Source organism: Amblyomma maculatum, chromosome 2 (assembly GCF_055883805.1).
Source record: "Amblyomma maculatum isolate TAMU_Amacu chromosome 2, ASM5588380v1, whole genome shotgun sequence".
NCBI classification, from domain to species: Eukaryota; Metazoa; Arthropoda; class Arachnida; order Ixodida; family Ixodidae; genus Amblyomma; species Amblyomma maculatum.
In genome coordinates, this window is record NC_139345.1 from 190,134,779 (window position 1) to 190,206,867 (window position 72,089).

At 48.0% G+C, this 72,089-nt stretch overlaps 2 long non-coding RNA genes across 3 annotated transcripts; one reads left to right on the forward strand and one right to left on the reverse strand.

The window, feature by feature from the left end:
- Positions 1-23,081: 23,081 nt before the first annotated feature.
- Positions 23,082-33,459, forward strand: LOC146200758 (uncharacterized). Of its 2 annotated transcripts, XR_014704846.1 has the most exons (5): positions 23,082-23,412; positions 24,637-24,691; positions 24,765-24,888; positions 25,276-25,327; positions 33,357-33,459. It is a non-coding gene; the product is annotated as an uncharacterized LOC146200758 (long non-coding RNA). The 2 variants fall into 2 exon arrangements; XR_014704845.1 differs by lacking the exon at positions 33,357-33,459 and having other exon boundaries at positions 25,276-25,456.
- Positions 24,537-33,540, reverse strand: LOC146200759 (uncharacterized). Its single transcript, XR_014704847.1, has 3 exons — positions 33,284-33,540; positions 25,356-25,440; positions 24,537-24,881 (listed from the first exon to the last, which is right to left on the reverse strand). It is a non-coding gene; the product is annotated as an uncharacterized LOC146200759 (long non-coding RNA).
- Between the last annotated feature and the right edge of the window lie 38,549 nt (positions 33,541-72,089).

Below are 72,089 nucleotides of genomic sequence, written 5' to 3' on the forward strand. Positions count from 1 at the left end.
CACCTCGTGAGACCAATCGGCAGATGCACTGCTCGTATTGAGATTAACGGTCTCAGGTGCCCGGTTACCTTTGTTGTACTATCGAAATGTTCCAGAGACATTATTCTCAGCATGGATTTTTTGAGTGATTGCAGAGCTGTAATCGACTGTACCGACCGCCGCCTCACGCTTCGTCAACCTCGATATACCTCGGCGCAAACAAAGCCCCAAGTTTGCACGGCACGCGTCTTGGCGGAGCACGTAACCGTACCGCCCCAGTCTAGCGTATTTCTCCCTGTTACGTCCGACCACGTTGCTTCTGGCGAAGTTCTGCTGGAAGTGCTCAGCAGCTTCTTAAACGGGGTATTGGTGTTGCTCGAGGTATCGCGCAGCTGGATACTGGCTGCGTACACGTCCTAGTCAGGAACTTTTGTGGCACTCCACAGCGCCTTACGAAAGGCACGGCTCTCGGTACCATGGAGAGCATTACCGCCCCTATTCAAGTTGTTGCCCTGCCCGAAGGTGCTTTCTCCTCCTTCTCTTCGCAGCAGAACGATGCACCTTTGGGTGTAAGCATTGCACCTAATCTCTCTGTGAGCAAGAGGGCCAAATTGATAGCGCTGCTTGCAGAATTTCAAGACTGCTTCTCTACGTCATCCGGAGTTCGCAGACGACCATTTCCAAACACAGAATAATTACCGATGACGCTGCTATCCCTGTTCGTCAGTCGCCTTACCGAGTTTCTTTCAAAGAACGTGAAGTTATTCAGAACCAAGTACAAGAAATGCTGGCCGACGATATATTCCAACCCTCGCAGAGCCCATGGGCAGCTCCAGTGGTACTAGTAAAGAAAAAGGATGGCACTCTTCGATTCTGTGTTGACTATAGCCGTCTCAACAACGTCACCAAGAAGGATGTTCATCCCCTTCCTCGCATTGATGACGCACTTGATCATCTACGACATGCCCGTTACTTTTCATCCATAGATCTGAAAATGGTTACTGGCAAATCGAAGTTGATGAACGCGACCGAGAGAAGACTGCTTTTATCACCCCGGATGGTCTATATGAGTTTAAAGTGATGCCGTTCGGCCTCTGTACCGCCCCAGCAACGTTTCAGCGCGTTATGGACACCGTCTTGGCCGGACTGAAGTGGCAAACTTGTCTGGTCTACCTTGACGATGTTGTAATCTTCTCAAGCACGTTCTCCGATCATGTTATTCGCCTGAGAGCAGTACTACAAGCTATAAGAAGCGCAGGCCTCACTCTGAAGCCAACAAAGTGCAAGTTTGCTTACGATGAATTGAAATTTCTTGGCCACGTCGTCAGTAGCGCGGGTGGTCGTCCAGATCCCGACAAAACAATCGCCGTCGCCTCCTTTCCTACACCATCAGACAAGAACGCCGTACGGAGGTTTCTGGGCCTCTGTGCTTACTATAGGCGCTTTGTTCTCAAATTTTCTCATTTCGCTGCACCACTTACTCATCTCACGAAGGAGAACGTCGCCTTCCAGTGCTCGGATGAACAGCAGCGTGCATTCGACCGCCTTAAACAAAGCTTACAGACCTCCCCTGTACTCGGGCACTTTGACCAAGACGCCGAGACTGAAGTTCATACAGACGCCAGCAACAAGGGCCTCGGAGCCGTTGCTCATTCAAAACCAGAACGGGACCGAGCGCGTAATCGCTTACGCAAGTCGAGCATCATCGAAGGCGGAGACTAACTACTCGACCACTGAAAAAGAATGCTTCGCGGTAGTTTGGGCGATTAATAAGTTCAGACCCTACTTGTACGGACGCCCATTTCAGGTGGTTACCGACCATCACTCTCTATACTGGCTCAGCACTCCGAGAGACCCTTCAGGGTGACTTGTACGGTGGGCCCTTCGGTTGCAAGAATTCGATGCTACTATAGTTTATAAGTCCGGTCGCAGGCACACAGATACTGACTGCCTCTCGAGAGCCCCTATAGAATCAGCATCTGACATTCAAGACGACGAGTATGAAGATGCTTTTATAGGTACCATAAGCACGGTCGATATGGCAGCGCGGCAGCGACACGACACTGAACTCCGTGAAGTAATTGCCCATCTGGAAGGTCAAGAAGCCACCATTCCGCGCGTCTTCTTGCGAATTCTACCCGCATTACGTCTTCGCAACAATGTGCTATACAAAAAGAGCTTCGCAGCGAGTGCGAGGTCTTGGCTACTGGCTATTCCGGCTGACCTACGTAATGAAATTATGGACGCCTGTCATGACGACCCAACTTCGGGGCATTTGGGATGCAGCCGAACACTCGCACGAATTCGTTCCAAGTATTACTGGCCTCAACTTGCTAAGACTGTTCGTCACTATACCAGGGCCTGCCGCGAATGTCAAAGACGTAACCCGCAGGACATCTTCACCCCATTCCGCCGCCTATGACTCCATTCCAGCAGGTAGGCATGGGCCTGCTCGGACCTTTTCCTACGTCCAACTCGGGACACCGCTGGATTGCTGTTGCTACGGATTACCTCACACGGTATGCTGAATCGCGAGCTTTACCTTCTGCAACAACGGCTGATGTAGCGAAGTTTTTCTTCGAGACCATCGTCCTCCGTCACGGTGCTCCCGAAGTCTTGATCACAGATCGCGGTGCCGCGTTCGTGTCCCAGCTAATGGCAGAGATCTTGCGTTTAAGCAACACGCACCACCGCAAAACTACCGCATACCACCCCCAAACGAATGGGCTCACTGAGCGCCTTAATAAGACTATGGCTGACATGATATCTATGTAGTGGACGTCGAGCACCGTACATGGGACGACATTCTTGCCTACGTAACTTTCGCTTATAACACCGCAACTCAGGAAACAACCGGGTTTTCGCCGTTCCGCCTGGTGCATAGCCGAGAGGTGATTACCATGCTTGACGCCATGCTTCCCCTAGAGCCGGAGGCCTACTCTTACGACGATATCCAACTGGTAACCCAGCACGCAGAAGAAGCCCGACAGTTGGCACGACAACGCATCCAAGACCGCCAGCACGTCGATGCACGCAGGTACAACCTCCGGCATCGTGAAGTTATTTTGCACCTGGTGATAAAGTGTGGGTGTGGACTCCCGTTCGCCGTCGCGGTCTCAGCTAGAAGCTGCTAAAACATTACTTTGGCCCTTACAACGTCATTCGCCGTATAAGCGACGTGAATTACGAGGTGATTCCGATTGTTCCGAGCACATCTCGTCGGCCCCCTCATCCTGAAATGGTGCATGTGGTACGCCTCAAAACTTACTGTGAACGCGCGAACCACGTATTCTGACTCTGAGCTCTGCTCGAGTTAACGTTTCAGTTACGCTGGAGGGCGCATGGGGACGATGCGCCTTTCAGGGGGAGGAGTAGTGTAACCCGCGCTAACCGTGTCAGTTCTGGAGGGAGAAGAAGACGAAGTTCTGCGGAGTGCGCGTGGTTCTGGGACGCCGCTGCTTTTGCCTGGTCAAGCGCCTGCTCTCTGCCTCTTGTGCCTCAACCCCGTCCTTTGACCGTGTCCTTCCGGACTGCCTTCCGGATAGCGATAGAACCCGTGACAATATGACACCGCAAGTTGGAATTCCGCTGGGGGTGACTGGACGCTGCTTAGGCGTGGGAAGGAAGGATGCGTACGCTGCCACGGTGAAGGCTGGCGCCGCTGCGTCGCAAATAGCCTTCTGTCTAACACTGCTAGAAAGAAACGCACCGTTTTTGCCAAAAGAAACCAGGCTGCCCGATTTGCTCCATCGCCCTGTAGTTAAGCGTTTTACAGGACATGCCAAATTATTCACCTGTGCGGAAAAAAAATCCATCACTCTTATCTGTAAAGACCATTTTTAGCCTTTTGAAATAGATGAAGGGCTCCAAACACGGTTGAAAAGGGAGCCCAGCAGCCAGGTTACTTTTGGCAAGGAGGGCACGTTTCTTCTAAACTGTTAGGGCGAAAGAAAGTAATTTCTAGATTGAAATACCCTCGGTCTGGTTGCAATGTGTTTTGATAATATTCTTAAAAAGCATGGAGAATCGTCCCAGAACACTGCATAGGAACAAGCATTTTAACGCGTGATGTTAGGCCGACTTTGCAAAAATATTCGAAGGCTGGTCATGAGAGTTACACGCGCTTATACAGCTTGCGGACAAAAATAATTTTCGTGAAGAGCAGCATGACCAGGCAACAATAATTTTACAACAAATATTTCGGTGGTGAGCCCGCATTCATGTTTTTTGTTTCTGTAAAACAAAGACGTTCATTGACACTTATTTCCAGTCTCCAATTGTGGGGTTTCTGTGGTTCAAGCTTCTTCAATATTTTCTCTTTTAACTCTTTTCTAGGAAATGTTATGTCCGAACTAGTTAACAGCTGCCACAGCAAGTACACAACTTGTAGTAAAAAGTTGGCAGCGTGCAATGCTATTGAATTTACCGAAACATCTGAGAAAGCTAGATTTTTTCTCTGCCAGACGAAGGTAGAGAACGTAAGAAAATAATGCTTTTAGTTTTTCATCTGTGGGATCTACCTTTTCACTATGAGTTATGCTGCATCAAGAGCCTAAAGGGATTGTAGATTATTATGGCTGATGTATGGCTGATGTAAATTACAACACAAAATATGCTGCTGCTAGCCCGTCTTCGGTGCTTGCAAGACCACCTACGGCGAAATACACTCGGTGCTGGCGCCTCGTTAAGGAGTCAGCTAGCGTACATGACGTAACGCTGTAGCATTTGCCTTCGATAGCACAATCTCTTAGACCTCTGTTTTCCGGAATTTGATCATTTATTTCACCACGCAAATGAAATATTGCATAAATAAAAAATTTATGTGTCTATCTCCAGTTATGGACCAAAGTTAGCGCGATGCGGTTGTAAAACCTCATCGCAACAAATTAAGCCGGGCTGTCGGTCTATAGTATATATGGTTTTGAAGGTGCTACGTCTCAGTGGCCTACTGCAGATTGCAGAAGCGTATATGCATGTAATTTTATACATAGGCAACGACCGTAGTCAGCTGAAAAAGATATGCGTCTGTTTTATTGCGATTTTATCGAGAAGGGCGACGAAGTATTCTTCAAATTTTATCGTATGAGTGGCCGCGCGCATCACGTTGAGACGTATAGAAGGAATGGTAGGGCGCCTGCAACTGCTGCGCGTTCCACCTCTGTACTAAACTTCTTCACAGTTGAGAACAGCGCAGCAGTCGGGAAATTCTAAGCGCTTCGTAGACGGCATAAGCCACCCGTCCGACTCGACGGCAACATTGCACGAAGCATGCCCTGCTTGCATGCGCTTGTCTCCCAACCATTCATTTCTGGGCTTTCTAAATGTTTTGGCTGTAAAGAAGAAGTTCCGATTAAGCGGACAGATAGCAGAGAAAGAGGAAGTGCTTTTGCTGACATCCCCCTGTGAAGGTATGTGCCATCACATTAGAGGAGAACAACAACAACAACAACAGCTGACTCAAAGTTAAGCCACCACCGGTCCGGTTCTTATCGCTACCAGTGTCCGCTACCGGTGTCTGGATCCCCGCTTAACACTTGGTGAAGGTCGTGGGATTTATCTTCCATTTCCTCGCCCTGGAGCTCTGCAGCCGCCGAATTCCGACCTCAATGACTGAGTCCATCACGAACACCACCGGCCCCGCTCCCTCAGCCCCTTCTATTCCATGCGCCGGGGTGCGTCGACAGCGGGACCCGCCGATCTTCAGCGGTACCGACGATCAGGACGTCGAGGACTGGCTTTCTTCGTTTGAAAGAGTAAGCACCCACAATAAGTGGGATGACATCCTGAAACTTAATAACGTGATCTTCTACCTGACCCAAGTAGCAAAGTTGTGGTTCACAAGTCACGAGGCTGACATTCCAACTTGGGCCTCGTTCAAATCCCGATTTGTGGATGTCTTCGGCGACCTGCGGTCCACAAGCTTCACGCCGAACACCGTTTGCGCGAGCGGGTGCAGCAGACAGGCGAAACCATCGCTAGCTACATCGAAGACGTTTTAGATTTGTGCCACCGTGTAAATGCATCGATGAGTGAAGCCGAGAAGATTCGCCACATCATGATGGGAATCAATTAAGGTGTATTCAACATCCTCATGGCAAAAGAGCCCCTCACTGTAAGTGATGTTGTCACGATGTGTCAAAGTTACGACGAAATTCGCAGCCAACGCATCGTCCCTCGACAATCTCAACCTACGATCTCGGCTATGTCAGGTGCCACTGTAAGCACCACACTTATTCAAGAATCAAAGACTTCGTACAGAAAGAAGGCGCACGGCAATTATCGCTAATTCCACACGTTCCGCATTCCAGCTCACACCTGGCTCCGACCATACGCCAGGTTATTCAGGAACAAGTTGCCGACGCACTTCCGCCCCGTCGACAACCTACTCTTCATGCCGCACCACTGACAGCTCCACTCATCCATGCCGACGCTGTTCCGACGTCTGGACCCACTCCACTGTCTTATCCTGAGGTTGCCTCAAGACCACCCCCTCCTACGCCTTTACCATCGCATGGTCCGCCTCAGCGCGCATTTTTCACTCAGCGCCGTGCGCCGCCTATTCTACGCCCTATGCGCACATCTGACAACCGGCCTATTTGCTTTGCATGTGGTCTCCCTGGCCATGTTGCATGCCTGTGCCGCCATCGCACGACCTCGTACGCTTTTGATCAGATCCCGGTTGCCTAATCACAGCTGCCGTCCTCACCCCGTGCGCCACCTCAGCCCTTCTCCACTTCTCGCACGACTCCCGCTCAACCTCTCCTCGTCGTCGCTCGCCGTCAGCGATGCGTCGTCGCTCTACCTCGCCAATGCCGGAAAACCACTAGACGCAGTTCCGCCGGCAAGAACTGCGCTTTCGTCGACAAGTGAAAGTCCTGCTTTGCCATCGAACAATTCAATCGAACTTACCATTGCACAATGTTTGTACTCTTGCGCTTGTAGATACTTGTGCTGCTGTGTCGGTTATTAAAGTTAGACTGTGCCGCTTGTTACAAAAAGTTGTTCTGCCGTATTCTGGGATTTCTTTGCACACTGCTACTGCTCAGCCTATCGCACCGCTCGGCACCTGCACGGCCGAGTCACCATTCAGGACGTTCTTTATGTCATCAGTTTTATCGTTCTCCGTGACTGCTCCCCATGACATTATTTTAGGATGGGACTTCTTGTGTCGCGATCGCGCCGTATTGCATTGCGTTCGTGCCGAAGTAGAGCTTTCACCGCTGTGCACCACACCGACCGCCGCTAACATTCTTGGGGAACCAAATTCCACGTTGCGGATGCTACTGATATCCCGCCTTCATCTGCTGCGATTGTGCCTATAAACTGTGCCTCTCTACAAGACTGTACAGTGCTCTTAACCCCATCTTCCCTTTTCGTCTCGCGACGCCGTCATCCCCTCCCATGCGCCGTCCTTAGCGTACGAAGCGGCCGCACCGAACTCGCCATTAGTAATTATTTGTTCTATCCACTCACGTTGCAACGTGGCGAGTGTGTTGGGCATGTCGAGCCTGCTCGATCAGAAAATTTTGTGACCGTCCCGCCGCTTCTCTCCACCTGCGCCTACACAATCACCGACAGCGTCAGTGCCCTTAGCCCATCTCGTTACTCGTCTCCTTCGTCGCCTCTGGCTGCCTTCAACAAAGCTATCGACAGTGCTCTCGCTCCACATCAATGCGCCAAGTTCCTCGATTTGCTAAACCGATTCCGAGCGTCCTCTCACATCCAGCAGCTATCCTTGGGTCGTAAATCAACTGTTGCCCAGCACATTTATACCGGTACGCACGCTCCATTACGCCAACGTCCGTATCGTGTATCAGCCTCAGAGCGGCGCATTATTGATGAGCAAGTCGACCAGATGCTCAGTAAAGTCAGTCAGCCTTCCAGTAGCCCTTGGGCGCCCCCGGTCGTTTTAATCAAGAAGAAAGACGGGTCTATTCGATTGTGTGTGGACTACCGCCACCTTAATGCGATCACACGAAAAGGCGCCTATCCCCTACCACGCATAGACGACGCGCTGGATACTTTGCATGGATCAAAATTTTTGTCTTCAATCGATTTACGTTCTGGCTACTGGCAAGTTCCAATGGCTGAGGACGATAGCCTCAAGACAGCTTTTGTCACCCCCGAAGGGCTCTATTAGTTCTTCATGCCGTTTGGCCTGTGCATCGTGCCCGCCACCTTTGAACGCATGATGGACAATATTGCCCCGAAACCTTCAAAACAGTATTTGTTGCTTTTTAACAGCCGCCGGCATACAGGCTTATCACTCTGATTCTGGATCGCGTATCAGTTCCGTTATTTTTGTTTGTTGATACTCGATGTCGCGAGTCACACCTTTATCAGTTTTGTTGTAGCGCAAGATGCACTGAGATCTATCTCGAAGATTCCGGCCACTCGTGTGTCTTTTCACAATGTTCCAGGCCGTGCTGGTAGCTGTTTGCGACGTTATCTAGACTGTTCTGTGCAGCCTTTAAATTGAGCGTTGCCGAGTGTGACGAGCATTCTTTGTCCGACGACCGACGAGCGCGTTTGTTGCTATCGCCGCCGCCGAGTTGCTTAGTTCTTTTGCGGGCGCAAGTCAGCCCAATAAAGAGTTTCTTCAGTGCAGTCATCGACCCTTCATTTGTGTCATCGACCTTGTCACTCCTACGTGACAATATTCTCCGCGGTTTAAAGTGGCACACATGGCTATGCTACTTGGATGATATGGTCGTATTTTCATCAGGCTTCGCGACCCACCTATCTCGCCTTGAAACTGTCTTGCAATGTCGTAGCGATGCCGGTCTGCAGCTCAATCTGAAAAAGTGCCATTTCGCCGCTCGCCATCTCACTATTTTAGGGCATTCAGTGTCCAAGGATGGCATCCTTCCGGACCCGTCTAAACTCCGCGCTGTCGCTGAGTTCCCGAAGCCGACATCTATCCAGCAATTACGCAGCTTTATAGGCTCACGCTCCCATTTTAGGGGTTTCGTTCGGAACTTTGCGACCATCATTGCCCCTCTGACGCGACTTCTCAGCGCTCACAAAGATCTTTCTGCCTGGTCGCCGGCTTGCGATACTGCTTTCACGAAATTGCGCACGATACTTACCTCACCTCCCGTATTGCGCCATTTCGACCCTGCGGCTCCTACCGAAGTGTACACCGATGCCAGCGACGCCGGCCTCGGCGCTGTTCTTGCCCAACGAAAACCCGGTGCTGATGAATACGTTGTGGCGTACGCAAGTCGAACGTTGACCAAGGCTGAGACTAACTACTCGGTGACAGAAAAGGAATGCTTAGCTATTGTTTGGGCACTTCAGAAATTTCGGCCATACATGTATGGGCGCCATTTCGATGTTGTTACAGACCACCACGCTTTGTACTGCTTGTCTTCATTAAAAGACCCCTCCGGCCGTCTCGCCCGCTGGTCGCTTAGACTGCAAGGGTATGATATACGAATTATTCATCGTACAGGGCGCAAACACTCCTACACAGACGCATTATCTCGCTCGCCGCTGCCTCCTGACGCTCCGTTGTCCTCTGCCTCCAGCTCCGCCTTGTCTTCCGTGTCCATCGACGACATGCCATCAGAACAGCGCAAGGATGCGTGGCTAACGTCACTAGTCGATCTTCTAACGACCTCGTCACTTCCACCGGCTCCTCGCGCCCTTCGTCGTCAAGCGCAGCATATCAATCTTCGTTACCGCCTCCTCTATCGACGTAATTATATGCCAGATGGCCGTAAGTGGCTGCTAGTCCTACCTCGCCACCTCCGTAGTGATATCTGCGCATCTTATCATAACGGTCCGCAGTGTGGCCATGTGGGTGTATATAAGACTTATGCACGGTTGCGACAGCGCTTCTACTGGCGCGGTATGTATATTGTCACCAACACACGTAGCAAGTAGCACAGAACCGAGCTGGCCCTTTTAATCAAGCGAAAACTTGAGAGAGAAGAGGATGACGCTTAGCCACGTGCCAAGACATTCGGCCACTTGGTGGCGCCAGAAGATGGTCAGCGGTAGGGTGCCTCGATGTAGCGCGCCGCCGCACAGGGTGGAGACACCGCCTTCTGCGGCGCCATGTTGGGGCAAGCTCAGGTTACGGCGGGCTATGGAGCCGCGGCCCTATTTATTATTCAGCACGCGCTTGCGCTAGCAGGCTCGCTGTGTACCGTTTTTACACACATACTCGCAATCCTGAGCGCTTTTTCGCTCGAAAAAAAAAGTGAAAGCAACTACTGCTTAATAGCATGCGTAGTTTAAGAGGAAATGATCAAATTGCAGGTGGTAAGCATTTACTCTTTCGTCGTCTCGGAAGTTCAAATGCGGTTATTTTGACGACTGGCTGTTTTATAAAGCAATGCATTTTGTTCTGCTATACATGAATTAGTTTATGAGGTGCATAACATTCAGTTGCGTCTATAGCTATAGATCAACAACCATGTCTACGTTTCAGTCAGCCGTATATCGAAAATTATTTGTATCGCAATGGCCACACTGTGTTTGCCCTCGAACTGGCGCTGAAATGAGATAGGCGACGAAACAGTCATTTTGCGTATTTTGTAATGTGCACGCAAATGAATGAAATAATAAAAACATTATGGAAGCAATGCGATATTTACATGTACGATCGCAAAATTTTTCCATGGATGCCAAACAAGCGACAGCACTAATTCGGGTGTCAGGCGGTCAAATTTAGCTTCACCAAAATTTGGCTTAACCTCAGACGAGTACTTGCGGGGACAACAGGGTGTGAACATCGCCTCGCGATGCGTAATTATTATACAAGGAAGGAAAAGCTGCATTCGGGATAAACTGTTGTACTGCGCAGGAACCTTGCTTCCTCACGACCGTTTTCACAAGATGATGCCGCTACACCTTCCAGCTCACGTACGAGAGAAGTTTCTTTGAGACTTGTCTAGCTGCCAATCATATGCTTAAAACGACCTAATTTTCATGAGAACCCAACTTTTTATATTATTGCGAATCTCCAAAACGTCGCGTAAAACTGCTCCTGTGCATAATTAAAGAAGAACAGTTTCAGAGGACCTGTTATCTCTGTTTCGCGAAATGTTGTACTAGCGATAAGCCCACTTGCCAAATTCCAGCGCGGCCAACTCACGGGGTGTTTTCTTTTTTTTGCGACCAAAATAATTGTTACAAACTGCGTTTCACTTCATACTCTGTCGCGAGATGACATGCCTTCCGTCGCTCTCCATTGTATTATTTCCCGAGAAGGAGAGGGGGAATGTAATCTGTATGAATCTGAAGCCTCGGCGGTTGCCACCAGCTTTCAAGATCGAGTGTAAAGGGGAGTGATCGAAAGGCCGCAATGGTGCATTCCTTTGACAAATACCAGGCTCGACCTTCTCCGCATGTTCTTGGTGCGGCTATGAAGGCAGATCCTCAACAACAGATATTATTGTGTGACACTACGGGAATGATACTAAAGTCGAGTGTCACTCACTGAAAGTTACACTAAATTTCCCCGAGTGACTACAACATAGCAGACGCAATTGTCCATATATTTAGTTTATAAGCCCTCACGCACGCTGAAAATTCAAAATTTACACTTAAAAAACACCGCGCGCTACTCCCGATGCCAGGCAATGCGATGCTTCGACCCAAGCAGCGCGCCGTCAATGGACCGCCACTGGTCCTATATTGGGATATACTGGTCCCAATATTGATCAATATTGGCGTCTGATTGGGGCGCACAAAGAGCCAAGATATATTCCCACCAATTTTACTGGCTCTCCTATCAAAATCAGTATTGGCATACTACCTTGTTTACTGGCATTCAATGGCATTCAATAGCTATTCAATATCTTCCACCCAAGCTCACTCACTGGTTTCTGTATCACGGCTATCCCGCCAAGCTCACTGGCCATCCAGTATCTTGTTTCCAAGCTTATTCACTGGATATTTGGATATTTACAACTGGCATCCAGCCAAATTTATTGGCTACCCAATATTTCCAATCCATCTTGCCCAGTGGTTTTGCATTATTGGCATCCAGCCACAGCGATTGGCAATCCGGCACAATATAGTGCTGAATGTTTCTATAATCAGTACTATGGCTAGTTGCTATTTCGTGCCATGGCTAATAGGCAACTACAAAGCCATCCCATGCGTATGCAGTGCTGATATTTTTTATGTAGCTTTTTATTGAAATAAAGCACGCTGAGAATATCCATGCACAGAAAATAATACAGCTGAAAGGTTCAATGCTTGGTGATTTATTAGGTGTGCATGGGTTGCAGGGCATGGAAATATTTAGGCAGAACTCTTAGACTTCAGTGCTCCTCCTGTTTTTGTGTCCCTTGGCAAGGTGTTCTCAGGTCCCAGGTTGGAGGAAGGCGCTGAGTTCATCGCAGCTTCTTTTGTGGTCGGTTGTAGGGGCAGCAACACCCAGCAGCCTTTAAAGATATGGACTTGAGCAGCGTGCATAACAATGTATTTCCTTTCGCAGATGGCACCTGGAAATAAAAGCAACATTCATAAATCCCATTAAGAGAGAAAACTTTTGGAAAGTGAAAGTACAGCTAGACCGTGGAGTAAAAATGCAGAATAAAGCACCACCTGTTGGCCCTTTGGCAACTTTCTTGTCTGGTTTACTCAGGTTGAAATAAGCTGCATACTCGGTGAGGCCGGCCATATTAACTTGGTTACATTGGTTTCGACATCTGGCAGTGCACGGCTTCCCATATGCATGTGTTGTTGACGCTGAAAACATAAAACAAATGATTCCATTATCTATTCGTTAAACGGTAGTCAGTGCTTGCCCCCTTCTACTTGTAGTGCCTTTGTGATCGAACACCTGTAGAAGAAAGACGCCATCATAACTGCATGCTTCAAGTCAATAGCTTTCTTTTGAATAGTTTTCGTTAGGGTAGATTGCCGCAAGAACTAAAAAAAACTAGAAAGAAAAAAGACGCAAAAAATGGCAGTCGCACTCCGACCGCGGCTGCTAAAGTTAGTGTACACCACATCATTACTGCAAACAGAAGATTTTAAAATTTGTCAAAGCTGCAGCCAAAACAACGTACTACACAGATGCTTTGGGGTTTGTCTGATATACTCGAATTGAAAAAATAAAGAAATCCGTAGCTTAGCATCACGTTTGTTGTGGAAACAAGTTTGTACGTGTGGTAAAGTATAAGAACTATGGTAGCAACTGTAAATAAGAATCCCCTTTTCAGAATTTTTTTTTGAAAGTTCTTCGCGCGGACAGTAGAAGCTCTTGCACGTAGAAAATAAAGTGTCATGTTTGAGGCAAGCCCCTTTTTTCTGCGCGATATAACAATCAATAATCGCGGATAAGTACATTTTTGAACGAAAAGTTTTTTTTATTATTTCCGCAAAAATTCAAATTTAGCAGTAAGAATAAGTGCGTCGGCAGATATTCTTTCCGGACGCTTTTAGTTTTCTACAAGTGATAGTAAAACTGCACCCGCTGGCTATTTTATGACACTTCTACTACTCGGGATTAGCGCAGGAGAAAGATTAAACACGTGAATAAGCTAAAAGTCGTTTAGACCATTCCAAACGCTCATTCATAACGGCAAATTACAATATTAAATATTCGTTCGCAACTAAAAATCATGTTCCAGAAAGCTCAACTTAACCATGAAATTTGAATATAGTATGTAAAAGAAATTGATCACTTCAGACACACAACACGCGCGATGAAGTTGTACCCTGAAAATCACACAAAACACGCACATGTTTTAAAGGGCCACATTTTTCTTTTGCAATACAAATTGGCCACCTCTGGGCCGTAAATTTTGTCTTTGTGACCAGAGTTTATGGATACAAAATAGTGCGCTGAAAATACAGTTCAGAATTGACTAGCGTTGTGCGGTTCAAATAAATGGCTTTCCGTTCTTGCAAGCATATCGGGTATTGACATGATGATCAAGGGTAACAACATACAGCACCAAATCATGCAAAAAAAAGGTATCTTACCGTAAGGCTAGCGCAGATTCGCAGACCTCAGTTGCAACAATCCAAAATGAACGTTGCCAGGCAAAGTACATCCCAGTGATCTGATGCTTTATTACACCTGGTAAGAAAAAGTAGCGATCTTACAACGAGACAAAGCAAGAAATAATCTCAGAAAGCTCAGTTCAGTTATGAACAAACAACTTAATAAGCTGGTGATACTCACAGATATCCTCTTTCAGGCATGGTCATTAAAACGAATTGGAACTTTCACAAGGCTTGGGTTTTCGGTTCTACGGTCCAAAGCTGCGGGAGCTCGAGCAGCTCGAGCGGGTGGGGATTGTGTGGCCGGCCGGACGCCTCTGAATCAACCGCTTGTGTCGAGTTTCGAGGCATGGTTGGAAGGGGGCAGAAGGGTCATTGTGTTTTCTCTCTCTCTCTTTCTTTTGACTGAGATCTGTCCAAAGAGGAGGCATAAAGCTCGAAAGGCGGTGAGAGAATTGAAAGAGGTCCCGTAGGACCGCGCGCGCCCAGAGGGCTGCCAGCCAGGAAAGTTAGCTCCCCCCCCACCCCTCCCCACGTCCCATTTTACCTTCCCCCGGACGCCAAGAGTGCCGCCGCGAGCGTCATTAGGCAGGCATAACCCGCGTCCGATATCCCCCCCCCCCAAGAATATCCCACAGATCCTAGAAGAAGTAGTTGGCTGGAAGGAAGGGAAGAGTGCGGGGGAGTAGACGGGGGGCATTGTGAGCAACCATGCCTAGCCGGGAGGAAAGAAAGGGCAGTGAAGGTCGCTGCCCTTCCACGATGACTGCTTCACGGGGAGAAAAGGCTACAAGACGTGAAGTTGAAAGCGGTTTGGAAAATTGCTTTAAGGCCGGAATACATGGAGCGTTTTTGCCGCGTCAAACCGGCGTTTTACGCCCGACGGCGCGCACTCGACGCTCCGCGTCAAAAAAAACGCCCGCCGCCTCCGATCTGGACCTGCCAGATATTTGACGCGCGACGCGCGCGTCTGACGCTACCGGAAGTGACCAAATTCAACTCACTTCCGTCTTTTCGTTCGCTTTGGCGCGAACCCTCACATCTTTCCTCGCGCGCGATCTACCCGCATAGAGAAATGGCGACGAAAGCCTCGCGTGTAGAGTTTAATGATAAACTTATATGCGCGGTGCAAAAGCGCCCCATATTATGGGATAGCTCCCGCAAAGATTACAAGGATCATAAGAAGAAAGCGGCGGCATGGGCCGAAGTTGTCACGGAAATTGGATGCGACTCAGGTATGTTTGCACGCTACAAGTATTTCTAGCAAAGTGCAGGGCAGTCGTTTTCTGCGCCTTTTAACGGTCTGCATGCATGTTCTTAGGAATGTATCCCGCCGTGGTCAAAGAACCACTGTTCCCCTGCCGCACTACTAGTATGCGCGGCGGAGCCAGTCTTCGAGCCGATCTTTGCTTGAGTGTTCCCCACAGTGAAATGACGCGACATATGCTCTTTAATTACGCTTGTCTATCTCAAAGATATCTGAGTTCTTGTTACATGCATATGCAACGAGGTTGTCGATCTGCATGAATTTGTTCATGGGTAGGTGCATGGTTACGAGCGTTGGGCTAGTTGGCTCACAATATTTTGAAAAGCGTGTAGCTAGCCACAAGGGCGACCAGCCTTCCCGTGTCATCAACGTGGTGTGTTAGTGCATTTCAAGATAACGTCAATACTTATTTCAACCTCACCGCGGTCCCTCAATAGTTTGTTGCTGCTCCTCGAGGACGCGGATGAGATCGCGGCAGCCGCATTTCAATCGAGGTAAAACGCAATAGGAGCCTGTATACTGTGCGTTGTCAGTACACGTTTAATTCCTACGTGGTCAAAATTTCTCGAGCCTTCCAGCAACCATACCGTGACGAGCCAAGGCTAATTAATGGCGTGCTGTTTTTGATGCCGAAAATATTCACCGTAACGTATTTAATTGGTGTGAATGTATAGTAGTGAACGGAGATTAATCTGTGAAACTCTATTTGCAGGCGTTAATATAATTGCGCGTTGGAAAAGCCTGCGCGATACTTTTATTAAGAAGCATCGCGCATGGAAGGATGGCGCACCAAGTGGCTCAGGAGCCGCCGATGCTGTGCAAGTGCGGTGGCCTTACTTCCACCTGATGATGTTCCTGAAAGATCAGGTGGACATTGGCAGGTATGGCCATTGCTTGATGGTTACTGGTTTAAAACAATTTATTTCCAAAAGCCCAATAAAGGATGCTACATACATAAGGAGGCTGGGAAGCAAAGTGCTTTGCATGCAAGATCAGATGACATATGAGCAGCTGAAAAAAATATATACATTTATATTCTACAGGTTGCATACTGGAATGGGTTATGTATCATTTTGTGTGCAAAAAATTAACATGCATGATTGCAGCTGTTTGCTTTATTTACAACAGTCTTTTTTATTTTTTTAAGAATGTTGTTGATTGCCTCAGGGCATAAAGGAATATGTAAAAGTAAAATAAAAAGGTATTAAATGAAAGAAAAAAAAGCTGGCAGTTCTAATAAAGTCCAAGAGGGAATGATGATGAGGCCCCTGCGTCCAAGCAATGTAAGAAGACGAGTTGTTTGGCGAAAGGCCCACTGCTGTCGGCTAAAGTCTCTTTCAACCAAGCATCATATCAGTAAGAATTTGTGCAATTGTGAAATGTAAAGAAGTTTGTGGCACTGAGGCTCATGTGATGTTCCATTTTTATTTTCAGCACCATCTCAAATAGCCATGGGCAGAGCCCATGTATTCAAGACACAGAATACATCGAAGCACTGCACAATCAGTGCACAGCAGAATCTCTGCTGCACTCAATGTATAGTGAGGCAGAAGGTATGAATTTACATTTGGGTTATGCCACTAACTACTTGGAAATGTGGTTGTGTTTGCAAGAGCCCACACATGGAGTAGAAAGTGCTGACAGTGAAGCCTCTCAAAGATCGAAAGTGTTGCTTTGCTTTTTACAAGTACCATTCTGGTATTAAAAAAAGAAAGCTATTATTCCTCATGTTACAGTCAACATGATGCTGAAAACCTACGTAAGGCTCAATTCTGGAATACATGCTTGCATTTATGAAGAAGCAGCATGGCACGTTCCTGCTAGTCATTTTGTTTCTTGTTTGCATAATTATGCTAAATCTTTTATAGTGCTTCAGCTCTGAAATCCTCTGTTTTGTCTGGACACAGATGAACTGTCTCAAGGCGAGATCAGCGGCATGCAGGTAAGGAGGAGCCCGAGCCCAGAGCCACCTGCAGCAAATGGCCTGACTCAATCCAGCGGGACGTCAACCCCGCAAAGCCCTCGGCCTGTCCCCAAAAAGAGGAAGCGGAAAGAACAGGCGAGCTGGCAAGAAGATATCGACAAAGTAGATTCCATGATTATACAAGAACGCGATGAAGCTGCTATGTATGGGCAGCTCGTCGCACACAAGCTTCGAGCATGTCCAAAGCATGCCAAGCATGCGATGGAGCTAGATTTGCTTCAATTTATAGCAAAATACACTTTTGATAGCAAATAAAAGTATTCAGTGGCCTGTTTCTATATGGGCCATCAACTTCTTATAGTGTTTCCAGTTCATCACTGCTAAACCAGGCTGTGTAGCATGTTATTCCTGAAGATTTGCCAAAAATCCCTGACCACTGAAGAGGTGGGAAAGATACCAGGCAATGATAAGGAACAGTATAAAGAATGTATTCGCTATTCACAGCGTAATCTTTACTGAAATTAGAAATGTACCTTTGAAAATGAATTTGCTCGTTTGAAGGAACAGACTTCTTCGTGAAGAGAGTCCAACCTTAAAACTGACTTGTGCTTCTCTTCAAGCTCTTTCGCAGCGGTATCTACCTTCGCCTTTATTATTCTGTGCATATGCGTTTCCACTAAGAGCATTCGAATGTCAGATGTTCATTTTGGATCATAAGTATCAAAAGTTGGCTGATATTACAACACAAGCATTTTCACAAAATGCAACGATAAAAGGAACACTGCACTGCAACAGATATTTAAACCCTCATCATTTATTGCGATTTAACACCAACTGTGAACCTCAATATGAGGGATCTGGGCACAAGGGAGGTGCTGAATGTTCCCACGAAACGCTGTGAGCTGCCCTTCTCAGCATGGTTCAGATATATAAGGTTTATATTTCCAGCTACTGACTTGTCATTGGACACCTCACTGGGGCGATATCTCAGTTAACCTTTATTATATGATCAAGTTATGACAGATGTGCTGCGTATTCCTGACAAACACAAAGTGATATAATCGAAAAGCAGCAGCCTTCGACACTCGCTTGTAATAGCTAATGGCTCGGCTTCATCTGTGGAATAGTGCCCAAAACACAGCACGCTTGCCAGGACGTGGCCCGCTTATCCCTGTGACTAGGCACATATGCTCACCAGTTTTTGTGTTGCTTTAATGCCTGAAGGCATTGATATGGACGAAGGCCTTCCTACTCCTTTAGGCCGCAAATGGGTTGGAAAACTACACCTTGACGGGAAAATAGTTCACAGATGGAGAAGAAAACAAATTGCATCGGATCACATTTCTGGATATAATACCATTAATAGCACAGAGTGCAGCAAAAATCTGTGTTCTGCTAAATTTGATGACAGAACATTTGAGGCAACCGGTTTGGAACAGTTTTTGAGCAATATTGTGTCTTGGAGCAGAATGGAGCATATGAAGGCGCACTCCCACCCCTGATACACTATTAATTCTGAGGTGCTGGAATTCCAGTATGTGCCCACTGCCAAGTAACGGCACCTTCGTTGGAGAAGTAGTGGGCGAAAAGGTTTCGCGTCTCGGCAGCATTTCCTTGGTAGTTCCTCGACTGTGTCGTCTCCAAGTCAAGTAGGCTACTTGATGCAGCTTCTCTCCTCCACTGTCCTGGGACAACATTCCCATAATCATCTTCGCAATCGACATAGCCTGGAGGGCAATAGGCTGCATCTCGAGTTGTCGATATGAAGTTGTGAAGGGCACAACAGGCCAGAACAGCAAAGGTAGCGTTTTTGGGATGTAGGTTGATGGGCCCAAGCAGGATTCGCCACCGAGCCGCCAGAATGCCAAAAGCATTTTCCACGATGCGCCTGCAGTGCAAATAAAAAACATGATTATATGTTTTGTCACTGTAAAATAGTGCAAGTTAGCCATTTTCACTTCAAGCAAGCTTTGTATTAGTGTACATGATTAGTTAGTAATTAAAAAAGGTATTAGATATGAAGGAATGTACGCTGAACCATATAAATCCAGGAGCGCAGACATCAAACATTAATAGTGCATCCACGGGTTGCTTTAGTTTTTTACCAGAATGCTAAATCCTGCCTGGCGCAGGCATGAGAGTGAAAAGGAGTAAAAAAGCAGCGACTATACTGCAGGTTGTTTCATGCCTCATGTGACCTGTAAGCAACTATTGCAGCCACCAATTAGCTGTTTAAGCTGAAACAGCTTGATAAATGAAATTTAGTTATATTCGGCGCCTGTGGCGAACATTGGTGAAAAAAATTCTCACAGTACACAAGATTATATAATTGAAAAGGCAAAATTTGTACTGATCTTGGAACAAACTGTGTTCAGGGTTGATTGTTTTAGATACAAGCACACTTAAACTGTCGGCAATCATGTCAGCACACTCCTTTGTTATGAATGCATGCAATTCTGTGAGTGCTAGATCAACATTAGCGCTTGACACAGGAAAACCTAAAATGTACAAAGACGCTAATACTTGCCAGCCACATGCACGCAGTTTTGAAAACAAAGGGGGCTTGACAGCAGAGCCCAGCATGTACTGGCAGTAACTGTGGAACTCTGACTTGAGCTGTTTTATATTGTGCTCATCCCTCACTGCGAGTCCTAATCTGTTCAACTGACGAATGAGTTATTTAGTTGAAAAATAAGTCTTAGGGAGAAGTTGACTGACAGATTTACGTAAATGGTCCATCATAGCAGTGTGTTTCGGTGGGTCAACGTGACAGATATTCTCAAGCAGACCCCCCCCCCCCCCCCCTCCTCCTTGGTGTGCTTTTTGAGGATCTCTGTGCCTGCTTCTCTACTTTGAAGGGAATCATGAACAGATGATTCCACATCTGTTAACAGATTCCATAATTTTTTTTTTACTGGCAAAGTTTGTGGATGTTTTCAGTTAAAATTGGAAACTACATGGCCTAGTTATGAATTATGAAATGGTCACAGGCAAATGCCATGCAGTGATTACTGTTTACTAATGTTTTACTAATCGCTGCAAAGAAAGCATGCAAACTAGACGATGTTTATACCCCTATTTTGCTTGGCCGTATGTACTGCAGAAAATAATTTTGCTGTGCATTTAATTGCTCATATGTTTTTATTTCAATAAATACACTTCTTCGCAGCAGCTCTTCTCCCTCCTCGTCACTTAAGCACGGTGTAAAATACTATATGAAATAAATGCTACTGACGAAAACCAATATGAAGGAATTTCAATATCACCCTTCTTTCTTTTCTTATACCGAATAAACCTATCCCTATCTATACAATGCCATTCATTACCTTGCTCTGCTCAGGCGGTAGTTGAACACCCTCTGGCTTGATTGCATACTCTTGCCGGGGTATGGGCGCAGAAAATCGGGCCTCAACTGGAACGCCTCGTCCCCGACGAAGACATGCGGCGCAACCTTCTTGCTTTTTGGAAGGCGTGCTGCTGCTGGTAACTTCACCGAGGCATTGCTTAGCCTCTTCCCAAAGGTGCAGGACTTGAAAATTCCGCCGTCACTATGCCGCCCTGGTGCACCGACATCGACCATCAAGAACTTGTAGTGCGCATCGACGATGGCCATAAGAACAATAGAGAATGTCCCCTAGTGAAAGCAAAAAAGACGTGCATGAGCAGACTGTACACATATGACATCTGATCTAGTTCATTACCATGCCAAGCTGCTGTTAATAAACAGTACCTTATAGTTGTAGTAGCGGCTTCCCGAATTTGGTGGTGCTGTGATCTGTACATGTTTGCCATCAACGGCTCCTACGCAATGGGGAAAATTCCAGCGCCTAGTGAACTCTTCTGAGGACTGCTGCCACTGTACAGGCCCTGGATCCTATACAACAAAGAAAAATTAGAAGACTTGAAGGAACAGTTTGGAAGAGAGTAAAATACTAAATATATTTTTTTCATATTAGGTCATTGCAGCCACTACAATATGTTCCACTGCTACCCTCATGGCTCTTTAATGCTAATTTGTTTCCTAAACCCCCTACTTAAGCTTCATGACAAGAGTTAAGAACAGAATGAGGCAAGCAATACATACAGGCAGATAAAGTGGCTCCAAACGCTGCCAGATCGCTTTGCAGGCATTGTGTATGACAAGCCGACATGTTGCTGGCGCCACTCTAAACACCATTGCTATCTGCTTGATAGCCATTCCAGAGGAGAGGTACCTGCGCATGATAAGAAAGTTGAAAACCTGTAAGCGAGCCTCAGTAAAGTCACAAGGGTTACAGTACCTGAGAGTAATGGCAAGTCGCTCTTCAGAGCAAACAGGCTCCCGGCAAAGAAAATTCCTCTCCAAGTCCTTTCGGATAATGCTGTTGAGCTGGTCAAATTGCTTCGGAGTCATCCTGTAGTACCCGAAGAACATATCCTTGTCCTGTCTCATGATTTTGAACTGCAATGACAACAGTGGAACAATAATTATGAACTGTAAAATAGGCATATGACTTCTTTCAAAACAGAGACCGAACATCTGATCTACCCTTTATCATTTATGGGCTTTGTATAACATGGTAGGTGACACAGAGAGGCATACAACATCTTTTTTTAATGCAGTGGGCGACGCACTCCTCAGTTCACATAGCTTTAATTTTAAAAACAGCCCAGGCGTCTCACTTCAAGTACTTCTTTTTCTCAACCGGTCGATCATGCTGACCGTAATCTGGAGCTTAGACAAAGGTGTCCGAGATTCATTTTAAATAGAGTATTCGTCTTTCGGGTTTATTGGGGCTGAAATGACTGGTCGAGGGTATGTTAGAATTGACAGCATATGCTGCTGACGTGGCAATATCAAGTGTCAAAGCATAGCTTTTGCACTTCTAGCTTCTAGAAAAACCTGGCTTACGCGTTTTATGCACTGTATTTCTGATTTCACTTTCAAATATCAAAGTCGGCAATATAGAAAAAAAAAAGCGGAAAAGCAACGCCCAGAAGAATGGTATCGCTTACGATGACAAACGGCAGTTACAAGTTTCAGTAGTTATTACAGCTCACGTCCCTATTCTCGCGTTGTTTTACGCGTGATCAATGTTTTTGGGTGGCATTCAACAAGCATCTTGAGAGTAAACAGAATAATAGAACAAAACCTCATTGTGGCATGTGGTAAGATAAACAGAAGTGGCTAGTTGGTGTTTTGGAACGCTGATCAGTAGACGGATTCTGCAGATAAGAGTTACTTACCGCGGTGTGGTATTCGCCCTCCTCCTTTCTTGCTTGCCAGACGGGGTGCACCCAGAATTTCCTCTTTTGCTTCTTCTTTTCTTCCAAGTTCCTCATCTTCATCAGCAATAATCTTTTTTTCAACAACAGTAGGCGCACTATCCCCATTGCAACCTACAATAATCTGGGCAGCCGCGCGTTCTCCCTCGTAATAGCGGATTACTGTTTTCAACAGAGGCAGGTTTCCAGAGTGCTATTCGGCAACAAGTGCCACATGTAACTCACAGAACGAAGCTGAAAACTTTTAATCCTGCTTGCTCGCGTCTGCTCTGCGTGCTACGCGCACCGCTATGGAGGAAAGAAAGAACTTCCTACCGCGGATTTTCACGCACAGTGTAGCCAAACTGAACGCTCACAGCCGACTCTCTCCGCTGAAACGGCAACAAAGTACTTAAACATTGGTAAGCGTACCTAAAAATATTTATAGCGATTATAGTAGAGTGTTTATTGAGTATTTTGATGATTAGGAGAGGAGCAAACGGCATATAAACGTTGTTCTTACATTTCGTGGTGACTGAAACATTGTTGTCTTGTCTGGCTACACTGAGGCGGCAGCCGCTGCTTGTTCGCTTCATGTAGCTGGCCCCGCGGACGCTTAGCGTCACACCGCGGCGGTTTTTACTGACGCGCGATAATCGTTAGAAAAAAACGCTCCATGTATTCCGGCCTTTAAGGCGCGTTCACACTACACCAAATTTCCGGCGAGCGAAGCGGATTCGGCCGCTTTTGACGCCGACGAGGGCGGAAAGCGGCGCGGCGAGGGCGATCGGTCCGAGACCGATTTTTCCGCGTTCGCCGCGGAAGCGACGATGGGTCGTTGACGTCACGTCCGCCCAAAATCCAGTATGGTGGCAAGCACTGCAGCGGAGCGGGCCGGCGCCGTTTCTGCGGAGGCGCTGTCTGATGCTATAAAGGAGGCCCCAATCCAAACGACATTTAAATTTGAAGGTCCTGATTTACAACGAGGACCTGTGGGAACATATTCGCAAAGGACTGGGAGTGAGAGGTAAGAACAATTGCTTTTATATCTTGCATCACGCCGATGCTCGCGAGAACTTTTCAGATGCCGGTACAAGTGCGTTTCGCTCTTTTCTCGCGCTGCTGCTAGCTTTATTCTATGCATGCGTACCTCGCGCGATCGTGTACGACGCATGTATTACGTACTTCGAAACCAGCGCTTTGATGACCATTAGGCTCATGCCGCTGTATGAGACCTGTCTTTTTTTTTTTCGAGTGCCAGAGCGGTATGCTTCGCGTATCCAGCCTTGGTTGTGTTCACGCTGCTGCTAACTTTCTTTTATCCCATGCAAGCTGACCTCGTGCGATCGTGTACAACACATGTGTGCTACGAAGCGATAACACTGATCATTTCGCTCATTCTTGCTATTTGCACCTATCGCGAGCATGCGCAGCTAGAGCGAGCATGCACTACGTACGTCTTTTACTTTACTTGTGCTGTTGTGGGTTCCTGTGCCGTGAATATTCCGCTCGTACGAATATGTTGGAGCGTATAGCATCACGGCAGCGGCGCTGTGTGCTCCGCGACAAGCTCTAGGGCTGACCGCGAGCGTGACGTTTTTAGAGACTTATTTCGTGTGGCGAAAGGCTAATCCTGAGTGTTTCACCTCTTACAATAGTGGCCTTCAGATTTGGTGCATTTAAAAACTAATATTGGAGTGGTCGTGCTGTGCTGGAGTGCTGTGCAGTTCAGATTAAATATTTACAGTGGCAACACTGAAGAGACCGATAGAACATGTGAACAAAAAATAAGCAAACGCCAATTCTGTTTACTGTGCTTGATAACCAGTCTCTTTTTTTTTCTTGTAGGGGCCATCTGTCAGAAAAATATTTTAGGAAATTAAAAGACATTTTTTTTTTCAAAATTAAAAACCAAATTGGGTCCAGTATGAGCGGTGAAGCTGGAGCTGTCAACGTTCCTACTGTGAAGTGGAAGCACTTCAAGCACATGCAGCCCATAATGAAGCATGTGTCAAGAGAACCAATATAAGTTGCATATTTTCTCAGTATGCATTAGTGTGCCCTCTCAGGGTGCTCATTTCATGATTGTAGTATCAAGCAGAATATACAAATTTAGGTGTACTATTATAAATGTGATATAGTGTTGTGTTTATTATATGTGGCTGAATATTTTGCATACTGTTTAAGCGTTCATTTCACTCAGTCTCAAGAGTAAGTTTTAAAACGGTGTGCAACTTTTCATTCTTCACAGGTTGTAACTTCATTGCCCATGACCCACGCCTAGAAGTCCTGTTCAAAGGATTCAGGTGTGGATTGAGGTAAAATGATAAAAAGATCTTGTTCAATTCATGGTATTGGTTATTTATTGATTGGAAATAGATCTGAAGAGCAGCCAGATGCCACCACTCAAGTCGCCGGTCCAGAGCCTGCAGTGCCAGGAATATCTGGCTTGGCCTTTTGAGTCAGATGGGCCATCTATTCCACACACAGCTACAACTGAAAGGTAACCATCTGAGATTGTAAGGTGTGCACTTGCAGATAATGAGATTTAGTGCATGTCATCTGCCCTAATATTTGCAGCCAACTGGAAAGCAGAGTAGAGGACTGCGATTCAGGTGTGGAAAGATAAATCTGCAATATGACATCCCGTCGTTCATCTCTCTTGTAATGCATGCTTACTTGAACCTAACTAGTGGCTGCGGTGCTTGCGTCTGAAGTGAATTTAACTTTCTCTTCACAAACATTCCAATTTATAGAAGGCCAAGGCGAAAGAAGAGCTCCTACATATTGACGACATCATGTATTTTCAAATTACTGACAGGAAATACGTAAGGCATATACTAATGACATATATCATGCCTATTTCTTTTTGTTTCTTCTCTGCATACAGGACAGCAAGCACGTTTTCAGGACAATGTTAACTGTGAACTACAAAGTATGCTGTAAGTACAAAGCAAAAATAAATGTTACCATTGTCTTCATTTGGCTGCCTCTGATCATTTTGTCCTGCCACACGAAACTTTGCTTGGCTGCTTGCAAGCCTGAATGTGCAAGCCTGAAAGGAGAGAACATGGAACATTAGAGAGAAAGGGCTCTCTTTCCAAATCATCAAACTGACAGATTTGACTCCTAGTTATAAGCTCATTTCGATGAGATAAAAGTAACCTACAATTCAGTTTCTCTAAGCTTATTTGCCAACAGCATGATTACATGGCTGGGTGACAACCTAAGGCTAGATGAGGAGTTAGCCTTCCATTTCCCTCTCTCCTACCTCCAGGTTCCAGCGGTCAGCTGCCTTTGCCAATAGTATGTGGTGCTGGGGGGGGGGGGGCAGTGGACTGCACGGAAAGCTGGTTTCTCTTCGGACATCATGAAGTTGTGCAGTGACAAGCAGGATGTGATAATGCGACTGATGTTCTCTTCCTTTGTCTTGAATGGCTGACGTAAGATGAGCCATTGTTGGGCGAGAATCCAATGACGTTTTCTACGGCACGCCTCACTCAACTCATCGCTAACTAAATACTCGTTTTGCATGTATTTGAGAGAATTGGCTGGGTGTTCCTGCAGCTGACTGGTCATCTAGTCCCTCAGGACTAGAAAACTAGGAAGGGAGACTTGCAGAACAACAAATTAAGTTTATTTGAAAATAAAAATTAAAAGCAGTTTATTCATACATTAGTTTTGGCATACTCAGTGTACAGTGTATATTGTTTTGTTCTGTGACAATCCCAGGCTGAATGTTTAATTCCAATCAGAAGAGTGAGGCAGATACTGCCTTTCATTTGCAACCAATACCCGTATAGTGGTTGGGTTGGCAGAAGTAAAATATTGTCACAGAAGCCAGTGAAACTGGTTCAGCAGGTTTACTAGGACTAAGTAAAAGCGCCGGCAATGTCAGGCACGGAACCGACTGGCGGGGCGAGCACCGAGAGCGAAGAAGACGAGCGCGTGCCAGTCTCCCGAGCTCGCCACATGGCGGCGCCAGTACGATAACATTGCGGCATTGCCCCTCCCGGTGGAAAAGGAATCGTCCCGATGCCGAGTGGCGAGGTCGAGGATAACCGTAGTCGGCGAGGATGCGCGTTCACATCAGGTAGTTAAAGGAAGCAAAGAAAAAAAAAACACATGTAGCTTGACCTAGCGGGAGTAGAATGGCTTCATCCTGGCGACATGTACGACTTCCGATTGGGCTTGCCGTCGGGATGAGCTAACAGTTCCTTGCGGGGTCACTTCGTAGGTGACGTCGCTGATTTTGCGTTGTACTTCGTACGGGCCGAAGTAGCGGCGCAGAAGCTTCTCGGAGCGACCCCGCTGGCGAACAGGTGTCCACACCCAAACCTGATCGCCAGGGTTGTAAATTACCTCCCTGTGACGAAGGTTATACCATCGAGCATCTTTAACTTGCTGTGTCTGGACTCTCAGTCTAGCCAGCTGGCGAGCGGCCTCGGCATGCTGGACGAATTGGTCGGCACCGGCAATCGATGGGTGGGCAACATCTGGCAGTAGCATTGCATCCAGCATGGTGACAGCTTCGCGACCGTACACCAAACGAAACGGTGTAAAGCGGGTCGCTTCCTGGACTGCGGTGTTATACGCAAATGTTGCATACGGTAATATCTGGTCCCAGTTCTTATGATCTTCGTCGACGTACATAGAAAGCATATCGGCGATCGTCTTATTGAGTCGCTCAGTAAGGCCATTCGTCTGAGGGTGGTAAGCTGTTGTTCTGCGATGACAAGTGCCACTGAGCCGCATCACTTCCTGGGTTAGAGCTGAAGTAAATGCCGTGCTTCTGTCAGTTAAAACGATCGCAGGGGCACCGTGACGAAGGACCAGATTAAAGATGAAAAAGTTCGCAATATCAGTAGACGTGCCGCTGGGAAGAGCTTTCGTCTCACAATAGCGGGTCAGATAATCTGTGGCAACTATAATGTACCTGTTGCCCAATGATGAAGTAGGAAATGGCCCGAGCAGGTCCATACCGACTTGGTGAAAAGGTACTCGCGGAGGAACAATAGGCTGCAGCAGGCCGGCCGGCTTGGCAGGTGGTATCTTCCGACGTTGGCAATCACGGCACGTCCTAACATAGCGCTGAACCATAGCGGCAAGCTTGGGCCAGTAGTACTTTTGTCGTACTCGTGCCAAGGTGCGCGAAAAACCGAGATGTCCGGCAGAAAGCTCGTCGTGGCATGCCTGCAAAACGTCGGTACGAAGCGGCGCTGGGACAACCAGCAGATACTGAATGTCTGTGGAAGCGTAGGTTTTCTTGTGGAGGATGCCGTCACGCAAACAGAACGACGACAGGCCACGCATGAAAAGGCGAGGCGGCGATGAGGCGGTTCCTTCGAGGTAATCGATGAGGGGCTGCAGTTCGGTGTCGTCTCGCTACTGTTGAGCGAGATCTGGCGTCGAGAGAGCGCCGAGAAAGACGGAGTCATCTATTTCACTTGAATAACACGGGATAGGGTCTCGGGATAGGCAGTCAGCGTCACTGTGTTTCTTGCCGGACTTGTACACAATAGTGACGTCGAACTCCTGTAAGCGGAGACTCCAGCGGGCTAACCTGCCTGAAGGATCTTTAAGGTTCGCTAACCAACAGAGTGAGTGGTGGTCGCTGACCACTCTAAACGGCCGACCATACAAATACGGCCGAAATTTTGTTACCGCCCACACAACTGCAAGACACTCCTTTTCGGTCGTAGAATAATTCGCTTCGGAACGAGACAGGGTGCGGCTGGCGTAAGCAATCACCCGCTCAACGCCTTCTTGCCACTGAACGAGAACTGCACCGAGACCAACGTTACTGGCGTCGGTATGCAATTCTGTGTCGGGCTCCTCGTCGAAGTGGCCAAGTACGGGCGTTGTTTGAAGGCGCTTGCGAAGCTCCTCGAGGCCCTTTGCTGCTCGTCGGCCCAGATGAAAGGCTGGTCGTCCTTTGTTAGACGAGTCAATGGTTCCGCTATTCGGGAGAAATCGTGCACAAATCTCCTGTAATATGCACAGAGGCCCAAAAACCGACGCACGGAACTTTTATCAGTGGGGGTCGGTAAAGCAGCTACGGCAGCCGTCTTCTCTGGATCAGGGCTAATTCCCTCAGCACTCACGACGTGACCCAGGAACTTGAGCTGTTGGAATGCAAAGTGGCATTTTTCTGGTTTTAGTGAGAATCCGGCCCCGCGGATGGCATTTAGCACGGCCGTCAATCGTTTGAGGTGCTCTTCGTAGGTCGCAGAGAAAATGACAACTCCGTCAAGGTAGACGAGGCACGTCTGCCATTTCAGGCCGGCTAGGACAGTGTCCATCATTCTTTGAAAGGTTGCGGGAGCGGAACACAAACCGAAGGGAAGCACCTTAAATTCGTACAGTCCGTCAGGAGTAATGAATGCGGTTTTCTCTCGATCACGTTCATCGACTTCGATCTGCCAGTACCCACTGCGTAGATCGAGCGATGAAAAGTATCGGGCGTGGCGAAGTCGGTCGAACGAGTCATCGATTCGAGGCAATGGATAGACGTCCTTTTTCGTAATTTTGTTAAGCCTCCTATAGTCGACGCAGAATCTGAGTGCTCCGTCCTTTTTAGCGACCAGCACAACTGGTGAGGCCCATGGACTTGCGGACGGCTGGATCACATCATCGCGGAGCATTTCATCAACTTGCGCCCGAATAGCCTCTCGTTCTTTCGGCGATACTCGGTAGGGGTGTTGGCGGATAGGGCGCTCGGTGGGATCAACTATAATTCGATGTTTGGTTACTGACGTCTGTTTCACTTTGGAAGTGACGGCAAAGCAGTCACGGTAAGTGTCTAGAATTGCTTGAAGGCGGCGTTTCTGGGTAAGAGACAAAGCTGGGTTCACGTCAGTTTGAACACTATGTCCAGTGCTCTCGGGAGGGTTCTCGTTGGCCAGCGAAAGGGCGCAATGGGCGGATGGTGCACTGACTTCATCAAAATAAGCGATAGCTGTACCTTGTGGTAAATGGCGGTATTCGGCACTAAAGTTCGTTAAAAGTAGTTCAGTTCGTTTATTTCTCAAGGCAAAGATCCCCCGAGCGACGCAGACTTGTAGGCTCAACAATAAATTCACGTTCGTTTCCGCGAGGCCTTGCAAGGCGGGGGGGTTGTCGCACTGCACTGTAACAAACAAGCTGGTGCGTGGAGGTAGAGTGACATGGTCGTCGCACACTCGGAAAATTGGCCTGTCTGTGTAGTCGTCGCTGTGCTGTCTGTACTCGTCGGAAATTGCGCGGTGAGTGGAGAAAGTCACCATGAAGTCACGGAGGTCGATGACTGCGTCGTTTTCTCTAAGAAAATCAAGGCCGAGAATCAGGTCCTTGGAGCACTCTGCTAGCACAACAAAGCAACACGAGAAAGTTACGTGGTGAATCTCGACGCGAGCGGTGCACACTCCGAGCGGCGTTACCACATGCCCTCCGGCTGTCCTTATCGGGGCTCCGTGCCAAGGAGTCAGGACTTTTCGCAGAATGGTAGCAAGGCCATGACTCATAACGCAAAAATCAGCGCCGGTATCTACAAGGGCAGTCGTGTTGTGGTTATCAATGTAGATCGGTATCTCGGCGGAATGCAGTTCACCGTCGACAAAGTGCGACGTGTCAGGGATCGTCGGGCTGACGGGTCGTTCGTTGCGTCGAATTACGGCGTCGAAGGTAAGCTTCTGTGATCGTCGGGATGTCGTCGGACTCGTTGGTGGTGCGGTGCGTCGATTGGGGGCGTCGGAGGAAAGCTTCGGCGATCGTCGAAAAGTGGTCGGATTGTTGATCGGAGCGAAGGGTCGGAGGTCGGTCTGTGTGATCGAATCGGTGAGCGGAGGATGTTGGTCGTAGTGTCCATCGACGGCGGCCCTACCCCCGAGGGTCGCCGTCTTCAGTTTTCCCGGTGCGGACTTGGGGACTGCCTGAGGAAAGAACGGCGGCTGGTGGAAAACTGTCTCGGCGGTGGTGACCTGGACTGACGTCGCTGGAGGGACGCAGGTGGGACGTGGTCGCTGAGGTATTGGTCGATGTCCCGAGGTCGTTCGCCATAGCGCGGCCGAGGGGCATCCGGGGAAAATCCGCGCAAGCCCATCCGACGGTACGGGCAGTGGCGCAGAACGTGACCGGCTTCGCCGCAGTGAAAGCACAAAGGCAGATTGTTCGGCGTGCGCCACGCGTGTGCTTTGCGAACGGGTGGTCGCGCTTCAGGCACACCAGTCGAAACTGGATATTGGGGTGGAGGACGAGTGGGAGGAGCAGGGTTGCAGGGTGCCAATGGTTCAGGCGCAGGGGTACGCAACACGTCGCTGTACGTCATGATCTGTGGCGCAGGTGGCTGGGGCGACGGTACTGATGGTACTGCTTGGCGGAGCTCTTCGCGCACAATATCCGAGATGCCCCCAACACGTGGATGTTGTTCGAGAGAGGGCAGCTTTTGCAGCTCTTCGCGTACGATGCTTCGGATAAGTTCGCGAAGGGCTTCCCTGTCGTTTCCGACCATTGGCAAGCGGAAGTCTACGGCAGCGATGTTCGCAGAGCGATCAAAATGTACAAATCGCTGATTCAAGGCACGCTCGATGCTTGTTGCTTCTTTCGTAAAATCAGCAACAGTGCGTGGAAGGTCACGTACAAGGCCAACGAACAGCTGCTCCTTGACGCCTTGCATAAGGTAGCGCACCTTCTTTGCCTCCGACATGGACGGATCCGCCCGGTTGAAAAGGCGAATCATTTCTTCCACAAACATGGCGACGCTTTCATTAGGCCGCTGTGCTCGGGACTGTAGAGCGAGTTCGGCCATCTCTTTTCTTGTATCGTTGCCGAATGTTGCGAGCAGCTGGCTCCGGAAATCCTGCCAGGTGGAAATGGTAGCCTCATGGTTTTCGAACCACATCTTGGCGGCGTCTTCTAGTGCGAAATAAACATTGTGCAATTTTCGCTCCTCGTCCCACGCATTAAACACAGCGACCCGGTCGTAGCTGGTCAGCCAGTCCTCAACGTCTTCGAACTTGTCGCCATGAAACGGCGTGGGCATACGTGGAGTATGGCAGATCAGCTGCTGGGCACTCACGGGAAGCTGAGTGGTGGTCTGAATTGCCGCTGTAGTCATCGTGGTTCGCGGTGGGGAAACAAGAGGACCACACTCGGGTGCTAAGCCTCTCAAGCGACGGCTCGCCTTGTGCACAGGTGTCCTGTCCACGGTGTGTAGATGGGCGTAGGGGGCAGCCAGAGGCTCTTCGTACATGGGATCTACCCAGCACCTCCACTAAAAATGTCACAGAAGCCAGTGAAACTGGTTCAGCAGGTTTACTAGGACTAAGTAAAAGCGCCGGCAATGTCAGGCACGGAACCGACTGGCGGGGCGAGCACCGAGAGCGAAGAAAACGAGCGCGTGCCAGTCTCCCGAGCTCGCCACATGGCGGCGCCAGTACGATAACATTGCGGCAATATCTTTATGCCTTTGACATGATGCCTCATTTTACGTTCATAACTTTGGCTGGTGAACATTGAACAGCTTCTCATATCAAATGGCGCTGAAGGTGGTGTGACACCAGTTAATTTCAGTTCTAACAAATTGACTTATTGAAGAATACAACAAATTGAATTACTTTTCTTGCATACGGTCACATGAAGATTTCCAGAAGGAAGGCCTCATTTCCCACAAAAAAAGAAGGCATTTTGCTATTATCATTCAAAGGTACGTCTTCTAAGATGCCCCCCTGGCCTAGCTACATTTTTGAAAAATGTATTTCGGCCAAAATTTCTACCATCAGGCTCGCTCCAGTTGTGGCCCATCTCCACCAACAAGAACCTAAATGAGCAAATTGAAATTCACTTGTATCTTCTGGTTAATATTAGCCTAAAGGGCACACATTTGCATAAACATTTCACCTGCATGCATAAACATTTCGCCTCATTTATTCTTAAGCATGGGTAGCTTTGTCGTAATTTAGTTTACACAAGGATATCAAATGGCATTACCATTGCATTAGACAACCGAGGACTAACCATAGAAAAAAAAGCTTGTGCTTGATAGGAAATAAAATTTAAAGGTGTGCAGAGGATAGAAAGGTTATAAGAACCAGTTAACAAAGCAAATATACTTGAATACCTGTAGCAAGCATCAATGACTGCCAGCATAGACTTGCTAAACGCATTCTTGTAATTTCGGTCAACATTTCCTGAGTTGGCTGGACAATCAATGTTGACATGTTTGCCAGACTATGCAGTTAGGCATCTGCTCGATTTATTGAAATTCTTTGACAACCTTGGTTTGGAGCAGAATAAGACAAATACTATTTGTTGTTCCTTAAATTATAAATATTATGCTTAAAACAAGCTTGTCAGATAACCACATGCAAAACGTTCCATTTAAAATGAACAAACTTAGCCTATTTGTTGTTGATATGGTAATGACTGGTATGGTAACAAAAACATTTTTGACAGTTTTGTATTCTGTATATGTTGCCCTTCATATTTACTGCGCTGGTGTAAGACATTATTTCCTGAATAATTTTTTTATTAACACTGTCACTAAGCATGCTATGTAAAACATGTGCAAGAAGTCAAGGACTTCACATGAGGGCTCTACATTACGCTACCGCGGGACTGGGGCAGCACAGCTGTAGACAACTCAGCTCCCAAAATAAAAGAGCTCACAAGTGGGCGGACAGATAAAAAAAAAAAAACAAACGACTTAAACTGCGCAAAATTGGTTTATAATATTAGCACTTCACAATTTATATACACGTTACTATACTGCTCAGGCATGACAATCGAATGCTCGACAATCTCAATAAAAATGGAAATCCAAACCAAAGTATCACGTACCAGAGTCGCTTTGGGACGTTAAACCCCCATAAATCAAATAAAAACAAAAAAATCAAACCAAAAGTGCACAAACTTCACCTTACCTGATAACCTGCACCTGGCGTTGATTTGAAAGTATCGCCTTACGAAATCGCATGTCTTTTTTCTGGATACGAGGACGAAGGAGCTCTACAAGGGAGCCGAAGCTGCTGGGTGACATATGCAGGCAGGTGCCGAGAAGAGAACAAGCCAGTGAGGTTTCAGTAATGCTCCACGTCCTAGTCACGAAGCAGCGGTAAGAGGTTGTAGCCTTGGCCCAACCGGGCGCGTTCCTGCAAAGATGGGTGCACCCACCACCGCCTCCGCTGCGAACTTGATTTTTCATCTGCCTTTCGCAACTCTTCCGGCATGACCATTACATAGTTGCAGAGGAGAATCGAGACGATCGCTTCATTCTCTGAAATAGTCGTCATTACTTATCCGCTACAAGCGCGCAACTGGAAAATAAACGAGAACTGCAATATAACAACGCAAGACAGTATGCAGCCACGCAACAGACGACAGAAAAGCGCGCGAACTGTCTCCGGGGCTCACGCGCGCTTTCGCTTCATTCGCGAACTCCCGATACCGGAAAAGAAACTGCCGTGAGATATTGCTGCTTTCGGGAAAAAGCGAGAAGCAACCACAGTTCCGCGTCGGTTCCGCCGCCGCGGGAGGAGTAGATGAGAACAGGCTACTCTTTTCCGGCGAAGCGAATCCGCTTCGCTCGCCGAAAATTTGGTGTAGTGTGAATGGGGCTTTAGTCAAGGCCCTCGGGCGGAGAGACGACGAAAGGACGAGAGAATGGAAACCATATGTTCTTTGCGCCAAGCATGTGAGGAGAAATGCGCAGAGTTTTGCCCTCGGCTTCGCTAAAGCAACGAGAAGTGCGTTCGGAGCTCTTTGGTCGCCTCGGTTGCTGGCTCGGTAACGTTTTCAGTGGCGTGATAATTTCGCTACATTTTTTTTTGTTAATGCGAAATGCGTTTTACCTATCTGTTTCAGTAATAATTACATACGTAAAACAATCTTCAGTTTCACGGAATCGTTCTCGGTTCGAACAAATGGACATAATTTTTTTACTAAAGATGGCACACAGGTTCATGACGGAGTGCTCTTGAAACGTCATCACGCGCAACTGAGCGATGCAGCAGCCCGTATACTTGCTGTATTCCTATTAAGGAAAAGAAAAGCGAAAACGACCATAACTACGGGTACTTCAAAGTTAAAATTCCCATGTTATTAAGTTTTATTTTTTTTTTCAAATCAGGTCGACGTTTAGAGCAAGAAAAAATCCGCATAGAACTGAGCGTGGGCATATAAAGCAGCAAGAGATAGAAAATACTCGACGAGCTAAGATCTGAAGAACTAAATTGGCAGTAAAGAAAGAATAGAAAGAAAGCAAGGGTCAACATTTAAACTATATCTACGAACTTGGGACAAGGTGCAGTCCTCATAAAGAAGCGTGGTAAAATCATCTTTCAGCCGCGGAAACTGCGCTTGTGAAAGCGGCAGAATATTTCAGAGGAAACCTAATTCTCAATCATGTGTTGGGTTCTTCGAGAGTGATGTTCTCTAAAAATGCCCCAAAAATGCTTAAATAACGCTCTCGCATTACTTTTTATATATATGAATTGCCATTAGCTATCTGGTTGACACGATGGGATAGAATTGTTTAGTTCTCTGGAGGGAAACGCCTTCGGTGCGGTGATTATATGGTTGGATAATAAGGCATAGAATACCTGAAGAATAGTTTCTGATCAGTGCTTAGGAGAACGCTGTCAAAAGCTGTAGCCAAATGCATCATTATGAGCCATGTATTGCAGCTTTCGAACAAAAATAACTCCCATAGAGAGCATCGTTATTATGCAATTTCAATTTTGTTGCCATATATGCTGGCGACACATGAGCGCGCATTCATTACACTGTAGGTAATTGTTTTAAATTTTTATTTTTTAGTCGTTTGCCTTGCCCCATGTAGTGCTGTTGATTTGTTTTTATTATCTTTTACATGTACACAACGTTTCGGCAGTGTGCGATTTACGTCGCATTAGAATACGAACCATTCCAGTACAGTTCAGATTTCTTTTCTTGTCAAGTGAATTAGCTAGACATAGCATAGAATATATGTTGCTTGTATTTTTTTCTTTGAGCTGAAATATTTTATGTGCTGCTACACCGATGACCAAAGTCGTTCAGTCTTTATCTGTCTATTGCTGAAGCCCACAGCAGAACGCTAAAGAGTACAGGAATATGATGCAAATTTGTGTTTAGTAGATATTATAACTCGAAGGCCTTGAAAGCAGCCCAACTTATCTGTCTATAAGAACAGCTAGTACTGAGGCGTGGTATGGGCCTAGTGCGCTGGTATGGAGGCGCCACTGCTCCGGAACAAGTAGCGCCACCTCCCGCCGGCGCACCCGTATGTGGTATGTCTGCTCGTCGGAGAGAGGCGGCGGGGTGAACGCGAAGTGTACGCTTCTCGGCAGAAACCTTGTTAAAAGAAAACTTTTGTCGGTCATTTCCTGCCTCGTGCCACATGCACACATAACTGACACATGTACCATGTGTGTGTGTTGAAGAATAAACCAAAAGCAAAGCGAAGGAAGCCGCTACCCATAAATCCCGCCTGGTAGAAGGCCGCCGGCGCTTTGGGCGCAGCGCATCGTCGGCGCGCAAGCGCTTCTGCTGGCGGCTCTTCGGGTTTTTTCTTTGAAGTAAGAATTCGGAACCCGAACAATATGGCACTTTGAAAGTAAAGACATAAATAAAACAAAAACTAAGCCAGTGTGCAAAGCGCAGCACTGGCTTTTCCCCTCGGTGGCAGTGTATGTGTAGACGGCATCCTAGACCCCCCAGAAGCGAGAGCCGAGAGCTGGGGCTCCTGAAAAAAAAAAAAAAAATCCCGTCTTCCCCAGGACGGGACGAGCAGGCTATATCTGGAGATGTACCCTAAGGCGTCGGGCCTTGCGTGCACGTGCCTTTTCGGCGCTCGGCAGTTCTACCGTAGTTTTTATTTTCTACTCGATGCGTCGAAATGAGTGGTGACTTGTGACGGTGCAGTGCGCCGAAAAACAGCCGTAGCTGAACAAGCTCCGCAGCTCGTGCTGTTCGGGGGATTTCGGACGATCGAAAATGTTCAGGCTTAATTTAAGAATAACTGCTTGGTGCGCGGTCAGAAACTGTACGAAGCCAGCACGTGTATGGAGTGCGCGGGGAACTTGACGGTGCAGAAGGGCCCTCGGATATCTTCAGAAAATGCGCTACCGAAATGAAAACCGCCTTCTACGACGTCAGCTTGGAGGTAAGTTTTATTCGGCCCTTTCGGCGTTTCCTCACCACATATATGTATTTCGTTTTTTTTTTATGTAGTTGTTGGCAAACCCACGCAATATCACGGATGCCAGTTGCATCTGCAAGGCCGGGTGCCACTGTTAACGATGCGACACATCGCTCTCGTATGATTTCCAATAAGTAAACCGCAAAAAATAAACTTGATTTTCGATTGCTGCCCGACGGTTTCTTTTATAAGTATATTATGACACTCATAAACACAAAAGCAGATCGAGCTGTTAGTTAAAAAGGACGTTTTCTCTTTGCGGGGAGCCATGAACGCGTGGCAAGTCAGAAAGCGCGCACTCCTGCATTGTGCTTCGCTCTTCATGTCGTGCTTCTACGTCAGGCTAGGCATCCCAAACACGAGCGCCGACAACAGCTGGAAACTATCATTAGGAAGTCGGTAAAAAAAAAAAAGCCCCCGCTGGGCAGGAAGGCTCCTCGCTCTCTACAACACAGGCCGTGTCTGAATACCTGCCGAGTGCTGCTTACAACTTTTAGAGCTCGAGTTGTGTCCAGAAGTAAAAAAAAAAAGAAAAAAGGAGAGACCCGTTTTTCTGTGTGTTTTTCGCGTGCTGCGCGCTCGATACGAACAAGCGATCGCTCGTGCATGCTTGAAAGAAACCTAGCGTGAAGTACGGTACAAAAAAAAAAGTGGGAAATGCGCAGCCGAAACGAAAAGCAATTGGTACGATATGAAATTCGAAATGACTAAGTAAGTACAGGCCCTTGTTTCAGACGGCGTTTATTTTTTTATCCTTACGGGGAACCAAGAACAAATCGGAACACAGCGTCGGCGCTACCCACGGTTGCGGATCCAGACAGCCGCCTTTTACCGCCTCCTAGACGGCGCCACATGTTCGGCCAAAGCTGCAGCGCACCAGGCCCATAGTCGGTGCTGATGCTGAATGCCGGAAACAGCTAGCGTAATGGAGAATCATGCAGTGAGCGTTTGATTGGCTAGCGCGATCGATCTCTCCCACCTCTGCTATCGCTTGAACATATGTAGGGTTTCTCTCTATTGCATAAAACAAGGCGGAAATAATGATGCTACGCGTGCGTGTTTCCAATCATGGACAAACGTTTATAGGATGTGGATTCACCGGATATATTCGATCGTTTCTGCGTTTACTATCCAAACGTAGCCACTGGTGTTTGTTCAAGCGACTCACTCGTTCTGTTGCGTTCTTTGCATTTAAGTATACCTTTCGTTTCTTGACTGCGCAGGAGGTTTTTCGCGGACACGCATCTATTAAACGCTTGCTTGTCAGATGTGTGCTCGAGCGTGTGCGTATGCTTGTGCACTCATATGCGTATATATAGGCCCATGGAACGAAATCCCATGCGCGAGAGTTGTTGTCGAGATGTGTTCAGGACCTGTGCACTGGTGTCTATCACTTTCAATCATCCTGGTTTGATGAGATCAGAAAAACAAACCGTCTCCACCGGGAATCGGACTCCTAGCCTAGCTAGCGCTTTAACCAACTGCGCTAAACCCCGGATCGCGAAACTTGCACCATACGTAATTCTCCTTGTCTACCGTGATGATAGCGACGAGAATGACGCTGCAATTAGTGATAATAACAATGATGACAGTATCAATAGTATTGACGCTGCGTTTAGTTGATAACGATAATGATACGTGATGTACCGTATACAGCAGCATTAATCTCACCTTCGCAAATTTCTGCAGTGTAGATTCCACGTGCTGTCAGAATTTTTTCAAAACTTGGCTAAAGTTTGAAACACTATTTGTGTTAGCTACGTCCACGCGTGATCGACATACGGCCCTCTAGTCTGCAGAAATTGTCTCGAAGATATTATATGCAGAATTTTACGTAACAATCGTGCCTAAAATCGTAAATAAAAGAGTACTCTACCACAATTGTCAACTATAATCGCAGGTCATCCGCAACAATCAGTGAATCACGGAAAATATATTCAGAAAATTATATTCTACATTTTCTGTGATGGGCGCTTCTGTGAATTCTGTGTGGTCAGCTCAGTCAAACAATTTTAAGACAATCTGTACATTATTCCAAAAAAAAAACATTATATATATGATGGCCTAAATTGCGTATGGCGTGTGAATATCTTCTACAGTTGAACGTAAACTGATGTCCGGGCCAGCGAAAAATTTAGTTGGGACGAAATTAGTCCAAAACAGTTATGTTGGGATATATGCACATTGAAAATGTCTGTGTCGGTCAGAGCTGCTTCTACTGTTTTTTTAGCGCCGCCGCAGCCTGAAATGTGCAATGGTGACCAGCCATCAAAGCTCGTTAGACAATATTGACTACTAGAAACCACGATATATACAATATTGGAATGCCACCAAATCTGATGGGACAATATTGACCAATCTATGTCAAGATATATTTCATGTTGACAAGCCATCCATATTGGCAGAACATTATTGCCCAACCTATGCCATTATGATGCAATGCTAGCTAGCCATCACAGTTCATCGAACAATATTCAACAATATAATGCAATATGAATACATTGTTGGCAGGCCGCCACGACAGGCGGGTCACGACTGACCAATATATGCCAAGATTTTATTTATAGCTGACAGGACAACCATAATGGCCGGAGAATATTAACCAATTTATGCCATTATATGTGCAATGCTGGCCAGCCATCAAAGCTCATTACACAATATTGACCACCATAGACCAAGATGTATGCAATGTGAGGATGCCACCAAAGCTGGTGAGGCAATATTGACCAATGAATTCCAAGATATATTCAATGTTAGGAAGACAACCATAATGGCCGGACAATATTAACCAAGCTATGCCATGATATGTCCAATACTGGTTAGCCATCACAGTCCATCAAACAATATTGACCACTGAAAGCCGATCTGTATACATTGTTGGCATGCCAGCATGACTGTCAGGACAATGTTGACCACTGCATGCCAATATATATTCAATGTTGACAAGACAGCCATATTGGCAGAATATTATTGGCCAACCTATGCCATGATATATGCAATGCTGGTCAGCCATCAAGGCTCATTAGACAATATCGACCAGTAGAAACCAATATATTATAATATTAGGAAGCCGCCAAAGTTGGTTGGACATTATTGACCATTGTATGTCTAGATAAATTCAATCATGATGGAAAATAGCGCGAAAGTACACGAAGGACGGAAGGAAGTAAGACACGGACAAGCGCTTGTCCGTGTCTTACTTCCTTCCGACCTTTGTGTACTTTCGCGCTATTTTCCATCATGAATGTTAACCAACTCGCCCAACTTTCGGCATTACCTAATAGATAAATTCAATTTTGGGAAGCCGTTGTATTGACCGGACAATATTTACCAGGTTATACCATGGTGTGGAAGATATTGGCCAACCATTGTAGCTGGATGGCCAATAATGACCAGGTTGTCTTATTGTGTATACAATAATGGCAAGCTGTTCAATATGCATGGGCATTATTGACCGCGTTTAGCCGGGATAATGCCAATAACGGATATGGGTGAAGTTCACTGGGCCAATAATGATTGTGTTATAGCACGGCTGCACATTATTGGTAGGTCATTGGCACCATTGGGCCACTTGTGGGCCAGTAATCACCAATTAATCCCCAATATTGGGCCGATGGCTGGTGCTGCCTGGGGACCTGGTTCAACGTTGAAGAAGGCAGACCAAAATCTGTTGCGCACAATGCTAGATGGGGAAGCCAAAAACCGCACAAAGCTCGTGATTACAAGCAGATGGGTGAAGCGGCGTGAGATAATGTCATTCCAAATAGAAGTGGGTAACTGCGTTAAACGAATACAAAAATATCTTTTAAAACGCTTTCGTATAAACAGATACAGACCGCAAGAAAGACGACACGCGCACATACGCAAGCGCTTGTGTGTGTGTTTATCATCTTTCTAGTGGTCTGTGTCTGCGCTAGACCTTTTTACACGATTGAAATGCACCTATTCGCTCAAAACAATTTTATGAATGCATAAAAGAAGCACAGGTATTGTGGCTTAATTCGCAGTCTTCAGGCTTCACTTTCGCGTCCCATACTTTTCTTCGTCTCTTATCCCACGGAGAACGAAAACATCTGGCTCCTTTTTTTTGCTGAACCAACACACAATGGAACACAACAGCCTGGCATGCTAGTGTTCGCGACTGAACACAGTTCAATCGCCCAGCACCCAGCGCACAGCACAACCGCTTCAGACACTCCGCAGCAACGGCTTGAAGCGACTTGCCCCAAGATGGCGAGCGCGGAGAAAGCGGCGGTGCGGGGCATGCCAAAGGGTGTCACCACCCTGTACGGCGGCGCTGGTATAGAGTCACCCTAGTCAGCGGTGTGGCATCGCCCCCCTTCCAAGGGGCATCGACCCGATGCCGCAAGCGTAGGGGAATAGTAGAAAAGCGGGACAAGTTATGCGGGAAAGTCTCTGGCTCTGGTTTGGACCCTGAATTGGTTTACCGATTCTAATAGGGCTTCATTCTGGCAACGTGAACTATTTCAGATTTCGGCTGCCGAGAGGAGCGTGTAGTGCCTTGTGGTAGCACCTCGTAGTTCACCGCGCTGAGGCGGCGGAGCACCTCGTAAGCTCCAAAGTATCGACGCAGAAGCTTTTCAGAGCGCCTCGCAACCATATTGGCCTCCATACCAGACTTGGTCACCGGGCTTGTAGGTCACCTCTCGGTGTCGCAGGTTGTAGCGCTGGGCGTCGTGTAGTTGTTGGTGCCGAATTCGCTGTCGGGCAAGCTGGCGTGCAGCTTCTGCGTCACGAATAAATTCTCAGCCCCCACGACATTGGAGGGAGCAGAATCTGGAAGAAGCATGGCATCCAGCATAGTCAAGGGTTCCCGTCCATGAACCAAATGAAATGAGTGAAGTGCGTTGTTTCCTGGAGTGCAGTGTTGTATGCAAAAGTGACATACGCAGAATTCAGTCCCAGTTCTCATGATCGTCGTCTACATACACAGAAAGCATGTCTGCAATTGTCTTGTTAAGCCGCTCAGTCAGTCCATTAGTTTGTGGATGATAGGCTGTTGTCTTGCGGTGGTGGTGCCACTGAGTCGAAGTACCTCACTCGTGAGTGCCGACGTAAACGAGGTTTCTCTGTCAGTTAAGACGACTGTTGGCGCACCATGACGGAGTACAATGTTGTGAATGAAGAAATGCGCAACTTCATCTGCGGTACCACGGGGAATGGCCTTGGTCTCACAGTAGCGGCTGAGGTAGTCAGTGGCAACCGCTATATACCTGTTACCCATGGCGGACTTCGGAAATGGGCCCAGTAAGTCCATGCCGACCTGTTGAAATGGGAATTTCGGGGGATCGATAGGCTGTAAGAGCCCAGCTGGTTTAATGGGTGGTGTTTTCCGCCGCTGGCACTCACGGCAGGTACGAACGTAGCGGTGCACAATGGCAGCTAGCCTGGGCCAGTAGTACTTTCGGCGTATCCGTGCCAATGTGCGAGAAAACCCGAGATGGCCGGAAGTAAGGTCATTGTGGCACGCACGAAGAACTTCGTCATCTAGCGTTGTGGGTACTACAAGCAGATTAGCAGTTTCTGTTGGACCGCAGTTCTTCTTGTAGAGCACACCATCGCGTAGGCAAAATGACGACAGTCCGCGCTTGAAGAGCTGAGGAGGAGATGGCACGGTTCCTTCGAGGTATTCAATGAGAGGCAAAAGTTCCGAGTCAGCCCGCTGCTTTTGGGATAAGGTGGACGTCGCGATAACACCGAGGAAAGCGGAATCGTCGCCGGAGCCGTCCGCGTAGCAGGGAGTAGGGGCGGGGGACAGACAGTCAGCATCACTGTGTTTCTCGCCGGATGTGTCCACGATTGTAACGTCAAATTCTTGCAATCGAAGGCTCCATCGAGCAAGCCGACCCGATGGATCTTTCAGGTTTGCCAGCCAACACAGAGAGTGTTGGTCGCTCACGACACGAAACGGACGACCGTACAAGTACGGACGAAGTTTCATGACTGCCCACACAACAGCGAGGCACTCCTTTTCGGTGGTTGAATAATTAACTTCGGAACGGGACAAAGTGCGACTGGCGTAAGCAATGACACGTTCTGCACCGCCCTACCACTGAACAAGGCCAACGTTACTGGCATCCATGCGCAGTTCCGTGTCGGCCTCTTCGTCGAAGTGGCCAAGTAGTGGCGTACATTGGAGACGGGACTTGAGTTCTGTGAAATCGTTTTCCTGGTCGGGGCCCAAACGAACGGCTCAGCGTCTTTTGTCAGGCGGGTCAGAGGCTCAGCGATCTTGTAGAAATTGTTAACAAAGCGACGATAGTACGCGCAGAGGCCGAGAAATCGACGCAAGCTTCGTTTATCCTCTGGTTTGGTGAATGAAGAGACAGCGGCCGTCTCCTCTGGGTCCGGGCTAACACCTCGAGCGCTGACAATGTGGCCGAGAAATTTCAGCTCGTTAAAAGCAAAGTGGCATTTTTCGGGTTTTAGAGAGAGACCGGCAGATCGGATGGCCTCGAAGACAGCGCGCAAACGTTTCAGGTGCTCGTCGAACGTGTCCGAGAAAATCACAACGTCGTCGAGATATATGAGGCATGACTGCCACTTCAGACCGGAGAGTACAGTGTCCATCATTCGCTGAAATGTGGCAGGGGCCGAACACAGGCCAAACGGGAGCACTTTAAATTCATACAAACCGTCCGGCGTAATAAAAGCGGTCTTCTCACGGTCTCGCTCATCAACCTCTATTTGCCAATATCCACTGCGGAGGTCAAGGGACAAAAAGTAGGTGGCATGGCGAAGGCGATCGAGGGAATCATCTATGCGTGGCAGGGGGTACACATCCTTTTTCGTGACGTTGTTGAGGCGTCTGTAATCCACGCAGAACCTCAAGGTTCCATCCTTCTTCGCGACGAGGACAACAGGCGAATACCAGGGGCTCGTCGACGGTTGGATAACGTCGTCCTGGAGCATTTCTGTTACTCGCGGCGGATGGCATCACGTTCGTTTGAAGACACCCGGTAAGGACGCTGACATAGTGGACGTTGGTCATCGGCAAATATAAGTAGGTGCTTCGTTAGTGGCGTCTGTCGGACCTTGGAGGTTGATGCAAAACAATCGCATAACGAATTGACAAGATTCTCTGTGCAGCGTTTCTCACTGGGCAAGAGATGCGGGTTCACATCAGTCTGAATGGCTGTAGACGTCGCATTGTCGAGGTCTGACGTGTTGGATAAAGCGTACTGGCCCGTACATTCTCCAAGTTCTTCAAAATAAGCGACCGTCGTGTTCGCCTTCAAATGTTGGGGTTCACATGTGAAGTTTGTCACTAGCACTTCGGCTTGGCCACGGACAAGGTCGACAAGGCCCCGAGCTGCACAGACTTGTCGAGTTAGAAGCAGTGACATGTTAGCTACAACAATGCCACGCATGCCGGTGCTGTGATCACATTCGACTGTGACGAACTTGCTCGCACGCGGAGGGATCGTTATGTGGTCGTCACAGACGCGCAACATCGTTTTTCGGAAGTCTGTGTTGCTATCAACGGCTCGCTTGGTTGAAAACGATACCATGAGCTGCTCCCGGTGGTCTGTAACAGCACCATACTCTTGAAGAAAATCCATGCCGAGAATCAGATCTTTGCAGCACTCTTGTAATACGGCAAATGTGCCAGTGAAAGTAAAACCGCAGATCTCTATGCGGAAAGTGCACATGCCAATCGGCGTCATTACATGACCACCGGCGGTACGCATCATTGGCCCAGACCAAGGCATCAGAACCTTACGGAGTGCCGTGGCTAACTGGCTGCTCATGACGGAGAAATCGGCGCCGGTATCCACAAGTGCCGTCACATCACAACTATTGGCGGTTAGAAAAAGTTCCCCGGAAATAATGCGTTCGCAGCACGTAGGTAAGTTCATCGGATCAGGTCGTCGCCGCTCGGGCTGTCGCGTCAAATCGTCGGGTGGAGGCTGTTTAATCTGAGACGTAGCGGCGGCCCCACCCCCGGAGGTCGCCGTGCTTAGTTTTCCCGATGAGGGGACGTGCCTCTAAATTGCCCAGAGGAGGAGTACCGACTGGGCGAAGCAGAACGCCTCGGAGATGTCGATCGCGACCGCCGTTGTGGTGACATTGGCTGCATCTCGTTAGCAGCCAGGTACTCCTCAATCTCCTGTGATCTTTCGCCATAGCGGGGTCGAGGCGCGTTTGGTGGAAATCCTTTCAAGCCTATTCTCCGGTATGGGCAATTGCGAAGAATGTGACCAGGTTCGCCGTAGTGATAACAGAGCGGTCGTCTGTTGGGCGTGCACCACAAGTGCGCCTTGCTGATAGCGGGGCGCTGGTATTGCTGCGGCTCGACGGGGCGCAGATCTTGTTGCTGCTCGACGGGGCGCATGTAGCGAGGCGTTGGTCCGACAACGGGACGGAATGGGTCTGGCTCGGGGGCAGGTCGACGTAAGACATCACTTATAAGTCATGACGCATGGCTCCGGTTGTGGTGCTGGTGGTGGTGGTGGCTGCACCGCTCGCCGAATTTCATCATGGATGACGTCCACGGTAGAATAATTATTTGCTTAGGGAGCGTTCAAGTGGAGGTTTTGCAGCTCTTCGCGGAAAATGCTCCTTACAAGCTCCTGCAATGCCTCGTCCCTGGCTGCTGGCACGGACGCGCAGCAGGGTGTGGCCGCTACGCTTGCCTGGCGGCCGTATTGTGTACTCCGTTCCTGCAGTTAACGTTCCATGCTGGTAGCTTCTATCGCGAAATCTGCGACAGTTCTTGGGGGGTCGCGAATGAGGCCAGCGGACAACTGCTCCTTTACCCCCCGCATGAGGTGCCATACCTTCGTTGCCTCAGGCATTGTAGGGTCGGCCCGATTGAAAAGCTGCGTCATGTCCTCGACAAATATGGCCACACTCTCATTTGACTGTTGAGACCTTGAACGAATTGCAATCTCTGCGTTTTCTTTGCGCACACTCGAACTGAATGTTGTAAGCAACTCACAGCGAAAGGCTGCCCAGTTGACAAAGGACGCCTCGTGGTTCTCAAACCACGTCTTGGCCGAGTCTTGCAGCGCGAAGTACACACTCATTAGCTTCCGCTCGTCGTCCTATTGCTTAAATGCAGCCACACGGTCAAAACTGGCCAACCAGTCTTCCACATCCTCTAACCGGTCACTATGAAATGATGGCGGTGATCGCGGTGCGAGAAGGACGAACGGTGGGGCGTTGCTGGAAGGCTGACTTGTCTGGCTGCTCGTCGTGGATGTCATGGTTCGTAGCGGGGTGGACAGCGGTTCAAACTCAGGTTGTAGGCCTCGGAGGCGACGGCTCAGGAGTCGCGTCCACGCGTTGATGAGCAGCGTCACTTACGTCTTCGGGGGCAACGTACATGAGATCTTACCCAGCACCTCCACCAAATGTCACCAACACACGTAGCAAGCAGCACAACAACCGAGCTGGCCCTTTTAATCAAGCGAAAACTTGAGAGAGAAGAGGATGACGCTTAGCCACGTGACAAGACATTCGGCCACTTGGTGGCGCCAGAAGATGGTCAGCGGTGTGGCAATATTATCAAAGCAATCAAATTACATAATGGAAAAACCTTGCCACAAGTCATGGTAAAAACAGAAGATCATGACTGCTGTTCCTTTTCGTTGACAATGAAAATTCGGTTCTCATCAACTAAGAACCTAGTAGGGTGATAGAAATTGTGTACTTTATAAAAGCAGTACTCATAGTCATATCATAGGACATACCCTCTTCCACTTTGTGCTAACCACCTGAACTTTTTAATATGATGCGTTATCCAATCAATTTATGTCCTATGAGACCTGCAGAAAGGGGAAATTTTTTGTCTGCAATGCACATACAAAGCCAATGTGAAAGCAATACCTTTGCAGAATGTGCACATTCCTTGCAGCTTAAAAAGGTTAAAGACTTTTTTCGAACACAATGAAAAATATAGGTCTAAGTTATTCAGTTCCACTATAGTTTTATTATAAACACTAGAAAAATTTTGTCATAATTTTATTGTATGGTGAAGGAACAGTGGAAGGGACGGGACACAGTGACACGAGGAAGCGCAAACACTCACACACCTCGTGTCACTGTGTCCCGTGCCTTGCGCTCTTCTTTCATCATGCAAAACCAACTAGCCCGCCAATTCACTCTTATAGATTTTATTGTGTTGCTCACTGAAAATTTCGCAATGCAATTATTGTTAATCTGAGAAATGAAAGATTAAAATTAGAACAAAAGATAATCACATGCCTTTTAAGGGATCTGAACTAGGAATGCTAAATATTCAGAAATTTTGTATGGCTAAAAAAATGTTTTCCCCCAAGTTCTTCTAACAAATTAAACATTTTGGAAAAAAACATCACAAGAAAAGCATGGAATCATTTGCTAAAAAGCATGACTTAATAATGACAAGCTTTATCAGATCATTCAAAAGCAAGTTTAGGCCATGAGCCACATATTCAAAACATGTGATATGCGCTTGCAACAATACCACAGGCTGCTTTTATGCTGCTGGCATTGCTGCGATTAATGCCACTACTATAATCTGAGCATTTCAGTCACTTAAAGCATCCCCCCAGCTACATAAACCACTACATTTCAGTGTGATGATTGTTGCCTGTTTTGACTATCAGTTGATTAATGGTTTTGGTTTATGCATTCACAACCAAATTTATCAGTGCCTCATCGTGAATGTTAGTCAATTTGGCTTTCAAAACCATTTGAAATTAAGCAATTTTCAAGGTCTCCTCTATGCGATTCTTGACGTGTACTTCAGGTCAAGCAAAGTTTCACTGAGTAGGTACTCAGAAGATTGAGCTAACGTGGCGTCAATCTGTGGCACCAACCAGAATGAGGCTGGCGCAATGAAGGCAAACCTTTCAGCCAGTCAGAAGTGAAAGGCAGTAGCTCAGTTCGACTGCACTTCGGTGCTATTGGCAGCTGGTGCCGCTTGTGCTGCAAGAAACCATTGCTGCTGGTACAGCGCACCCACAAAGTTGCACTCGGAAAGTATCGAGAAGCTTGAGCTAAGGAAGCATCCATCTGGCTTTGCGGCTAAGGAGTGATAAGGCCTAGAAAAAATGCAGCCACCTTGATTTTTGAGGGGCATTGGGTGCTGTTCTTTGACTCTACAATGTAACAAATCACTTCTTGGCAGCTGCGCTGATAAATAATATTGTTCACGCTTGTAATTTGTTAAACTGAAGTGAATGCCCTTCATGTCCAGCCGAAATCTCTTACACAACAGGTGCCTTGTGAAATTCGTCGCATCAGGAAATCCATGCTCAGCATTACTGTACTTGGATACTGTCCTCTTCCTTCCAACATTGGCTGTGTCACTCACAGAAAGTAATTCTTGATGTTAAAAGGGGCAAACCTTTCCCAGCATTGACAAGAGTATACCACGCTAACCAACTCTCATGCCCTATCAGCACTAACTTTCTTGTGTATCTTTGTAAAAGTAAATAAGATGAAACTTTTGCCTAGTTCTGCTGATACAGTAAAACCCCTCCCTAGTAAAGTCACTCGAACTGGCAAAAATCCACTATATTGGAGTCCTTACAATATTAGCTTTTGATGATGACATGGGCCTGAAGATGCTATCTGGTAATTAAATGGCTGCTTATTAACATGTCTTGTCGGTTTATAAAAAAAATGAAAGCTTAGCATGAACACAATGTTGTCTTCTGCTTTTTCTCTCATTCAAAAGGCATTAGCTGAGAAATGCGCGTGATATAGTCAAGTGTGGCAAAACTGTACATGTCACGTCTCCACTTGCTACCCTCGTGCTGCGAGCTTTCAGTTGTTCTGTCCCCTTCTTTACAGTAGTGTACGGAAGACAAGCTGAGATATTTCACTTCACTATATTGAGTTTTTACTACAGCAGAGTTTACTATTGTAGTTCATTAGACGGCAGTGCGAAACTATCTTGCACAGCATTATTGTATAGCCTGCCGAAGAGAACTTTTCCAGAAAGAACCAATCTCGCCCGCCAAGAAGACCTGTATTTTTTGTCGTGTCGTGTGCATTGTACAGCAACATGTCCAGCAATTCTGTTTGACTCTCACCGTGAATAAAAGCATTAAATTTTACTTGTGCTGAGCCTGGCACATCCATGTGACCTGCCTTCAGCCCACGTCCTTGCAGCACTAAAGTCTGAGAAATGCTGTCTTCAACATGCGATGACAACTCTGCAGCAGTGGCTCGGTGGTTAGGCATTCAAGTACCGAGTCGGGGGACATAGGTTTGATCCCGGTCGCAGCGGCTGCATTTCAATGGAGCGAGAAGCAAGGTGCCCATGCAATTTCGGATATCACTGCAAGTCAGAGTCCCATGTTCTCAAAATTAATTGGGGCCCTCCACTACGGCATCGCTCACAGATAAAAAAATTCACGGAATGAAAAGGCGGTACTAAAGGCACTATCACATTTACTCTTAAGCTGAAGTTTGAGTGTCTCCCTACTTTTTCTCGCATGTGTGATTTGTTATTCAAGGATCCCAGTAGGTTTAATTACCTGCCCTCATCTTTAAAGGAGGTGCCCAATCAGTGCCTAGCCATGTCACCTGCGAACTACCATCAGGTTGTAATATTTTGCTCACAACACAGTTGGAAGGATTTTCTAGAGAAGATGGCCTCTAAGGCTGTCACATGAATATGCATTCATGCACTTTGAATTCGGGTGACTAGTTTCTGGACCAAAAGGTACATTTAACCTAGCAGCAATGAACAATACCAGCAGGGGGCGGCAGAAAGTTAGGTGGGCGGATGAGATTAAGAAGTTCGCAGGGGTCAAGTGGATGCAGCTAGCACAGAACCGGGTTAAGTGGAGAGATATGGGAGAGGCCTTTGCCCTGCAGTGGGTATAATCAGGCTGATGATGATGATGATGATGATGTAGGCCATATCTGTTAGCAGCTTCCTAGCATCCTCTGCAGACAAAAGCTTGTGGATGTGTGTTATCAAACAGCCTGGTAGGCACTATAGGTTTTTATGGAACCAATAAGCTTGAATTGGTTGTGAAAATTTTATGAACTCTGGGGACTATGATTTCTGGGCCAAAAAGGTACATTTAACCTAGCAGCAATGAACAAACATTGGTGGTATTCTTCGTTGAACTGTGCTTTGTAGGCCATATCCGACCTGCAACACATGTCTGAAGAGGTCTGTACCCACATTATGGCAGTTGTCCAGCTGTCCCCTTTCTTAGCAACCGAACTCTCGTCTTCATTGATGCTGCATATACATTTAGTACGTTTCTTTTTTGTTGTGGCATGAAAGATGACTACTGGCATGAGCACTCCAGTATTAAATATAACAAGGACTTTATGACGTCTTAAGTTACACAGCAGAAGTCAAACTGATTGAAGCACTATTTATTTGCTAATGTACCGGTGAAAAACACAAGGACACACAATTGCAACAAAGACAGGCAATTTCCTTCAATTTGTTTACTGCACGGCAATGATATCTGAACGACATGCACGAGCTGTTATAATCTGGTAAAAAAAAAAGTTGCATGCATCTGCTCAGGTGTATGTATGTAGGGTATGCTGCATAGCTATTTCTAAAGAAAAAAAAACTTTGACCAAAATGTGGCATACCTGGCTTAAGGCCAGCGAACCACTTTGCGGCTCTTCATCTATCTACAAAAAAACACTCGAGTACCATCAAGCAAAAAGCCAGGCTTGCTAACCAAGTGTATGTTTTACAAAGCTAGAATTTGCATGTTTAGATTGTAGTTTGTACTGCCTTGCACACTGATGGAATCCACAGCTGGTCGGTCCCACAGCTACAAATAAAAATAGCAGCGACATACCAAACCCCCCCAAAAATACTTATCATTGACGTGTGACCGCGTACAGAGTAAAGATAAAAAATGATTTAGGCAACCAGCGCCAAGGCAACGACGAAATTGAGTCTTGTGTGTTGTCCATTTTGGCCTTGACTCGGTTGCTATACTTCCATGCCAAAGTCGAACCAACTTGTCCAACAGCACAAGCCTCAATCGAACAGTTTGAAGCATGAGCGCTCAAATCTCGAAGCAGTAGTACAAGCATAACAGTAGAAACTTCAATTAATGACGCACATTTCGTGGCACCACAAAAGAACTATATGGATCTAGCACCAGTGCAGTCAAACCAGGCAGGCAGACGCTTTCAAACTCGGATCAACATTACGCTACTAGTCAGAGCCAAGTACTTGCGGGCAACACATGCGCAACAGCAGTAGACACCCTATGGTAACAGCGGACCGCATCCGTGAAAACCGCATACATTCAGAACATATCTGTAGTGCATTTCCGTAAGCACAAGACAATTCGCGAAAGCCAATAGTTTAAAATCCGGCTTAATGTGGAAGTACACGGTGCTGAAGTGGTCACCAGAAAACCAACATCGCTTCAGCACTATTGCTGAGTGAGTGAGTGAGTGAGAACTTTATTGATATTTCAAGGGTTTCGCGGTTGTGAAGTCTCCGTCGTCTTCTCTGGCGCTGGCGACTTGAGGCTTCTCGTCAGCAAGGGTGGGCCCCTATTTCAAGGCTGCACTGAGTCGTGCTGCATCAGTCGCGTGCTGCACTAAGGCCCTTTGGGTCGCGAGCTCGCCGCTGGTGAGCCGACTCTCCCATTGATCCGCACTCGGGTCTTCGTATTGGTGGAATGCTTTTTTGCGTTCGCATTCCCACGTGATATGATAAAGTGTAGGTGTGGCATCGCACCAAGGGCAGGTGGCTCTGTATTGTGTCGGGAACATTTTATTAAGTATGTGTAGGTTAGGAAAGGAGTTGGTCTGTAATCTGCGCCAACCGGTCGCTTCCTCCTTTGTTAGGGCTTTGTGTGGTGGTGGATATCCAATTCTAGCTCCCCTATGCAAATGCAAGATCTCTGCGTGTCCCCCCTCGCAAGCCTGTAGGCGGAGCTCCGGAGCATTTGACTGCCCTGCTCGGAATGCGTTACCTCGAGCTAAGCTGTCTGCCCTTTCGTTCCCCCCCTATGTCCGTGTGGCCCGGGATCCAGATTAGCTTATGCCTGGGTTTCTCCTCGGCGGAGGTTACCCCGCTGAGTATTTTAAGGGCTGTTCTGCTGATCCTGCCCCTCGTGTAGTTCCTGCACGTCTCCTTCGAGTCCGTGAGTATGTTGAGAGATCGGCCCGTTCTGTAGCCCTCTGTTGCCGCCAGCGCAACGTCAATTTCTTCGGCCTCCGCTGTGCCGGCGACCTTTGCCGTGGCACACGTGATCATGTTTCCTTCCTTGTTTACCCCTACCGTCGCGGCTACGCGTTCTCTCTCGCGCGGATATACGGCAGCGTCCGTGTATACGGTGTTGTCTAACTGGGCTAGCGTTCTCTCAACGTACTCGGCCCTCGCTTTTCGTCTGTTTTCGTGAAGATTGGGGTCCATGTTTTTCGGCAATGGTCCCACGTTAATGGTTTTGCTAAGGTGGTCCGGTACGTCCGCGTATCTGTCTACCAGTCCGCTCGTGTCCCGACCCAACCTTCCTAGGAGCGCTCGTCCCGTGGGGGTGCCTCTGAGTCTCGTGATTTGCGTTCCCAGCAGAGCTTCGGCGAGCTCGCTGAAGGTGTTGCTGATGCCTAGCTGGAGCAACTTTTCGTTCGACGTGTGCTTGGGTAGGTGCAGAGCAGTCCTGTACGCCTTCCTGAGAATGATGTCGGATTGCTCTCTTTCCGCCTTGGTCGTCGCGTGGTACGGCAGGAAGTACGTGACTCGGCTAACAATTAGGCTGTTAACTAGCTTGAGAGTGTCTTCTTCTCTCATTCCATATCTCTTTTGGGAGACTCTGTTGATCATACGGCCCACCTGCTCTGCCGCCTTACTCAGCAGGCTGATGGTGTGGCTGCATTTCCGGCTTCCTTGCAACCACATGCCCAGGATCTTTATCATGTTCTGTCCCTCGAGAACGACCTCCAGTGTCGCTTGGGTGGGATGCTTGCCGACCCTGAGGAGTTCCGACTTCTCCGTCGAGCATCTTAGGCCCCTCTCTCTGGTGTAAGTTTCTACGCAAGTTACCGCTTCCTGTAGTTTTTCTTGCTTCTCCCCGAGTGATCCTTGGGTGACCCATATCGTGATGTCATCGGCGTACATCGCGTGTTGGATGCCCTGGATCTCCTTCAGCCGTCTTGCAAGTCCAATCATTGTCACGTTGAAGAGGACGGGCGATATGACGGATCCTTGGGGTGTGCCTTTGCACGGCGTGGGGAAGACGTTGCTTCTCAGCTCGCCCAGCCCCACGGTCGCCGTTCTGTCGCTCAGGAAAGCTCTGACGTAATTGTGCGTTCTCCTCCCGCAGTTGGTGTTGTTGATGCCTTCCATGATGGCCGCGTGGCTTACGTTGTCGAAAGCCCCCTTTATGTTGAGGGCCATGACGACGTTTTCGCCCGCCTTCGGCATCGCCTCGAGCACTTCCTCCTTGAGTTGGAGCAGCACGTCTTGCGTAGAGAGGTTGGCTCTGAACCCGTCCATGCTGTCCGGGTACCATTGTTCGTTTTCCAGGTGCAACTGGATTCTTTTCGTGATCACTTTCTCGTACAGCTTGCCCAGGCACGACGTTAGAGATATCGGCCTGAGGTTCTCGATCTGCAGCTTTTTGCCTGGCTTCGGAATCATCACGACGACGGCGTGTTTCCACTCCGCCGGCACTATTCCCTCTTGCCAGAGCTTGTTGAGGTGGGTCGTAAGCTGATCTATCGCCTCGTCACTGAGATTCCTTATTAGCGAGTTCCGGATCTTGTCCGCCCCCGCCGCCGCGTTCTTCGTGGCCGATCTTATCGCCTCGACGACCTCCTCTCTCGTGATGGGTCGGTCCATGGCCGGGTTCTCCTCGCCACGGTATTCTTCTCGGTAGCTCTCGACCTGATCTTTGCCGTAGCACTTGATCCGCACCTCTTCGAGTAGTTGTTCGTCCGTGCCTTCGTATTGGTGCACCAGCCTCTGTATCGACTTGCTGCCTTCGGATTTGTTTTTGCTTGGGTCCATGAGGGCCTTGATGATATGTCACATTCTGGCTGTGCTGAGGGTGCCGTTCAGCGAGTTGCTGAATTGCTGCCACCCCTGCCTGGCCAGCTGCGTCGTGTACTGCTCCGTTTGCTTGGTTATATCGGCAATTTTCATCTTTAGCTTCCTGTTGAGTTTTTGTCTCTTCCACAGCTTGGTGAGCCCGCGTCTCGCCTCCCATAGCTTGAGGAGCCGCTCGCCCACCTCCGGCGTTTGTTCCGTTTTGTCTACTTCTGTCGTGTATAGGTCTTGGATTCGTCTGAGTTGTTGGCTCCACTCTTCCGCAGAACCGACGTCGCCCTCGAGCTGCTTTGCAGTGCGCTCTGAAGGCGTCCCAGTCCGTCAGCCGAGCCGTGCCAATCTTCCTCCTGACGTTGTCCGCCACTGCGCAGATCCCTATTATGTGGTGGTCGCTTCCAAGGTTCTCGAGTAGGTTTTCCCACTCCGCTTGTTTGGCGCCCCTTATGAAGGTTAGGTCGGGACTCGTGTCTGGACTGACGCTATTCCCTTGCCTAGTCGGTTGATTCTCGTCGGTCAGCAGCTCGCATCCTACGTTCTCTGCCGCCGTGCAGATGCCGCGCCCCTTTTTGTCCTCTCTGTTATAGCCCCATCTCGGACTCTTGGCGTTAAAATCGCCCGCTATGATTAAGGCGTTTTGTCCCGCCAACTTTTTCGCCTCCGCAAAGAGCCTAATAAAGTTCCCATTTGTTTGCTCGGGTGGGCTGTATAGATTTACGATATAGGTGCTTTTGGAATTTGTTTTCTTTTTGGGAATTATCTCTGTAATTACGTGTTCGATCTGGGTGTCCTCTATTTCTTTGTGTGCTATGGCTACTACTTGTTTGCTTATGAGGGTCGCAGTGCTTCCGCTTTCCTGACACGTGTAGCCCCTGAGTGTTGGGGTGTTTGTTTCTTGTAACATAATTACATCCGGTGGGGTTCCTCTGGTGTATATGAATTGCTGCAGGAGGCCTTGCTTACGCTTGTACCCCCTGCAGTTTCACTGCCAAAGTTCTAGTTGTCGGTGGCGTTCTGCCATGTTTTGTTATTGTTGTTTGCGTTGGGGGTCTCTGCGCCGAACCTGCGTTCGTTGTATAGTCTGTCTCTGGCGTCGTTGGCGGTTCTTTGTTGGTGTTGTTTTTAACGTAGGTTCTAAAGTTCTGTTCTTGCAGGGCAAACTTTTGTTGTGTCTGTTGCAGTTCACTTTGCATTTGCTGCATCTGTCCCTGTAGAGCCATTATGAGGTTTTTATATCACCAATTGGGTTTCCCCTTTCGTGGTTTTGTTGCGCCATGTCCATCACCTGAGGTGGTGGAGTCGGCGTTCTAGCCGGCAAATAACCCACCCTCATTTATTGTTTCTCTCTGATAATGTCGTTTAGTTGTTTCTTTAGTTGCCTCGCTTCCTCGCGACTTTGCTCGCGCCTGAGGCTCGTAATCTCTTCTAATAGTTGTTTGTCTTGTGTGGTTTGTATGTTGTTAGTGTTAGAGTGCGGAGCAAAAAGTGATTTGGGAGGACCGTCACCCCAGCTCACCTTAACACCTCCGCCGCTCTTCTTCTTTTTCTGTTGCCATGGCTGCTGCTTTTGCTGCGGCTGTTGCTTGCCGGCGTTGCCCAGGGGTGGGTAGAACCCGTCCCGGTTGGACACTCGGCTCTGGCTCCGGCTGCTGCCGCGGCTGCTCCGGCCCGGGTCCTGGCTCTCGTCCCGGAACCATCTTGGTCTTCTTCCCAGGCTGCTGCTGCTGGGTTCCCCACCTCAGCTCGCTCGCTGACTTGTGGCGTTGTTTGCAGTCTCTCGTGCCCACCGCGTGATCGCCGCCGCACAGCAGGCACTTGGGTGTGCGTTGGTGCCGCCTGATTCTGGCATTCGCACTGCCTGCAGGTCCTAGATTCCGGGTTCGGGCAGACGTCCATTCGGTGCCCCTGTTGGCCGCAGGCGTAGCACACCTGCCTCGTGGGCCGGTACAGGTAGCACCACATCTCCCCGCCGTAGTACAGCACCTGCTTCGGGAGAATGGGACCGTCGAAGGTGATGACGGCCGTGCTGGATTTCCCGAGCATTCTGGCTGCCAGGATCTTCACGCCTTGCGTGCGGACTCTGAGGTTGGTCTTGAGTTTTTCCGGTGAGGTTCCCGGGTCCACGCCGTGGACGACCCCGCGCAGCGTTCCTTCCGGTGCTGCCTTTCTAGCTCTTAGCTAGAAAGGCGTAGCTCTTTCCTTTAAGCTCAGCTGCATGATGCGCCTAATCTTCTGGGCCGCTTCGTCGCTGTCGGTTTTCACTATACACTATCTTAAACGCAGTTGCGAACGGATTGTAATCTTCATTTATCGGAATTTCTTTTTGGCAGAATCACAAAGTGGCTGAAATATGTGTAGGTGGTTTCTTCACATTCACATTCAAGAGACTAACAGACCAAAATGTGTCATAAATTATGTTGGAAATGGCAAAGCTCTTGCCTTATAATTGAGGACAGCAGTATAGGAAGCAAAAGGATTTATTTATCACTGAAAATCTTATCAAATGAGCTGAAGTGTTACATTGCTGTGAAACCTTGCCGTTACCGGTGCATCCCACCATATGGCCTCATCTCGGTGAAATTTTAGAGTGCACATGATTTTTTCTCTTTCTTTCACGAGTCTTCATGTTCTATTTTAGTTTATGCACTCTCTGGCCAGCACTCTGCTGATTATAAATGCTGCCTACACTTCGCCAGTGAAGTGCGTCTAGCTTCTGTCACTCAGTGGAACTACAATAATTTGCATTTCTTGGCTGCAATGCCGACCACGGTCACTTAATGCTTGCATAGACTTAGGCGTTTGTCAAAGTGCCATAATGGCTGGGTGCGGAAACTCATATATATAATATTCTCTTCTGTAAAAAAATGAGTCTGGCAGCAGAGCTTTCTTTTTATGTTAGCTTTCAATACATCCTTTTTGCCGGCCTGTGATTGACATTGTGCTCATTTATCATGGTATCTAGCTTCTTCATACAAACAAAAGAACAACAGTAACATCTACTGATGAAAATATTTTTGGTAAAACGTTTTCTACAGCATTTCTAACAAAAATTTTATGGGATGATTACTTTAGAAGTATGTTTTTCGTTGTGCCGAAAAGATTAGGTGTTTAAACTTTTGTAAAGTGTGGGAAATGTCTTCATTTTGCAAAGCCATTGTTTTTACACGTTGCAGCCATAAAAAGTTTGCAATCTGCAGTTCTCGTAGGACGTAAATTCAGTAAGGTGTAAACAAAAAACATGAGAGATAAAATTAGCTGAGGAGGAAAAACTCGAAAGCCCATCATATTCTCCACTGTAGCCATAGAAAAAAGTCTAGCTCTTCCGCACGATGACACATCTAGGCAGCTCCCAGTGGGATTATTAACCACTGGCTGTTTGTGTCAAAGGAACACTTTTGTTCCTAATACAGTGTGCATTAAAACACGTTTTACTTTTCGTCCTGTAACTCATTACATGATGTAACTGAAATAATGTACATTTAAAATAACGCTTAGAAATGAGCTCAGTCCTACTTTACACATCTTGATTCAGTCTTCACTGGTGGCAGCACGCTAACTGCGACTGGTGCATCTGTTGACAAAACTATCAGTCAACAGCAGTTGACGATTTAATTTATTCTAGGAAGGAGCTAGAAGTTCAATGGCACAAAGTTGGTACTGTGGGGGACACGAGGTAAACCAGCAACTTTGGATGTACAGACTGATGTACAGACGTCAGCAAGTCTGCCCGGAGTGCTCGAACAGCAATCTGTCGCACAATGAAAATGAAATTTTTGAGCAGGTGCCCAATTCTAGGAACAATGATGGCGCTATACTGAAGGTGCATAGGCATACTACTTGCACTGACAACTACACTTTATCACTAATAGAGCAGCCCAGACAAAATGTCGCTTTGTTCGCTCCGCAGCACACCTCTCCAGCATTGTAGACGTGCCGACGACTGCACTAGCGGTGAAAGTGTGCTGCTGTTGCTAGGGGGAAGGACTATACAACCAAGGCACAGCAGACGTCAAATGTTATAGTGATTATGTTCAGCCATTCCGCTGCTATTATGTTATTATTATGCTATTATGAATCAAATCATACACGAATACCCAGGTACAGATGCAGATCTGCTAAGCGAACTCCGAAGCAGATATCTCAATACCGGTAGCAACCCCAATGCCACCTATGAGTACAAAGGGGTTCCTAATAAAGACTTAGACAAGATTGCGGAAGCGGAAATTTGGGTCGCGATTGGCCATTTACATACTAACTCGGCGCCAGGGCCAGATGGCGTAACCAATAAAATGTTAAGAAACTTACACCTAAAGTCACTCTCATCAATTAACGACTTAAGGAATGAATATTGGAACAAAGGTGAACTTCCGCAGATGTGGAAACACGTGAAGGTTGTCTTTATTCCTAAACACAAAAAGAAACTAAGCATAGAGAACTTAAGGCTCATCTCTCTTACATCGTGCTTAGGTAAACTGATGGAACATGTTATTCTAAATAGGCTTTAGAACTACGTAGAAGAGAGTGACCTTCTGCCCAGCTCAATGATTGGCTTCAAAACTCAACTCTCTACTCAGGACGTTTTGCTTCAATTGCATGCAGAAGTGATAGATCCCGCTAACAAAACCGGAACAAAAGCGATTTTTGCCTTGGATCTGGAAAAAGCCTTCGACAATGTCTCTCATGAAGTCATTCTCCAAACCCTCGCCAACATAAACGCAGGGAACAGAACCTTTAATTACATTCGTTCCTTTCTCTCGGGAAGGACTGCGGAGCTAAGTATCGCAGGACTTAGATCGGACAAAATAGCAATAGGCGACAGAGGAACCCCGCAAGGATCAGTCCTCTCTCCCTTCTTTTTCAACCTAGCAATGATAGGTCTGCCTCCCAAACTTGAAGAACTTCAGGATCTTCAACACTCCCTATATGCTGACGATGTCACCTTGTGCATGGGTAGCAAAAGGTTCGAACGCTCACATAGAGGAAACGCTTCAAGAAGCAGTGAATGTAGTCCAGTCATACGCTAACCAGATTGGGCTGAAATGCTCAAAACATAAGTCTGAACTACTAGCAGTCAGAAGGAAAACGCAAGACAAAGTAGAGATAAAAGTCTGCCTGCACGGACTACCAATACCCACAGTCGATACTGTTAGAGTACTCGGGCTCTACATCCAGAGCAATAGGAAGAGCAATGTTACTATCAACAGGCTGGAAATGACTGCGCGATAAATCACTAGACTGATACACAGAGTAACAGCAAGAAAGAGGCTGACATTTGTTGTCTGATCCATGCCTTTGTACTAAGTCGATTCACATACTCAGTCTCTTATCTCCGCCTCATTCAATCTGACAAAGAAAAATTAGGCACTCATTAGAAGCACATTAGAAGAAGGCTGGGCTAGGTCTACCCAGAAACACTTCAACCGAAAAACTTCTCTCACTTGGGATACACAGCAATGTAGAGGAGCTGATTGCAGCTACAAAGACTAACAAACTCTAAAGCAGGCAGACAAATTCTAAACCGCATGGGAAAAATGCCAAACCACTAGCCAACCACCAGGAGCACTACCAAGAGGAGCTGGTGAAAAATTATCTCCAAACCCTTGCCCCAAAACATGCATCCCTGCTTCCATCAAGGCAGGAGGAAAGACAGAGCTAGGGCCCTAAACAGAAAATACCGAAATCACAATGGGGTGGTGTATACCGACGACTCGGACTACTATACGGCTGAAGGTGCCGTTGCTATCTTTGTAATTAAGCAGTACAGTAAGTAAATGCGTATCAGCCGCTTCGGTCAAAGTCCGCTACTCGGACCGGGAGGAAGAAGCCGCAATCGCTTTAGCCATCGCTACAACAGATGCGGACATAATTGTCAGTTCAGTTCAGTTCAATCGTACAGTCGTGTCCGACTCTTCGTGACCCTATTGACCATGTCACGCCACGCTTTCCGGTCTCTCACTATCTTCCTAACATCACATAACTTCATCTGCAGTGCCTCGAGGATGCCATCTAACCATCGCGTTCGCTGCCTACCCCTTCTCCGGCGACCCTCAACCTTTCCCAAGATCAAATCTTTCTCCAGCGACTCCTCTCTTCTCATCAGATGACCAAAGTAGCTGAGCTTTAACTTTAGAATTTGACCCTCCAATGAGCAGTCAGGGTTTATGGTCGACAATATTGACTGATTTGATCTTCTGGCAGTCCAAGGAACTCTCAAGAGTCTTCGCCAGCACCACAATTCAAACGCGTCAATTCTTCGGCGGTCAGCCTTTTTCAGAGTCCAACTCTCGCATCCATACATCACAACTGGAAAGACCATAGTACGAGTTATACGGATCTTGGTTGGCAGACTAATCTCTCTGCTCTTTACTAGGCGGTCAAGGCTAACCATTGCTCTCTTTTCCAGAAGCAGGCGTCTCCTAATTTCATGGCTGCAGTAACTTCTCGCGTAGCAGAATATCAAATACTGCCAGAAACAACCTCGTGGATATCAGACTCGACAGAGAGATAGAACCCGTATGGACACCTGCCTACTCAGGGAACCGAGGCAATGAGGCTGCTCATCAACACGCTCGAGGTTTTGTCGGTCGAGCGGTGAGACCTAATGGCGAGGAGCTTGAAATGGAAGGATTGCTCACATACAGCGATCTACAGCGACATACCCCGGCCAGACTTCTAGTTCATCGGGACAGTTTGCAAATATGATAACAGTAGCAACTAGTGCAGCTCCCTCATGGCTGCATGGGCAGCAAGAGTGCAAGTATGCTGCAAGGGAATACACTATCAAGGTTAAAACATGCCAAAGTTAATACCTTTCTTGCTTCGTGCACACTGGCTACAAATGAGTTACTTCTCCTCTATGTGAAAACAGTAATAGACTTTGTTTCATGCATTTTGCCTCGCAACTGATCAGTACTAGACGCATACCTTCACCAGACATTGCACTTCGGGCTGGTGGCAGAAATAAATATATTGTAAAGAGGAAGTTCCAATCAGGTGGACAGATCGCCGAGAAAGAGGAAGTGCCTTTTGCGGACAAGCTGTCTACAAGCTGCGCCACCCCCGCTCCGGTCTTACTCGCTACCAGTGCCCACTACTAGTGCCTGGATCCCCGCTTAACACTTGGTGGAGGTGCGGGATTTCTCTTCTACTTTCTCTCCCTGGAGCTCCGCAGCCGCCGAATTCCAACCGCAATGACTGACTCCAGCACCACCACCACCGGCCCCGCTACCTCGGCCTCTTCGGCCTCTTCAATTCCATGCTCTTCGACAGCGGGACCCGCCGTTCGTCAGCGGTACCGACGATCAGGACGTGGAGGACTGGCTTTCGTCGTATGAGCGTGTAAGCACCCACAATAAGTGGGATGACGTCTTCAAACTTAACGTTATCTTCTGCCTTACACAAGTGGCAAAGTTGTGGTTCACCAATCACGAGGCTGACATTCCAAGACATCCACAAAATCTCGCTTTGTGGATGTCTTCGGTTGCCCTGCGGTCCGGAAGCTTCGCGCCGAACACCGTTTGCGCGAGCGGGTGCAGCAGACAGGAGAAACCTTCACTAGCTACATCGAAGACGTTTTAGATTTGTGCCATCGCGTAAACGCATCGATGACGGAAGCCGAGAAGATTCGCCACATCATGATGGGCATCCACGAAGGTGTATTCAACATTGTGATGGAAAAAGAGCCCCGTACTGTAATTGAGGTTGTCACAATGTGTCAAAGCTACGACGACTTTCGTCGGCAACGCATCGTCCCTCGACAACCTGAAGCAACGATCGCGGCTATGTCTGACGCCTCTGTCAGCTCCACACTAATTCAAGAAATTAAAGACTTCGTACGGGAAGAAGTTACCCGGGAATTATCGCTAATTCCTAACGTTCCGCATTCCAGTTCACACCTGGCTTCGGCCATACGCAAGGATATTCAGGAACAAGTTGCCGACGCACTTGCGCCCCCTCGACAACCAAGTCTTCATGCCGCTCCACTGACTGCTCCGCTCATTCATGCCGACGCTGTCCCGACGCCCGCACACACTCGACTGTCGTATGCTGAGGTTGCCGCAAGGCCACCACCTCCTACGCCTTTTCCATCGTACGGTTCACCTCAGCGGGCATTTTCCACCCTGCGTCGTGCGCCACCTATTCTACGCCCTTGGCGCACATCTGACAACCGGCCCATTTGCTTTGCATGTGGTCTCCCTCGCCATGTTGCACGCTTGTGCCGCCGTCACCCGGCCCCGTACGCTTTCGATCAGAGCCCGGTCAACTACGCGCAGCCGCGGTCCCATCTCCGTGCGTCCCCTCAGCCCTCGTCCAACTTTGACCACTTCTCGAAAGACAACCGCTCAACCTCTCCGCGCCGTCGCTCTCCGTCGCCGATGCGTCGCCGTTCTACCTCGCCAGTGCCGGAAAACCACTAGACGCCGTTCCGCAGGCAAGAACTGCGCTTCCGTCGACAAGTGAAAGTCCTGCTTCGCCACGGAACAATTTAATTGAAGTTATCATTGAAAATATTTGTACTCTTGCGCTTGTAGATACTGGTGTTGCTGTGTCGGTTATTGATGTTAGACTGTGCCGCTTGTTACGAAAAGTTGTTCTGCCATATTCTGGGGTTTCATTGCACACCGCCACTGCTCAGCACATCGAACCGATCGGTACTTGCACGGCTCGAGTCACCATTCAGAACGTTCTCTACGTCATCAGTTTTATCGTTCTCCGTAACTGTTCTCATGACATTATTTTAGGATGGGACTTCTTGTGTCGCAATCGTGCCGTAATTCATTGCGCTCGTGCCGAAGTAGTTTTTTCCGCTGTGCACCGCACCGACTGCCGCTAACGTTCTTGGGGAAGCCAAATGCCACGTTGCGGATGCTACTGATATCCCGCCTTCATCTGCTGCGATTGTGCCTATAAACTGTCCCTCTGTTCAGGACTGTACAGTGCTCTTCACCCCATCTTCCCTCTTCATCTCGCGACGCTGTCTTATACTGCCCTGCGCCGTCTTTAGTGTACGAAGCGGACGCACCGAACTCTCCATTACTAACGATTCGTTCTATCCACTCACGTTGCAACGTGGCGAGTGCGTTGGACATGCTGAGCCTGTTCGATCAGAAAATTTTGTGACCGTCCCACTGGGTTTCTCCACCTGTGCCGACACAATCTCCCACAACGTCAGTGCCCTTAGCCCACCTCGTTCCTCGTCTCCTTCATCGCCTCTGGCTACCTTCGACAAAGCCATCGACAGTGCTCTCGCTCCAGATCAACGCGCCAAGCTCCTCGACTTGATGAACCGATTCCGAGCTTCCTTTGACATCCAGCAGCAATCCTTGGGCCGTACATCAACTGTGTCTCACCACATCTATACTGGTACGCACGCCCCATTACGCCAACGCCCTTATCGTGTATCAGCCTCAGAGCGCCGCATTATTGATGAGCAAGTCGACGAGATGCTCAGTAGAGGTGTAATTTAGCCTTCCAGTAGCCCTTGGGCGTCCCCGGTCGTTTTAGTCAAGAAGAAAGACGGGTATATTCGGTTCTTAACAGGATTAATATATTGTAATAATCTATTATTATTAAACTTTTACCACTTTGTTTGCAAGAAAAAACACATTTTTGCAAATGTGTGTAACATACAAGGCTGATTTTGTTGATGCCCACATCACATTGGCACAGATAAAGTAACATAGTGTGTACCAGTGAAAAAAGGGATTTCTAGTCTGTGCTTGTGCTAGGCTTTGTTTCTACTGCTGTCTGCAATAAACAAACTACATTTCTAAGCATTGCATCTGGAAAAGAAAATAGCACTCATATTAAGACATGCTAGGCCGAGGACCTGGGTTCAGTTCCAGCCATAGTGGTCGTTGCAAAATAATGAAGGTGAAATGCAAGACACACTTGCAATGACAGTGCGCACGAAGAACCTCAAATCAATGGCATTATTGCAGAGCTGTCCGCTATGACGTCTCTTATAGGCAGTTTTTCTATGTCACTTATTGACGTTAAACACCATATACCACACCGAAGGAGGAACAAAACTTTTTTTACTGAATAAATAAACGAAAAAGAAACGAAACTCGCGATTGCCCTGGGCTTTAACCTTGATGTTGAAGGAAAGAAAGTGTATTCAGAGGCAGCAGCTGGTAATGGCAATTTCCACCTGGACATGGATATTCAATGAATGCTTGTTTTAACCTGAAAGTAAATCTCTAGAAGGAAAATTGTTGATGAAGGGCGACACCTGCAGCTTTTGTTGATGCTATATTGCCATTTATGACACTGTGAGCCCCCTTTCACTCTTATCTACTACCCTGTAAAACTAAGACGCAAACAAGATAGCTTTGAAAAGTGCCACATTGCTGCAATACCTAAACAACAGCTGCAAGAGCTGTTTAAAGCCACTTGCAAAATACACAAATCATTTTCACTACATGCACTGCGGAAGGTGTCTGCACGCAGTAGAGGCACTCAGAAAAGTAATGTATCAGCTTTTGGGGTTGAAGCACAGCTACGAACGGTCATCTTTTTTTTATGCAGGCCTTTGCTTCACCGGACGGTTTAGGTGGGGTTCTCACCGAAATGCAAGGCGTGCGATGGCATTTCGGAGCTGATTTGCATGTTAACGATATGTAACACAAACAAGCGTCTGAGAGCCACGACGGGTTTCATGACGCGGCCGTGCACCAGCGATTGAATACATGCACAAATAAACCGCATTTAATTGTTTCGTGGCAAGACTAGCCACTAGAGTACTAGCCTCATGCAGTCTTTAGGGAAGTCTCGCGGCAAATCACGCACGCACATCCAACGGCTAGCAGCAACGTTGCTAGAACCAACTCTAGCAGTCAGCACAAGGGATCTTGCCGAAATACAAGGCTGGCGTTCCCTCATAAAATAGATCGCTTTTCGGGGCCGATTTTCAAGTAAGCGGTATGTAACAAACCTGCGTCTTAGCCACGAAGGGCTTCGTGGAGCGGTCGTGCGCCAGCGATTGAATCAATGCACAAATCGCATTTAGTTCATACGGGGCAAAACAAGATGACTAGCCTCATGCGGTCTTTGGAGAATACTCGCGGCACAAGTATAGCACAAGAGCGCGCACACACATCCACGCAACAACAGGCATCGCACGCTGCCACAACACGGACGCAGAGGCCCACGGGTCGCTAGCGTGGAATGGGGGTGCCGGCCGCAGCTCGTAACAGCCAGTCGACGGCCTCTTCTCCCTCTTCATCTTCTTTTTCCCCCTCGCGCCGCATCCGTTTGTTGGGATCAGATATACGCTTCCGTCCCAGCCTTACCGGGATCCACGACTGTTTGCAGGAGAACAAGGTGATGACGTTGAGAAGTGGCTACTTCATTATCAACAAGCTAGTCGGTACAATCGGTGGGACCGTGGCACCATGCTAACAAATGTAGCTTTAGTTTTACTCACACGGCAATGACCTGGTTTGAGAATAACGAGGACCACTTTACGACCTGGGAACGTTTTGCCACCTAGATAAAACAGCGTTTTGGCAACTCTGTTCCAAGCATAAATCGGGATCAGCAGACCCTTGCTCAAAGAGCGCAATTGCCCTATGAAACTTGTACCAGTTATACAGAAGAAATCCTCAGATTATGCAGATATACCATTTCCAATATGTCCGAGGAAGACAGAGTCGGCCACATTTTCAAGGGCATCACGACCGACGTCACCCGACGACACCCTTGACACTGTATCTGATGTCATTAGACACATCCGCGCATATAAAGCTCTCAAAACACGTCGAATTGCGCCAAAATTTGGCCGGCTGGTCAACGTGCCTACTGTGGCCAGCCTTGATGACCATGCTCAACTACATTTTCCGTCGACTATCCGGCAAATCGTGCGGGAAGAACTTCTACTGCCCAACACACTTCCCCTGCACGAATCTGCTGAAGTCTCTGTCCAGAGGGTATCCAGACGGCCGGCTTCACCGCAACAAGCGATTGCAGTGCAGCCTATCTCCAAAGCGCCTGAAGTTGCAGCTTCTATTGACTACCCGCCTATGCATGTTGTCAACCCGTATGCGTCGATGCTTGATGCCACAAGGTAGGATGTCGCCTCCAGTGCACCTAGATCTTTAATTCGATCTACCAGGATTCTTGAACAGTATGAGCACTCAGGTAGGCCTACGCGCGCCCTGCTGTACCTGGTTCTTATCTGCAACAGCATTTGCTACCTTCACCACCGATATGCTACCACTACGGCGTCGAAGGTCACATCGCCAGGTACTGCCGCAGTAGGTTCCCTTTTCGCTATAAGCGCCCGGCGCCTCCAACAGTACCCAATATTCAGCAATACAGCCCCCTTTTCAGCAATCAAATGCTCCGCGTGGGTATTACCGCAATATCCATAACGAGGATATCCGCGACCATTCCCCTGCATCTGATAGAACAGTGTTACTCCTCCACCCGCCTTCCGCGCGCGTCGTTCTCCGCCGTGGCGGCGCTCCATGTCGCCTCGGCAGGAAAACTAACCAGCGCGACTAATGGGGGTGAGGCCGCTGAAAACGTGCTGTGTGCCAACATCCCTCTAACTATGATGCTGAAAAACAAAATTCGTGTGTTCATTGATGGCGTGTGTACATTAGGTTCAGTGGATACGGGTGCAGTCTGTCTGTGATGAGTAATTAGTTTAGGCGCTTGTTGGGACGCAAAGTGATGTTTGAATATGACCGTGCTTCAACGTATTCTAGTGTGAGTGGAGATGCGTTGCGGCCTCTGGATGTGTGCAGGGCGCATGTGTCTGTGGGTGGTGCATTTTTCAAGCCGAATTCGTCGTCTTACCTCACTCTAAGCTTGACATCATTTTAGGAATGGATGTTTTGAAGTTTTTTGGCGCTACTGTGGACGGCTCGCATCTGCCGACTAGTTTTGAAAGCGGCCTTAATGAATTAACAGTTTTTAGTATTACCAAAAACAAAGTAGTTCCACCTTTGTCCGCCATGTTCGTCCCCGTGTCCGCTCCACTTCTTGTCTAGGTTTCATTTCACGCTGTGGTGCACTCAGTTCACTCAGTATGCGTGATGAAAAATGTTATTATTCCTCATTGTATGATCTCGGCGCATCACGGTATACAGTGCCTCGTTATGGACAATCAATAAATCGTCCGAGCCCGCAGTTTTAGCAACCGGATTGAAGCATGCCTCCTGTGGACCCTATGCGCCCCCCATCGTTGCTTTGTTCACAGATGCTGCAAGTGCCACCGTACCTCCGGCTGCTGATTAAACTTCGATCTTCAACATGATCAGCGTCGATCTCATCTCACCGTAACGCCGTTCTCTTGTGGATATTCTTCTACCCTTTTCGCACATGTTTGACTTTTCTCAAACAGATGGACCAACCTCTCGCCCTGCACCTCGGACTTGTCATACCATCGACACTGGTTCGGCTCGCCCCATCCGTCAAAAGCCATATGGCGTGTCCCCATCTGAGCGTGAAGTCATACATGAGCAAGTGGATGACATGCTACGGAAGAAGGTGATACAGGATTCGTCTATTCCCTGGGCTGCCCCTGGTGTCCTCGTACGCAAGAAAGACGGTTGGTGGCTATTCTGCGCCGATTACCGGCGTCTAAATTCTGTTACAAAAAGGACGTCTATCCTCTTCCTCGCATAGACGACGCCCTGAACTGCCTGACTAGTGCGTCCTATTTTTCTTGTCTTGGTCTAAGATTTGGCTACTGGCAAATTCCAATGATCCTTGCGGATAAGAACAAAATACAGCCTTTGTAACGTCAGATGGCCTTTATGAGTTTAATGTTAAGCCATTCGGGCTGTGCAATGCGCCTGCCAAATTTGAACGATTTATGGACACAGTTCGCGCGGCTTAAAATTGGTTCTTTGTCCCTCCTATCCAGACGATGCCGTCATATTTGCGAAGTCTTTCCAAGAACACAATGACCGTCTAGTACGTATTTTGAATTGTCTGCACAACGCCGCCCTAATTCTAAACTCGAAAAGTGCCGCTTTGGAGAGCGCCAAGCGCTGTTGCTAGGACACCTTGTCAATGGTTATGGTGTAATGCCGCATCCCCAGAAAACTGCTGCTGTTGAGTCTTTTAAACCCGCGTAGACAGTGAAGGAGTTGCGCGGTATTTTAGGGTTGTGTACGTATTTTAGACGCTTTATACATCGCTTTGCTGACGTTGCTTACCCATTGACGTGCCTTTTCCACAAAAACTCTACTTTTGACTGGACAGCAGACTGCGACGCGTCATTCCGTCAACTGAAGTTTCTTTTAATATTGAAACCCATTCTACGTCACTTCGATCCTACTGCAATGACAGAAGTTCACACGGACGCTAGTGGAATCGATCTCGGGGCAGTCCTTGTCCAGCGACACGATTACCAGAGCTTGTTATCGCGTACGCAAGTCGTACCATGAGTAAGCCTGAGTGAAATTACACAGTCACCGAACAGGAATGCCTGGCTGTAGTTTTCGCTGTGCAGCGTTTCCGTTCATATTTGTACAGACGGTCGTTTACTATCGTAACTGACCATCATTCACTCTGTTGGCTGCGGAACCTACGAGATCCATGTGGTCGCCTCGCACGCTGGGCCCTCCGTTTACATGAATATGAGTTTGCCGAGGTGTACAAAAACGGGAGGTGTCATGCAGACGCAGATTGTCTTTCTAGGATGCCAATAGCCACGACCGGATCTGACAGTGACGATTTCGACAATTATATATTGCAAATCAAGCCAGCGTTCCCGACAAGTATGTTTTCAAAACGGAACCGCAAAGGGATAGCAGCCTACAGCCTCTCTTTGCCGCCGCCGAAGCCAGCCCAGCTACAAGCCGTTTTTTGTGCGTGATGGCCTCCAATGGAAAAAGAGTTATTTGCCTGTCGGCCAGCAATACCTACTCGTAGTTCCCAAGACGCTTTGAACAGACGTATTGCATTTCATGCATGATGATCCAACTTCTGGGCATTTGGGATCAGTTCGGACACTCCGCCGTGGTCAAGAAAGATTTTGCTGGCCCAGAATGCGATCGACAATCCACCTTTTGCGGGAGCTTTCTGCGCAAGCTCGAAGTCGTAGCGGCGACCGGTGGAAACACATTGGACGGCGTCGACGGCGTTTCTCGGCGCCGCCAGTGCACGGGGGCTGGCGGCACCGGGCGGCACGGTGGCCGTCACTGGCTTGGCAAAGCGATGCCAACCACATCTGCCGCGTGCGGTTGCCACTCTCTAAGTGTGCTAAGATGAAAGACGCGGTTTTTCAGGTTTCCTTCGGCGAGCCGCGGCCAACAACGACGTGAAACTTGAAATAGGGCCACCAATTGGGCGTCAAGATGTGGATGGCCAACCTTAGCAATTAATTCGACTGCGTACTCTCGACTGTACGAAAAATACTTCGTTACAGGTATGTATGCATCTAAAGGAAATGTGCATGATGAAAAGTATCTACCGGAGTTTGCACCAAGCCTGTAACCCACAAGTGATAGCCGAAATGAGAATTTGTTCGGCGCGTCTGATGGCGATGTATTTTGTCGTTTGTTTTCTTTATGTGCGAAGGGGCTGGGTAACGCAGATATCATAGGTGGCTGTGGGCGCTAGACCGTAATATTTAGCATGTTTTATCGCGACTGCCGCCTTACATAAAAGAAAAAAAAAATGGGCGTTTGTTGTGATGCACCGCCATTCGCGGGCCGAGTAGTTGAGCTGGTCATGAGGCTCGCGAACGGCGGTGCGTTAAAACGCCGTATTTTTTTTCTTGTTAGTGAGGTGGCAGTCACGATAAAACATGCTAAATATTACGGCCTAGCGCACACAGCCGCTTGTGATATCTAAGCTACCCAGGCCTTTCGCTAGGTAAAAAGAAACGACAAAATACATCGCCTTCCGTCCCCGGCGCAACTAAAGCAATCACGCACCGAAGAAATCCTCATCGCAGCTATTACTGGTGCGTTACACCCTGGGTGAAAATTTCCAGTACGTACTTTTCATCATGCATATTTCGTTTAGATGCATACATACCTGCAGTATCAGTGTTTTTGCCGCTTGGAGCATAAAACGCACTTGACACTCTTGCACGACGCAAAATATTTTTTTTTAATTAAAGGCTCGCCTTCGTGCACGCCAAAGCATCCGGATTTTGTTCCTTTGGTGCACGCAATCAGATGCACTTCGGTAGGGAGCTTGATAATCGTCGTCTTCGTCCAACCATTTGCTACAGCCAGAAAACCGCCCGGCACAATAAATGAGTCTCCTGGAGGGTTCATGCTCGTTCACTTGCAGAGTGGATCGCTCTGGACGTAGAACAGGGTTGGTTCCTGACCGAGATGCGCATCTGATATGTAGGAGATGCACATGTGTCACCAAGGTGTTGATTCCGCAGAAACCGCGGCGGAGGCAGAAAGGAACGTTGTGGGTTCTTTCACAACAGAATGACCATTCTGTGTGCACCAAGAACCTTTTCACTACTGCGACCACATTCGCTCTGACTCCTGAGGGCAGAAACCGGCTACAGCGCTGAATCATCCGTTGCCAGAAAAATGCCGCGCGTTTCCTGCAGGTGTGCATTCCGGCCGCAACAATGCCCTTTTCAGGGGGTGTGCATATGTGCCTCTCTACCGAGCTTCGTTGATGACATCCTATAGCTGCACGCTTGTAGATGACGCGAGGAGGAAGCGACGCCCATTGCACCATGCCGGCGCCGCGGTGACCGCATTTTGCTCGGTAACTCAAGACACCCCGCGCATATGCGCCGCTCGAAGTCACAGGAGACAATTCCACCTAGCTCTGCAGCATCAACAAACCCCTGGCTGCTTTGCCCTTTGAGATCCCTCTCTCTCTCTCACTCTCGCTGCCCCCGCCCTCTCCTGTCTGCCGAAAACCTGCACGCTCTTACAATACGAAGATAGTATATGCGTACGTGCGTTATGAGTGGATTGTGAAAACGCTCTACATTCCCTCATACTGCGTGAACATGATATGCTGTAATCACTGTCACTACTTTCCGCCCCGAGGCTAAAAAAAGGGGGGAAGCTTTCGCTTTCTACCTGCGTTGGCGTGGCCATTTCGTATGGTGCGCTTTCGCGTCGTCTGCTAAACTGCCGTCCAATGTGTTTCTCGCCCGCTCCCGTGCGATGGCGCCACATCCTCCCGCAAAAGGCGGATTGAACAATACGTTGTCAGTTGCAACTATTGTCAACGTCACAAACGCACCACCGCAACTCTATCTGGCTTTGCTGCACTCTGTGAAGACCCCGACAGTTCCGTTTGATTAAGTAGGCATTGAACTCATAGGTCCATTTCCGAAGTCCTTGTATGGAAATCGCTAGATTGTAGTCAGCGTCGACTATCTCACACGTTACTGTGAAACCGCCGCTCTTCCGACTGCTACGGCGCATCAGGTGTCGCTTTTCCTGCTGCACTCAGTCATCTTACGACACGGACCGCCGCAAATTGTCATCACTGATCGGGGCCGACAATTCACTGTGATGTTGTTGAAGAGCTCATGCGTTTATGCGCCGTAACTTTCCGACACTCGACGCCATACCATCCCCAGACAAATGGCTTGACTGAGCGCGTCAACAGAACGCTGATAAACATGCTGGCCATGTATGTGGGCGCAGGGCATAAGAACTGGGAAACTATACTGCCCTTCATTACTTATGCGTTTAATACCGCCACGCATGAGACGACTGGGTACAGTCCATTCTTCCTGCTGTATGCCAGACCGCCACGCTACTCCCTGGATAATATCCTGCCCTTCACAAGCCGTGAAGACCCCTGCCTGGCTGATACCCTCTGTCTCATCGAAGAAGCTCGGAGAATCACCCGCTTACGGTCTGATGCTTCCCAAGAACGTTCTAAAGTATGCTACGATGCCAGCCACCTGCGTGTCACGTACTCTATAGGCGATTTAGTCTGGCTGTGGCGTCTAATTCGGCGCCGCGGCCTACATCAAAAACTCTTAACCCGCTATCACGGCCCATATGTGGTTTTCAAACGCATCAGCGATTTACCGTATGCAATAGGGCGCCTGACAGCACCAGGTCGTCGGTCTGCCAAAACTGAACTATGTCATGTTGCCCGCTGGAAGCCGTGTCAGCCTCGCACGACTGACGAACACGCCTAGAGGGCTTCGGTTGAGTAGGGGGGAAATGTCACGCTACATACGACGATGAAAAATTGTGATGGCGCCAAAACTAGAGGAACAAACTTTGGCTTCTGGGGGCTAGTCGGCTTCACCTTGTCCCGCTGCCACAGCGCTGTAAATAAACACCCCCTTCCTTATTTCACCGTAACAATATTACTGACCGACAAGCAGTCATTAAAATGGAGTGTGTACAGATTATCAATTACGTATTTTTATCAGTATTCACTTATGTCGAAACTACCCGTCGCCCATATAGCAGCGACTTTCTAATGCCTCTATGCTAGAAGCTCATATTAGTGATTCTCGAATCCTCGACATGTTAATTAACATTAAACTACAACTGGCTCAACTCACTTATGTAATAATAACTAGATACTTAGATACTTAAAACTCTCTGTA